The 72,089-nt window shown below is 36.2% G+C and overlaps 2 protein-coding genes and 1 non-coding gene across 3 annotated transcripts; 2 read left to right on the top strand and 1 right to left on the bottom strand.

Annotated features, from left to right (window-relative positions):
- The first annotated feature begins 14,867 nt into the window (after positions 1-14,867).
- LOC100258929 (J domain-containing protein spf31) lies at positions 14,868-35,119 on the top strand. Its single transcript, XM_010653357.3, has 9 exons — positions 14,868-15,211; positions 22,955-23,045; positions 23,146-23,206; positions 26,742-26,819; positions 26,930-27,003; positions 30,047-30,160; positions 30,265-30,372; positions 34,663-34,701; positions 34,838-35,119. Exons 1-9 carry the CDS (start codon positions 15,123-15,125, stop codon positions 34,922-34,924), a joined length of 741 nt encoding a protein of 246 aa, XP_010651659.1. The 5' UTR covers positions 14,868-15,122; the 3' UTR covers positions 34,925-35,119.
- Positions 35,120-36,014: 895 nt separating this feature from the next.
- On the bottom strand, positions 36,015-68,979 carry LOC100253675 (serine/threonine-protein phosphatase BSL3). The gene is made up of 21 exons (XM_002264578.5): positions 67,869-68,979; positions 66,795-66,855; positions 66,578-66,656; positions 66,379-66,458; positions 66,195-66,289; positions 65,978-66,077; positions 55,438-55,507; positions 49,421-49,522; positions 49,245-49,326; positions 48,139-48,318; positions 45,958-46,231; positions 45,610-45,850; positions 45,317-45,487; positions 44,707-44,945; positions 42,898-42,982; positions 42,684-42,782; positions 42,400-42,599; positions 42,223-42,298; positions 37,104-37,239; positions 36,876-37,015; positions 36,015-36,742 (listed from the first exon to the last, which is right to left on the bottom strand). The coding sequence occupies exons 1-21, from the start codon at positions 68,293-68,295 to the stop codon at positions 36,659-36,661; spliced, it is 3,021 nt and encodes a 1,006-aa protein (XP_002264614.1). The 5' UTR covers positions 68,296-68,979; the 3' UTR covers positions 36,015-36,658.
- On the top strand, positions 43,299-43,452 carry LOC132253991 (U6atac minor spliceosomal RNA). The gene has a single exon (XR_009465942.1). It is a non-coding gene; the product is annotated as a U6atac minor spliceosomal RNA (small nuclear RNA).
- Positions 68,980-72,089: the final 3,110 nt, after the last annotated feature.

Here is a 72,089-nt window from a genome sequence, read left to right as displayed (position 1 = left end):
AGTCGAGATAGAGATGGGTTCATTGAGAGTAGCCCTTGAGCAGCAGATTTCTGAGACAGAGTGGGCTCAAGCTCGATTTGATCAGCTTAACCTTTTAAATGAGAGCAGATTGAGAGTGGCAGATCATGTTCAAGCCTATCAGAGAAAGATGGCTCGTGCCTTCAAGAAACGAGTTAAGCCTAGACCATTGCAAAAAGGGGACTTAGTTTTGAGGATTCTTAGAGGCTTGATTGGAGACCCTAGAGGAAAGTTTAGACCTAGTTAGAGTGGACCTTATGTTATCCGAGAGTTGACTCCAGAAGGGGCTGCATGGTTGACAGACTTAGATGGAAACCAATTTTCAGAGCCTACCAATGTGGATCAGCTAAAGAAGTATTATGTTTGACACCGTGGTCGCAGGATGGGTGGCCATCATTTTGGTTAGCCTCATACTTTATCACCTCTATATATTAGACCGTTGCTAGCCCATTGAGCTTCGCATGGTATGTTATAACCTTATTTCTTTCTTATAGCTTTGATTACCATTTCTATACCCGGGTTGGGGCCCTTTGATGTATATGCATGCTTTGCTAGGAAAATCTCATGAGCTTTAGACTTATAGGCCTATCTTCTATTTCTTCCTATCATATCCTTATCACCCCATTTGTTTTATTTTATTATCACCACATATTCATTCTCTTTCTTGTTTTCATCATTATTTGTCTCATCTTATCTATTCTCTTCCTGGGGTTGATGATTCTTCACATCTTAGTGCAAAAAGGACAGTCATATCACTCTATTCATCCCATCATCTGACATTGATTCGAAGATTTTGGTTTGAGAGATTATCTCATGGGATAGGGCTTATGTATTCATCAGTGATTTGAGAGAGTTTGTTTATTCCTTATATTTTTCCCATTGGAGTTTGATTTATTGATGATTAGAGCATGCGCAAAAAAAAAAAAAAAAACGCAATGATATGCACATGTATGGTATCTCATTCCATTGGCCATTTATGCCACCTGTTGAGGTTCATTTATTGGGTATATTTGTCATTGAGGGTTTTTATGAGTTTTTCACTCCTTGAGTCACTCTTGTTATGCATTTGGAGTGTCGAGGGTTCATGTGGGAGTTTTATGAGATCCTATGCTGCTTGGATCATGATTGACATATATTAGGTATGAGAGATGAGTGACCTTTTTACTAGGGTCTCCGGATCATTGTCTTATACTCACCATTCCATCATTGGTGATATGACTTTCTCTTATTGTACTAACATGGGTTGATCATCACTCATTTCACTTTCTCATTGCTTTCTTTTGTATCCCATTACCTCTTTCCAGATCTTTGTTCGACCTTTTATTCATTCCCTACATATTGATACCCATTATTGATTTGATACCTTCTTCACATCATTCACATATTTCATTGATGGTTTGACCCTTCATCATTTCTCTCATTTCGCTATCAACATTCCCTTTGGTTACTTCTAAGTCCATGACTCATGAGATTTTTCTATGCATTACATCTTGTACACGAGGGTATGGGTTTGATCATTGGGTATTTGAGCCTAGTTTCCTTTCATTTCTTTCACCCTATCACCTTGGCCTACGTTATGTCCCGTGTCTTAAGACCACCCTAAGGCCATGAGATCAGATGTTATCTTTGACAGTCTTCACTTGGACAGGCTTTTGTAGATTGGTTGAAGTATAGTCGTTACTATGTTCTCTTTTATGGAAAATACTTTTGAAAGCATTTGGTTTCTCTTTTGCTTAGCATATTGATGTTTGATGGATTTTTTGGGTTTGGAGATAGCCCATTGAGGATATCAGATTCATCATTTTGTCGTGCATTGGGCATCCACACTAGCGCATATTTCCCCCTTCCTCCGAGATTCCTATCTGTTATTAGACGGTGTGACTATCTTTATTCATGGTTATGGAGATGATTGGTTGATTTTGACAGACTCTTTATTGTACATCAGATATCTACACTGGGGCATATTCCCCTTTCCTCGATGAGATTGTGTTTAGGCAGTGGTACGAGGATGGATGATCATTGTTTGTTGTTCGCCTCACGACTTTGACATCAGAGCTTATACTGGGGCATATTTCCCCCATTTTCTTTGAGTATCCTTGAGATTGAGACAATGGCCAGTTTGGTTTTAGATTGAGTACTAGCCCAGAGCTTCCGACGATTGACTGTATCAGGGCCTCCCTATATAGATTTGTTGAGATAGAGATGGATCGCAACAGGTTTCACCCGAGGAGCATGGGTGGATCCTTTAGCCAGATGTTCATGGGATAGATTTTCATCATTGTCACCTTGCGGATTGGATTACCCGGATGAGCAGTATTTTATGCACTTTGAGATTTACCTTTCGAGATCCGTCGACAGGGCAGCTTTTCAGACACAGAGATTTCCTTCAGTTTTGACTTCTTAGAGGTTTGTCAGGATGTATTGATTCTTGACCCATTGATTCTAGCAGATGATTGGTTTATTGGTTGTTTCAGTAGTGTGAGCACCTCGGATACTGGGGCGTATTTCCCTTCTTGGTTTCAGTAGTCCGACCCTTGACATTTTGAGTATATGGCTTTGAGCCAATTTATTTCATGTCCACTTTCGAGTTGGTCTTCTCTATTATTCCCTTCTAGGCCCTGAGCCTCATAGCCCTGAGTTATTCATTCCTTCTAAACCCCAACTTTTACAACCCTAAGCATTCTTCTTCCCTTGGGCCCTGAGCTATCCATTTTTTTAGGCCCTGAGCCTCGTAGCCCTGAGCTATCCATTCCTTCTAGACCTTGAGCCTTATAGCCCTGAGCTATCCTTTTCCCTTAGGCCCTAAGCCTGGTAGCCTCGAGCTATCATTTCCTATAGACCCGAAGTCTTTCCAGCTCTTAGCTGAGCTTTCATCATTTGGTCGCCCATGAGTGGTTTGACCTGGAGTTTGCGTATAGCATTCTCCTTCTAGCCGATCAGTCATAGAGCCCGGAGCTCATAGCCTTGAGCTATTCATCGTAACCCCGAGTTACTCATCACATCATGACCCAGAGTCATTCATTCCATCTATAGCCCTAAGCTATTCATCGTACCCCGAATTACTCATTGCATCATGACCTAGAGTCATTCATAACATCCCGAGCCCTGAGCTCACGACCCGGAGTCATTTGCATCATTCACATCCCTGAGATGTTTCGTTATCATCATTCTAGCCACTTGTGAGTGGCCTTGACCCGGCACCTTGAGTCGAAAAGTATCCTGATCGGCTATCTATTTAGAGCCCAGAGCTCTCGACCCAGAGTCATTTTCCATTTTTGACCCAGAGTCATTCTTTCCTATTTAGAGCCCAGAGCTCTCGACCCAAAGTCATTTTCCGTTTTGACCCAGAGTCATTCTTTCCTATTTAGAGCCCAGAGCTCTTGACCCAGAGTCATTCTTTCCTATTTAGAGCCCAGAGCTCTCGACCCAGAGTCATTTTCCATTTTGACCCAGAGTCATCCTTTCTTATTTAGAGCCTAGAGCTCTCGACCTAGAGTCGTTTATCCTATTTTAGACCCAGAGTCGTTCATCTTGTCCTTGACCTAGATTCATTCATCTCGTCCATGACTTTGAGTCATCCTTTTCACCTCTTTCCATCTCATTGAGACCCCATCTTTTTATCTTACCTCTTCATGTGCTAGGACAAAATCTCTGGTCCTTCTTTAATTTTTCAATATAGTTCACTTCATTTCGCTCATTACTCATGTTTCTGCTCACATTCTCTACACTCGTGATCTATACCAAAGAGGAGCATATTTGTAGACCCTCAATTTTGTCCCTTTAGCACATGTCTTTAAATTCATTTTTTTAATGCTCCATAGTAACTCATTAGTGGCCCATTACTACTCATACGGCTTATCTTTTTCTGAGTCACCTCGGAGACTTTGGTTGAGGGATTGTCTGACCCCTTATCGTGACCTTTGGCAGCCCTATTTTAGACTTAGGCTTTTCAGTCATTTTTAGGATAGCTTTTAGGGTAGTCTGCTTAAGCCCACTTAGACACTTCATTAGGCTTAGTTCACTTAGGCCCATTTAAGCACTTTTAAACCCACTTTTTATATGACTTGCATGATTGCATGGCCTACATGACTTGTGTGGCTTATATGGATTTTTTTATTATTTTTATTTTATTTTATTTTATCTTATTACAAGTTTTCTACATCATATTTCTTGGCTTTTTGGGCATGAGGAAACGAGTCGTCATCTATTTGGAAGGAAAATCAATAGAATTTTGAAAAAAAAAAAAAAAAAGATTTTGTTTTTAGAAGGATAGCACATATATTATTTCCATGGGAGAATCAGTTATAAAAGGGAAGAAAATAAGAAAGGAAAGTAGATTACAAAATGAAGGAATGAGGGGATTTTCCTCCAGCATATTTAGGGGATTCTTTGGATTGTGAGAAGAGGGGCTGACATATATACATGAGAGAAGAAATGGGGAAGAGAGAGATTCTTTTGATTGTGAGGGGTGGAAAGGTGCAGAAGAGCAGGAAAAAGGGAGATTGCAGCCAGGAATCTGCCAGGTACGCTCCTTATTCTTTTTTTTATTTTTTGGGTATTCCCGTTTACATTCCACTCTAGATTCTTTGGCTATTTTCGAGAAGTTATTCTTGCTGATTGGAGTGGATATTGAGGGCCACTTATTTACGTTGTTGAATCGAAATTTCCTTCAAGCTTGCTCTATTATGATTGTGTTCTTGATTTCTTAGATTCTTTCTACAAATAACTGAAACAGAGATTTATGGCTGAGCTTTAATGTTTGTGAAATCTTGGTATAATCTAAACTAAGTTTGTCTTAATGTGTTCAATTCTTCAAGCCATTTTGAAAAGCATAAAATGTGACTTATTCTGATTACCCACCTATCATCTTTCTTTTCCCTGTTTTCTCTTCTTTTCTTTCTTGGTTTTTTTGTGTGCATCTGTATCTACGTTTCTTTCCTTTCTTTACCTTGGTATTCTCGGTTATGGGAACCATGAGCATTCCGAGAAATGTGGGAACTTGACAAAGGCTGTGTAAAACAAGTTTTCTTGGAGTTAAATAGATGAAGAGGTTACCATAGTTCTTGAGGGTTCTCAGTTTATGGCATCGCTCATTCCACCCGGATACCTCAGCTGCCGTTCCACTCAGCCGACATCCCATTTTCTCTAGATGTCTCACAGCCGTCATTCCACCCGGATATCTCAGCGCAATCATACCCGGCCGACATCCCATTTCCTCTGGATGTCTCACAACGGCCATTCCACCCGAATATCTCAACGCAATCATACCCGGTCGACATCCCATTTCTTCTGGATGTCTCACAGCCTCCATTCCACCCGGATATCTCAGCGCAATCATACCCGTCCGACATCCCATGTTCTCCGGATACCTCAGCCGTCATTCCACCCGGATGCCTCAGTCGCCATTCCACCCGGCCGACATCCCATTTTCTCTGGATGTCTCACAACCGCCATTCCACCCGGATGCCTTAGCCGCCATTCCACCCGGCTGACATCCCATTTCCTCTGGATGTCTCACAGCCGCCATTCCACCCGGCCGACATCCCATTTCCTCTGGATGTCTCACATTCGCCATTCCACCCAGATGCCTCAGCCGCCATTCCACCCGGCCGACATCTCATTTTCTCTGGATGTCTTACAGCCGCCATTCTATCCGGCCGACGTTCCACCTTCTCCGAATATTTCACACCCGGCTCCTGATGCTGGATGGGAGAGGATAACGATTCAACTTCCAATTGAGCTTACAAATCAAGATGTCTTTTTAAGTTGAAGCATTTGACAGTTGAACACTCTTGTAGTGAATTGGTCCCTTCTATCCAGAATTTCCCAACTTCACTTCATGGCAACCTTGATATACACATCTTCTCCTCTGTTTGCTTCTTTGATTGGGAACTTATTGTTTTAAATTGAATTTTTGAATCTTTGTCCAACTAAACATTCCTAATTTTGAAAAATTCATCTTAAGTCCTTTTCTAGGAATAAAATCCATATTCTAACACACTCTTACTGCCATTTTCCTTCTAGCATGCATTTTCACTATTTTATTTTATTTTCAACCGATTTTCTTGATTTTTCTCGATTTTCAACAAGCATGAACAAACTTCATGATTCCAAGCAATGGAACTCATTGAATCAATTCGTGCAAAAGTAATATGGACTTTGGTGGGGGTCCTACATTCTTGATATCTTCACTAATATGGATTTTAAAGGTGATTGTTTGGTATTTAATTGATTTTGATTTCCTCTTGGAGATATGCTAGAATTTGTTTTATATTTGTTGTTGGGCTAACCTTGCTTCCCATAAAGGCGCTTTAGCTTGCTATCCAAGTACGCTCCTTCTCATCTTTTTTTGAGAATTCTACAGACACGTATGTTATTGGTGACTACATCCATGCATGATGTGATTCTTGGGTGTTTAAATATATGATTTGCCCAGATAAGACATATGTTGTGTAATAGATTCCTTCGCTAACTCTTATGTTGTATGATAGCACTTGAAGACTGGTTCAGGTACGCACCCTAACTCTCCTTTATTACAATTTGATTGTGTTTGGCATGCCACTCTTTAAAATCACCTAGCTTACTTAGGTATCCATAATTAACTGATTAATTGTCACACTTCCCTTAACTTTGTTGGTAGAGACCTTTATAGGGCTTAGAGGGGTGTTACCTCTTAGAGGTACCTTCCCAATAAGTAACCTGATCCCCGGACTTAGACTCAAGTTTTTCAAAGACATGCTTTTTCCAAAAATTATGGAGTCACATTTTAGGGTTTTTCTTTCTTGTTTTATTTTCCCTTTAAAATAAAAATAAAATAAGTGGCAACTCCAACTTTTTCCAAAAATTAATTTTTCACAAATAAAAAGCGAGTATCGCCGATCGAGTGGGGGTGCAAGTGAAAAATGTGGGTCCACAGCTAAGTTGGTCATAACGGGACAGAGCCCACTCAGTCTTAGATATCTGCTGCTCTAATGCTACTCTCAAAGATCTCATCTCAATCTCAACAGGCAGCACTGCCTCCATTCCATACACCAAAGAATATGGGGTAGCCCCGGTAGAAGTATGAAAAAATGTACGGTAAGCTCATAATGCAAAAGGGAGCTTCTCTGACCAATCCCGAAAAGTCTCGACCATCTTTCTCAAAATCCTCTTGATATTTTTATTTGCGGCCTCAACTGCCCCATTAGTCTGCGGACTGTACACAAACGATCTGTGATGCTGAACGTCATACTCCTGAATGAATGTATCCACCTCGCCCCTAAAATGCACCCCTCTGTTGGAAATCAGCTCATGGGGGACCCCATGTCGGTTATAATAATATGTGACCTGATGAATTTGGCCACCTTGGCCGCTGTCAATCTAGCATAAGAAGCAGCTTCCACCCACTTGGTGAAATAATCAACGGCAACTAAGATGTACTCATGCCCATTGGAAGACTTGGGCGAGATCTTTCCAATAACATCAATACCCCACACTAAAAATGGCCAAGAAGATGTGAGTGCATGCAACTCCGAAGGTGGCACGTGAATGAGATCACCGTGCATCTGGCACTCTAGGCACCTCTGAACGAACTGGCAACAATCTGCCTCCATGGTCAACCAGAAATAACCTGTCCTCATAATCTTTCGGTCCAACATATGTCATCCCATGTGTGAGCCACAAACTCCTGCATGAACCTCTCTCATCACTCTATTTGCAGAGGCACGGTCTAAACATAACAATAATAAGCTCTCGAGCGATCGTCTGTACAAGGACTCTCCACAAATCATGAATCTAGTGGCTAGCTACCTCAAAGCTCTCCTATCCTTGGTTGAGGCTGACTCAGGGTAAGCACCACATAATAGGAACTGATAAATGTCATGATACCAGGGCAGCTCATCCTGGTCCTCAATACCCCCAATCAAACAACAGTAAGCTGGTGCATATCTAGTCTCAATCAGCAATGGTCACACAGTCACTCCCGCAGGAATCTCAATCACAGAAGCCAAGGTGGCTAACGCATCAGCAAACTGATTTTCTGCCCTAGGCAGATGTATATATCTCAACTCCTCAAACCTATCAACCAACAAATCCAAATAAGCATGATAGAGCTTCAACTTCTCATCCCGAGTCCTCTAAATACCTTGAGTCTGCTGAATAACCAAGTTGGAATCCCCGTGGATCTCCAACTGTCTAACTCCAAGGTCTAGCGTAGTCTCCAGACCTGTGATGCACGCCTCATACTCAACAATATTATTCGTCAGTCGACGATGATCAGAGAATGCCAACCGGACTAATCTGGGAATATGATCACCTTGAGGTGATATCAATAGGATGTCGATACCAAACCCCAACTGATTGGCGGCACCATCAAAGTATAACTGCCATCCTGCAATATTGGTCACTGAGACAAACTGCTCATCAGAGAAATCATCGTCAATCAATCTGTCGTTAGATACGGGCAAAGAAGCCAAATGATCTGCAACAATGCTCCCTTTTACTGACTTTTGTGTAAAATACTGAATATCAAACTCTGTCAACAGCACCAACCATCTCATGAGCCTACTAGCCAGGACAGGCCTATCAAACAATAATATGGAATACTCTGTCACGTAGTGCCTCAGCCTCCTGGTGGCCCAAACCAATGCTAAACAGAGGCGCTCAATCATAATGTATCTGCACTCATACGCTAGTATCCTCCTACTCAGATGATAAATGGCTCGCTCCTTCCCTGAATCATCGAGCTGAGCTAACATGCATCCCAAAGCCATGTCTGAAATGGACAAGTATAGAAGTAGAGGCTGCCCCGATGTGGGAGGCACTAAAACTGAAGGAGAGAGGAGACACTCCTTAATCTTCTCGAAAGCGCGTTGGCAATCATCATTCCAAACTGTAGGTTGGTTCTTCCTCAAAAGACGGAAGATAGGCTCGCATATGTCTGTCAATCTAACAATGAAACGATTGATATATTATAGTCTGCCAAGAAAGCCTCTCATCTCCCTCTCAGTCCTCGGAGCAAGCATGTCAAGTATGGCTCAGATCTTTTCGGGATCAACCTTTATACCATGCTCACAAACGATGTGTCCTAGCAATTTCCCAGAAGTCACCCCAAAGGTACACTTATTGGGATTCAATCTCAGCCTGAACTGTCAGATCCTCTCAAAGAATCTCTGTAATGCTGCTAAGTGATCTACCCTGTCTCGGGACTTCATTATCATGTCATCCACATATACCTCGACATCTCTGTGCATCATGTCATGGAATAAAGTAGTAGCAACTCTCTAATAAGTGGCTCCCGCAGTCTTCAGCCCAAATGGCATAACCCGATAGCAGTAAGTACCCCACTCAGTGATGAAAGAAGTCTTCTCCATATCCTCTAGAGCCATCAGAATCATATTATACCCAAAAAAATCCATCCATGAAGGACAACATCGAATGCCCTGTAGTGCTTTCAACTAGCATATCAATGTGCGAGAGGGAAAAATCATCCTTAGGACTGGCCTTGTTCAGATCTCATAAGTCAACACAAACTCTAACCTTGCCGTCCTTTTTGGGAACAAGAACAACATTAGCCAACCACTCAAGATACTCAACCACTAACAAGAAGCTAGCACTGAGTTGCTTTTGAATCTCCTCTTTCACATGCAAACTCCATCGAGGGTGTAGTCTCCTTAATTTCTGCTTAACTGGCCTAGCATGTGGCAAAATCGGCAAGTGATGCTGAACTATAGTGGGGTCAAGGCCTGACATGTCCTCATACAACCATGCAAATACATCCAAGTATGACCTAAGAAGGTCAATCAACCTACTCCTCTCATCAGGAGATAGGGAAGAGCCAATCCTAAGCTCCCTGGGCTAGTCAGGTGCCCTAAAATCTATCAACTCAATGCTACCAGAAATGGATGTAACTTTCCTGTCCTCCGTATCTGAATCAGAATCACACTCTGACTGACCACTCGGTGGGTCATTTGTGTCTCCCACATCATTAACATCGCATACATGTGTTGTGGGTGCTAATGGTGCAATCAAAGGAAAATGTTGTGACATATGCAAATACTCGAAAATACTCATGTCATTATTACCATCAGAAATGTCATCAAAGTGGGTGACAAACCCGAACATAGTGTCAAAAGAAAGAGGTGGGTCCATAGAGTCGGACGCTCCCTCAATAGAAACAGTATCCTGAGTAATATCAGTAGCAACAAGTCCATCACCATCAAACTCAAGCATAGAAACCCCAAACACATCAAAAGCGGATCGAAGCCCAGGTGGGGAAGCATCTAGAATGTGGCCAGTGCCGATCATGTCCATCTCGTCCATATAAGTATCAGGCAGAATCACACCATCGGAACCATATCCCAAATCCATAGGCAGGTCATAGTCAGGGATCTCCTCAGGAAAGCACATGGAAAACACACTGGCTCGATCGAGTGATGGGGATGCAACTATCATGGCCTCGGGTAGCTCGGTGGTCTCAGAACTCAAACACATCTGTCCTAAGGCCTGTTGAATGCCCTGAATCTCAACTGCCTCAAGAACATGGTCAACTCCCTCTATGAGGGGTACATGCTCTAATCCTCTAGTAAAATAGTCAGCCAACTGAAAAGTGTATAGGTGAAGGGGGTAATCGAATGGAACCCCAGATAAGCGAGCTCTCACCCTATCCCGGTGCATTCGCACCATGTGTCATGCATCCTCCTCAGAAGGAGTGTAACCCAATCCATATGGTATGTCATGATCAACTGTGAAAGCAAACTCATGCGACCCTTGATGGCGGCGACCCAATCCCAAGCCAGGCATATAGGACATGCCTCTCATCATACTGAGTACCAGAGTGTTGTTGTATTGATCAAAAGACATAGGTACCATGTCTCTAATGTCATCCTCTAAACTGACAACCTGAACCTCGTAAAAAGTAAATCCGGTCAAGTGCAAGTCATCTTCACTGTGACTGATCTGTAACACTGGCTTGGAAGAGGTAACAACGTCTCTGTCAAACTGTATCAGGATAATGCGCCCCTCATGTATGAACTTCACCTTCTGATGAAGGAAAGATGGTATAGCACCCGCCTCATGAATCCAGGGGCGATCGAGAAGCAGGTTAAAGGGTGTTTAGATCCTCAAAACCTGAAAGAATATAGAATATCTGACCGACCCTATCATGACATGTGTAGTGAGAGTACCCATAACTGTCCTCTGAGTCCCGTTGTATGCTCTGACGTTCTGCGTAGATGGCCCAAAATCGAATGGTGAAAATCCCAAAGCAATGGCAGTAACCAATGGACATACGTTTAGGGCGGAGCCGTTGTCCAGCAGGATAGACGGCACCCGACGACCTGAACAAGCAACATCAATGAATAAGGGTCGAACATGATCTGACCCCTCAAGTGGTAAATCATCATCTGAAAATACAATGCATGTAGCTCTATCAGCCATCAGAAAGTGAATCAGTCCCTCAAGGGTAGTAGCAGTGTCAACTCTAATCTGACTAAGAGCTTTGATCAAGGCATCTCTATGTGTATTGGATGAGGCCAAAAGGCTTCAAATGGATATGCGAGCTTGTGTGGTGCATAGCTGGCGTAATATCTCATCATCCTCTCTCTGAACATCCTCTCTAGCATTTGTGCCAACAAAAGGCCTGTTAGCGGGTGGAGGCTGAGCTACTCTCCCACTTTATGGAACAATCTGAACATCTCTGTGAACGGGTCCATACTCTTCCGGGAACAGAATGAAGGGTGTCATGGGCGGAACATGCTGTAAGTATACCGACGATACTACTGTCTGTCGGGGATTCTCATCTGGGATCAATCTGAATGGCCTGGAAACCTACTGTCCATGGATATATCCACTAAAATCTGAGTCCTCGTACAGACTAATAGGCTGAGAAGCCTCTCCATCCCACCCCATTATGAATATCTCATCTCCTGAAAACTCAATCAAATGTACGTCCCCCAAGGATGGAGGTACAACTCTAGTGTCATGAGTAGGTAGTGGGTCTGTAGTCACTGCAGGACGTCCTAAATCAACCAAACCCTTATCAATCAAGTCCTGAATGGCGTGCCTCAGCATCGGACAATTGTCTGTATCATGGCCAACTCTTTGATGGTAGGCATAGTGAAGATCTGTCCTAAATCCTGGTGGAGTAAGATGTGGTGGTGGTATGGGTGGTAGTGGAGCAATCAAACCCCCCTCAACCAATCTCTGAAATGCTCAGCTCAAGGGCATCCCTAGTTGTGTAAACTGCCTAGTCGACCTCGGTGGAGGCGGTACTCTATACTGTTGATGGAACTGTATAGGTGGCCTTTGAGGAGCTTGTGTAGCATATACCGGTTGCGGTGCCAGATGTAGATAAGTAGGCCTTGCCGGCCTATAGGGAGCAGCTGGTCTATACTGATCCTGTTATATCATCTAGTAAGGAGTGTCTAAGAATTGTCTCTGAGAAGGAGGGCAACGAGGGGACCTGTGCCTTGTCGTGCCAATGGTACCAACATCTAAAAGTCTGGATCCTGACCCCGGCTTCTTCCTCTTTGAGTCTGAAGGAGAAGAGTTTACCCACAAACATGCTATGAACTATTCAGATGGTTAAAAAAAACATTTCTAAACCTTTGTGATCATCTTAAGAGACGTGAAAACTTACAAGATACACGATTAGTCACAGTTGAAGAGGCAATTATTATGTTCTTACTAATAGTCACATAATGCGAAAATGAGGGTTGTAACATACCGTTTTCAACACTCTACAAAGACTATCGCTTGACATTTTAAAGAAGTTAGATAAGCATTATGAATAAGCAAAATTTTCATACATTCTAGCAATAAGCCTTATAATACCTTCATATGTTGTCAGTAATCCTAAATATTTTCCATGGTTTAAGGTAAGATTTTATAAAAAAAATATTTACAAATGTGAATCTCATGTATATAAGAAGTTTTCATAACTATTGTTTTATTTCCTTAATAATAATAAATTTTTTTTTTTTTTGTGGCTTGCATCGATGTAATTGATGGCACCCATATTAGCACATTACTCCCAACTATTAAACAAACCAGTTTTAGGAGTAGAAAAATAGTTATAACACAAAATGTTATGTGTGCATGTGATTTTGACATGATGTTCACATTTGTTTATGGTGGTTGGGAAGGAACAACAAATGATGCATGAGTCTTTTTTTGATGCATTAAGTAAACCATAAGTCCATTTTCCTTGGCTAAGTGAAGGAAAATATTATTTAGCTAATTCTAGTTATCCTTGTACATTTGGATTTTTACCACCATATTGAAGTAAGTGATATCATTTACAAGAATATTGGATGTAACCAACCTGTCAGGTATAAAGAACTTTTTAATTATAGACATTTAGTCCTTCGGAATGTTATTGAAAGGTGTTTTAGTGTTTTGAAAACACAATTTCCAATATTAAAGACAATGTCTTATTATAAGTCAAGTAGACAACCATCAATTGTTGTTGCATATTGTACCCTTCATAATTGGATTCGTCTATTAACTCGAAATGATCAATTATTTAAAGATTATGAGGTAGAAAACCTTTTAGTCCAAGGTGAAGAAGAGAGTACAAGTAGCACAAGCCACTCAATTGATTTATCAAATGAAAGTGTAGCAACTATGGCAGCTTGTAAAGATCAAATTGCTCAAGTGATGTAGGCAAATTACATCAATGTCAATCCATGACTTGTACTATTTTTAATTCTAAATATTTGTCAATACTTCAATTATATGTTAGAATTTATATATATTTGTTAACTAGTTGTCATTAATATTATGTGATGTATGTTGTAATTTCTAATGATTAAATATTGTTTATAAATTTGATTTATAATTGTAAAAGTAGGATGGACAAAAGACTCATGTGTTATTATGGGTATGGACATATGTGCATTTTCATGTTAAAAACAAAGAACAATGGTTGTTGGTTTTATCTTATCCATTATATCATATAAGTATATTTAACTACCACATGAAAATATATTAATATTAATGAAATACGCACATCATATTTTATTCTTTTTAATAATTTATGTATTATAGGAACATCCCACTGCTTTATATGGGTTGATGAGTATGATCCACATCAACCTCAACAATTGGTTGCAAGCTTTCGACATCCAATGCCTACAACAAATCCTCAAAGTCGTCTTCTACTTTATTAGGTGTTGTGGGTGTAACATTGTCATGTATTTTTTTATTATTTATCATTTTTCTTCTTATTTTAATTATTGCTAAGTGAATGTATATATTATCTAAAAAAATATCATCAATAAACTTTGGAACTTTATTATATTATATTAAAATAATCATAATACTTATAGTATTTATTTGTGTCAATATTGATTATGTTAACATACATAGAATTTGGATGATTTTTTTAATAAAAACATGTATTAGTACGAGACATTTATGATTAGAATAAATGTTTTTAAAATGATTAAGGAGTTCATTGTCTGTATGAATAAATATATTATTGAAATCAAATATAGTTACACATGTTTATAAAGTAATCATTTGTTCAAAAAAAAAATTATAACTTGTGTAAATAAATTTTAAAATTAAATAAATTTTTTTATTTAGATGAAATGTGAATTTGAAATTTGTTTATATATTTACAATATCAAGTTAACTAAAGAAAACACTTAATTTAAAAAAAAATAAAACAACTTCCAAAAATGTTTTTAGTTTTATTTGTTTTAAAAAACTTTTTTTATTAACTTAACCAAACATTCGTTTTTTTTAGAAGAAAAACTATTTTTTATAATTCAATTCTCAAAAGTAATTTTGTTTCTACACAAAAAAAAAAAAATTGTACTTAAAAACTATTTTTCAAATTAATTTTTCAAAATATCAACCAAACATGCCCTTAGGTTATGAAATTCTTTTGAATGGATTATTTTTGTTAGACACTTAACATAAGTCAACCCTAATTTTTTTTAGGTTGTAATTTTAAAACGCGACCCTAACTTGCAGCCCTAAATCACAAATAACCATTTTTCTTAACCATTTCAAATTCAAACAATCCAAAACCGGATTGTATCCCAGGGTGTCCCAGTATCGGGCCAAAGCCTTATTCCTGGATAGCTTTCACAGCCAGAAACCAGAGAGACAGAGAGACGATGACAACGACGGCAAGCGAGGAGGATTTGCTTCTGAAGAACTTCTTCGCCGAAGTCAGCGAGGTGGAGAGGGACAACGAAGTTGTCAGGTTTCTCTCTCTTAACTTTTTCTTCTTCTTTTTCTTCAATTGTTTTGTTATTTTTGTCTCTGGAAATGGTCTTGATTCCTAAAAATTAGGGTTTGAATATTTAATATGTAATTCTGTCTTAATTTTACACTATTATTTCGCCTTACACGACCTTTATTTTCATTAAAAACAAAAAAACAAAAATTACATCTAACGAAATACCCTAATTGCTGTGACCATCAATAAGCTGATTGATATTTGAAATTTTTGTAATTGATGAATTGGATTATGCTTGGTTCGGGATTTTATGGGTAAATTCGATAGGAATGTGCTTCAATTGATAGATTAAGGAGGTTATTTCCCACCACGTGAGGAAGGATTGATGTGGGTATACTTGTTGTGGAGGTGGTATGGAATATGATTCAAACAGTTATTTCAGTGTTGTGATCCTCTTTTTCCTGGTGCATGGGTTGTTTTATTCATCATTATGATTTGTAATGTATCAGTAAAGGAGTGGCATGAACAATGCACACGTCTTAGGACACTACTTAATGGGTGGTTTCTAATTGATATCATTCCAATGTAGAAAGAGAAATTGGTGGTACTGTATCAAAAGGAGGTGGTTGAGTAAGTACATATCCAAAGAAAAAGTAACTGGTGCAAACATTCATTCAGAATAGGTTTACAGCAAGAATAGCCATTGGATCATTATCCTTTTCCTTTTTAGGGCATTGATGCTGGATGAAGTTAGTAGGCACATTCAAGAAGTTTTTGGTGACAATATAATTTAGTCAAGGAAACTATGGTTGGATTCGATGGAATAATACCTTACAGTTCAAAGCTTTCGGTTAAGTAGGATTTACAATGGAGCATACCGAATGTCATTTTAGTAAAAAAAAAAAATCATTAGTATAAATGAAGTAATGATAAAACAAATGGTCAAAGTGATTATTTTTGCATCTTGGATTGATTATATCTAAGTTCAGATTGAGAAAGATGTTCATGATAGAACTAGAGCAGGGTGGATGAAGCATAGGAGGGCTTCTAAAGTTCTGTGTGATTCTAGAATACACATCAAATTAAAGGAAGAATTCAATAAAATGGATCTAAAGGTCACTGATACGGTTGTGGGAAATATGATGGGTTGATCTCTAGCTGTATGGCTGAATAGAGATGGTGCCAATTTATAGATTATAATCTCTAAACAAGGTCAAAATAGGAGAGAAATGGAAGTATGAGAAAGGAGAACCTCTGTCTAGTGAGTTTAAATAGAGAATTCAAAGTTCCTTTATCCAAAAGGCTGCATTTTATCTTGACATAAAATTTCCCCATGTCCTCCCACCAACCACCAACCCAGGATATTTTTATGCATGCATAAGGGATGTAAAAAGGGCTTTGATATGTGATCCTATTTTTTACAACTCTAAATTCATACCAAATATTAGACACAACCATCCTTTATTTTTTGTTGATATGCATTTTATATCCAACCATGAAATCTAACATATTGATGCAACCAATATAAGTGAGTGTATAAAACATCATGACAGAGAAAGCTATACTATTTTGTTATTAGATACCCAATAGAATTCATATATTCATGTGAAAACATTGGCTCTTTCTTGAAAAGGAGATTGTTTGCAAGTTGGATATTAAAAAGGCTCATTATCATGTTAATTGAGGTTTTTCCCCCCTGGAGGTGTTATTGCTTGGATTTAAGTTCTGAATATTCAAACTGTTTAGGATTTGGTAGCGGAGCACTTTAAGAGGAGACTAGCTCGATGGAAAAGGCAATACCTATTGAAGAGACACTGTTAAAGGCATGCTTAGGCCTAAGGTATAGTGATACCCTAGTTGTGGTGCCTGCCTTGCCAAGGCATGCGCCTTGTTGGAGAGGCACATGTCATTCCACAAACCACCCCTGCCCGCCACAAAACCGAGCATGACAAAATGTGGTTTCACCTTTTTATTTTTATTTTTATTTACAAAATAAAACTGAAGGCAAAAATGGTTACGCTTTTAAAAATAGTTATGCTTTTAACATTGTCATAAAAATGATGGTATCAAAAAGCACTCAATTTAACTTTGGTTCCTAAGTTTCCAAGACTTGAAAAATGAAACATAGATTTTTTTTTTCAAAAACAATTTTTTTTTCTTTTTTTTTAAAAAAAAAATCATTTTGCACTTTTATTATTGAAATTTTTTACTATATTTTCAAAATTTATCTTATTTCATTTTTTTTTTTGTTGGATTTTTCTTTTAAATGCTTTGAATCTTGATATTTTTTGTTATTTGGATTGAAAGTTGGTGGCATGCTCTAGATAAGAAGTTCCATAATTTGATTATTGTCATAGCATGTCTTTTAAAATGGAATTTATCCTTTGCCTTTTTCTTTCCTTTTCTCAAATCTCTTTCAAAAAACATCCAAAAGAATTTATGTAACATTTGTATAGTTTGTATATAAATGTATTTCTACACACATCTTTTTAAAGAGGTTTTCTACTAATATGTAGCATGGGGTTACATGCTGTACAAAACTTAATAGTATACCATTTCACAAATAGCTCATAATGTTGCATCTATCCTAAGACCAAGATTGGTAAATGTTTGCATGTCCAAATTTATAATATATTATAAAATTGCACATGAATCTAAGGTTGCACCTTTTGTCTAGGTCCCAGGAAACCTTTGTGCCTTAGTGTACCTTGCACATTTCAAAACCATGTGAAAGGAGTAGACTTACTCATTAAAAGTACCCTGTCGGTTTTGTCACTTCATGTCCTCTTTTAGTTTTCTTTTCTTTGGTTTATGACAATTTGAGAAGCTTCAAAGAGATTTCTTGTGGCATTTTGAAGTAAACTAGGAAGTGCCACTTAGATTATTTGGTCCACTGTCACTTCCCCAAAGAAAGAGGTTTGGGAATTCCTTCTAAAAGGCTCTTAAAGAGTGCATAGGCATGAAACGAGGCAATGATCCTACCTCTACAGCTCGCACAGTGCCAGGTGCAGCGCCTTCAACTAGGCAACACTTTAGGCACAAAGGTGCATTCCTGGAGCCTGGTGCATGCCTGGAGCCTAGCGCAAGGACCTGTTTTCAGTGCTTTTGTGCTTATTATTATTTTTTTCCTCTAAACAAGGCTAAAACAACACAACTTTTAATGTCAGGTTTTCTGAAAGAAGGAAACTTTGTCACTTTGCCCCATTTTAAAAAAAGGGTAAGGGGCTAATTTATATATTTTTTAGTTTTAATGATGCAATGGAAAACAATGGGAAAGAGGGATAAAGAAAGGAAAAAATAACTCCTCTTGGAATAAAGTCAAGAAAGAATGCTTCTGAATAACTATTTTTATTAAATGAGTAATGAATGAATACTTGTTTATAACTTTAGTTATTTGTAGAGCTAATTCTAATCTTAAATATAATAGGAAAACTATTCTAATCGTAATTGAATTATTCATGATAGTATAACATAGACAAAAAACTTAAATAAAGTAAAAAAAAAAAAAAAAAACTAATATAATAGAAGCCTAAGCATAATAGAAAACCTTTTTTTTTTTTTTTTTTGATAGGCAAACAAGAAAATATGTATTAATAAAAGGAGGCATAGCAAGTTAGTACACACAAGGTATACAAAAAAAGGCCTAGTAGTGACCAGGGAAAGGAACAAAAGGCCTCCTTTCTTATTTAAGCTAAACCAATCTAAGAAATCTAATAATGACATTGTGTGATCCTCTACATACACCCTAGCCCAAATCCTAAAAGTATAAAAAATAAATAAAAAATAAATAAAATAAAAAATAAAAAAACAGATTTGATAGCTTGGTCAAACTACTAAACATCATTAAACACCCTTATGTTTCTGTCCTTCCAAAGAGTCTACATCAAACTAATTGGAGCGGCCCTCCATGCTTTTTTCTGCTTTTTCCCCACAAAAGAGTCATGTCAACCCAACAAGTGCCCTCTAATCGAAGAATGCATAATCTACTCCACCCCAAAAAGAGAGAAAATGAGATGCCTCACCATTCTTGCTTTGGAGCAATGAAGGAGCAAGTGGTCTGTCGTTTTCTCCGTACCTTTGCACAAGTAACACCTACTCGGGAAAGACCTTCCCCTTCTTTTGAGCTGGTTGACAGTAAGGATTCTTCCCCAAGATGCTTCCCAAGCAAAAAAGTTGGCCTTCAAAGGTGCCCAAGCCTTCCATACAATGCTAGCTAGAAAAGGCACATTATGACCCCCAAAAAGGGAGGAATAGAGATATCTAACCGAATACTTGTCACATTTGGATTCATTCCACCTCAGATTGTCCTCCACTTCCCTTTAGATTACCATTGAATTTAATTTCTGAAAGAAACTTTCCACTTCTGCCATTTCCTAATCGTTAAACTGCCTAGAGAAACGAAGACCCTAGCCACCCTCTTCACCTTTCAACTCCCAAGCATCTGCCACTCATCCCCCTTTGTTGGAGGCCATGGAGAATAAATTTGGAAAGGCTTCTTCCAAGGTTTCATCTTCACACCACAAGTCTTTTCAAAATTTACCTTCTTCCATTCCCAAGTAAAAAGTAAGACCTACTTTGTATCTCCTTCCATTCATGTCTAATGGCTTTCCACACCCCCGCGCCCCCCCCCCCCCCACCCCTCCATCCTTTCTCACCATACTTCCCTATTATAATTTGTTTCCATAAGGGATCCCTTTCTATAGCAAATCTCCAATTCCACTTGCCAAGAATAGAAAACCTTAATATATGGAACCCTTATCTAAGTGAATTGCTAATTGTAATCCAAGCTATCTTTATTAAACTAAGGTGGTATGGCCTTAATGCTCTTGCATCAATTCTTCAAATAGGGAAAAACTCGGCTCCAACAGGGAAACTTTTGCCATTTCAGCATTTATCACATAATCAATCTTTCTCAACACTTCAAATGCAATCCACTCTAGCTATTTGCCCAACCACTTCACTAAAAATTGCTTATGTTTGTTACATCTTCTTGACTTCACCACCTTGATATCTAAAAATTCTTCGATAACATCCAGTGGCCGTTTAGAAAGTTGATCTATTTGGACTTTGGTTAGGATTTCCTCTCCATGAAACTCTTCATATGAATGTAAGTCAGAAATTGAAGATTAGATTGATTTGCCAATTTTGGTGGCAACTCTATCAAGTATACATTTGATGTGATCTTATTCACAACCTTACGTGATCCATACTTCTATGACTTGAGTTTGTCATAAGTACTGTCAAGAAATCTTTCTTGCCTCAAGTAAACTAGTACCTTGTCCCCTTCTTTAAATACTTGGCCGGCCCATCAATGTAAATTCTCTTCCATTGCATATAATTCATTGCCAGCCTTGATGGCAGCCCTAAATCCTTCATGAATTTGTCTTATATGGTCGGCAAAAGCCTTCTCTCTTCACTTACTCTACCCTCTTTGGTAATGGAACTAAGTCAAGCACATGCTGAAGTTAGAGACCATAAGCCACCATAAATAGTGTCTTTTTCATTGTCCTATTTATTGAATTATTGTAGGCAAATTTTGCTTGCAGTGTGATAGAATTTGAAGCCTTCACATGATTTCCAACAAGACAAGTTAACATGTTACCCAAGCCATGATTGACTACTTTACTTTGTCCAAATATATGGCATGTGCTAGAATATTTCAAATGAGCTCCAAGCTTTTGCCGCAAAGTTTTCTAAACATGTCTTATGAACTTCATATCTTATCAGAAACAATAAAAGTTTAGAAGGCCATGCAGCCCCACCACTTCTCTAAAGAATAATTAAGCTATACGTGAACTCCCTCTTCTAAGTTGTCAAGTTCAACACTTCCTAACAAACCAGTATTAGTTCTGTTAAAAAAAAAAAACAAAAAAAACCTAGTATTAAGCACATCATCCAAACATGGCATTGGAAACTGGTGCTTAACTAGGGTCTTGTTTATGATAAGACTGTCCACACATACACCATGAGAGCAAGGCAGGAGCAGCACAAGGACTCTTGCTCTCTTGTATTAAACTCTTTGCAATTAAGTCTTCCACTTGCCTTTGCATCTTTGTTCAATGTGCTAGTGGCATTCTATATGGTGGATTTGGCAAAGGTACACCAAGCATGTAACTGGCACTTTGTTCTTTCAAAACGGGGTAAGATTTTGTTCAAAGGGCAACTTCAACATTTTGACAACCTCTATGGAAATAATATTCTTACTACTATCACCATCAAAAATAGCATTGCACACCTTACTACCACAGGCAACACATGTGGGAAACATATCAAGTCCTCTCTAATCTTCTTTAATTTTTCTGTTATCATTACTCAATGCACCACCATCAAGGATTCCTCTTTCAATAGAAAACTGTCAATGACTTCTTGTTCATCATATTCATCATATATTTGCTCTAGTAACTTCTCTTTCTCACCTTCATATTGCGTTAGATTTACCCACCTTTGTGGATATGCATAAAATGTGCTTTCTTTTTCTCCACCAGTGAAACAAGTTTGTGACATGATGCCTAATTTTGATGAGCTTTCAGTAAGGTTGTTTTGCATTTTGAACCTATGTATTTCTTTCCCTTTTCCACCCTGATCAATATGGGTACCACTATCACTGATCTAACTAGTTATGGTAGACACCTGCTCATTATTTTTAGCTGTTTGATCACTTCAAAAACCCTGGGCAGCAACTATATTCCTATGCGACACACCATCAAAGCACTTGGGATATAGGTTTTCCTGCACCATAGCATCATACCTTCTTTTCAGCCATTAAGGCATATTTTGAACAACATCTAAGTTGAACCAATGAACCACCTCAATCTCATTTCTAATCGACAAATTCAAGACCACAAGGTGATAAGATGTCATTTCTTCATTCCTCTTATTTAATCCAACCAAAATAGAGAGATTATTAAACATGAAAGTGTATTCAATGACTGACATGCCTTTTTGTTTGAATGAAGGGAGCCACTCATACAACAGCATAGCATATTCCATTGGTAGGAATTGCTTTTGAATCTTTGCTTCTATGTGTTTTGTTGTACTGATTTTTAGTTTTCCTATTCACATATGTTGCTCTTCAACTTTCCTCCGACATTTAAGTGCAATGCCCTTCAACTTAAGCTTTACAAACCAAACCTTTCAATCTTGGGCCATAGGTTTTCACTCAAAGTAATTCTCTAAACTTGCTTCCCAATTCCAATAATCTTCAGCATGCATCTTCCCAAAAAATTCAACAACTTAAATTCTAATTCCTCCCCATTCAAATCTAGGGCATGAACCAATTTATCTTCCAACCCTTAAACTCCATATTCAAATATATAAATGTGAAATGAGAAGAATGCAGAAGAGGGACTGTAAGAATTTGTGATAACTTGTGATGTGTTTGTATCAACTATCTGTGCTGTAAAATGACAAGACATCCTGCATAAACTGTTATCAATCCATGTGAGTTTTGATGACAGACTTGTATCCCTATTGAGTCCATCTAGCCTTATCACTGATATGCATTAGTATCCTCTGATATTTTCAATCATTGATATACAAAGCAATTAACATTCTGAGTATAGCTTTGCAATCATATGGTATTCATGTTTAGACCTTGGGAAATTTAGCATTTTGAGGTGAAAGAGCCCTTTTATCCTGTTTCCTAGAAGATTCATTTCATATTTAAAAATTGCAGGCTTTTTTAATTTGTTAAATTCATCAAAAAATTTCTTTTTATGCTAACACATCTTTTTATCTCCTTGGATAAAATTCCAAAAACAACTGCAGAATTCTTGCATGCTTCAAGTTAAATGCCTTTGAGTATCTTAACATCCCCTTTGATTCTTCCCCAGATGATGTGAAAAAGCAATACCGTAAGGTAATCACTTCATCCTGATGGAATTGGATCTTTTTATCATTGCTTATTTCATAGGCTAACCATTCGTTGAAATGTTTTATATTTACTTAAAACATTGTAGTTGTCTTTGCTGGTTCACCCTGACAAGTGCAAGCACCCACAAGCTAAAGAAGCATTCGGAGGTAAAATTATCAATGTAGTTTCTGTTTCTATATCTGTATGTGCATATGTAAATTGACAAATCTTGTTCCAATAAGATATTCACAAGCCATAGATTAGTGAGTTTGTATAATACTTTAGGTAGCATAATTTGTAGAAATTTTAGACAGAGAATTTGCTTAGACCAACTTTATTTTGTGTCAATTTCTTTTATTGTTCTTTTTGTCGCTGTTGTAAAGTGCACATATGAAAGCCTTGCATCTAACATGTTCGCTTGCATGAAGATTTGAATGGGAATTATTTGGACTTCTCTTTACAGTTTAACATGATGAATACTCATGGGTCAAGCCCTTTGTTATTTGATCATATATTGCTTGTGCATTGGCTTCTGGTGATATATTGATACAATAGTCTACAGACACATTGACTACATGTATGTTATTCATTGTATGCATGTCTGGTTGGTCTTTTTCTTTTCTTTTCATTTCTTTTCCATTTTTCCCCCTTTCTGGTGCTGTAGGGGAGGGAAAGGAAAGAGAAGGGAAAAAAAACTTTCCCACTTGGCATGTTAAATTAATTGATACAAACGAAACAACTCTTTTTGGTTGGTAATATTCTTTTTTAAGAGCTGAACCTAGAACCTCCCAAATCTCCACCCCAATCACTTACCATACAAAAGAAAACACTTTTTCTGGGGCACAGTTGTCTAATGGTGGAGGGAATGGATCCTATTCCTACATCTATGTCTCTCTCACATCAAATAAACAGAGTTGAGGACATAGCCCTTAACCCTAGAACCTCATACCCACTCCATCATTTAGCTACATTGCTGGTGGACGTTGCTTCCATGACTGCCTCCAGAAAAGGCAACAAAGGCAAAGACCTTGGGATCCGTGGTTTTTCTTTTTTACCTTTTCATGTCTTACAGTAGGCAGTTACGCACTTAAACAATAGCTCATTGATAAGTCAATTCAAAGAAAAAGTATGCTGACTTCTATTTACATAATAGAGCAGCCAGTTACTAGATTCCTCACTGTTGAGGTGTAAACTCTTTGACTTTCAACTTATAGCCCATATTACAAGCTACAACATGGAAGCAGCCTGTAATGAGTGTGTTAAAACCAGGAATTTTGTGGAATGTGTGCTCTTTTCAAATTCAAAATCGTTTTTTGTCAATTCACATCTCTGTCAGAACTGATTGGACTTTAATTTACACTTGGTGAACCAATTCAATTCATGTTGTAAAGATTATGATTATTAACCTCTGTTTCAGACATGCTTTGATGAAATAATAGAGAGATCATTGCATCTCTATTCTGAAATCTAAACAGAAATTGCACAACCAAGAGATGGATCAATTTACATGGAAAACCTCATCTTGAGGTCATAAACCAGAGGAGCGTTTGTGGCAACATCCACTAAGATCATATCAGATTTCACAAGTCAACTTACCAAATCTGAGTTCTAAAGATCAATCTCTGACCTTCACTCTCCGTGTGATCTCTTCACTGTAACCAATCTTGCTCTTTCCCAAACTTGACATCACAGCAAGCTGATTCAAAGTCTATTTGACCCTAAAGCCTCACACTTCAATGTTGATGTCACATCAACAATCTCTGGATTCACACCAATAATCAATTCCAGATTCACTTTGAAATTCTCCCAAAAGCTAAGTAGATAAAGAATTACTTATTCTGATCCAAATCCGAACCAATGCCAAGTTGAATTCTTCCTAATGCTAAGTTGAATTCTTCCTTTATCTTCTCAAGACATGAATGCAAACTCAAATTCACTCTTAGATAAGCTCTCAGATGGTATCTTTCTCGCATTAATGCACAAGAGCACTCTCAAAGATGACCTTTCTCTTAATTGATCTTCGAATAATCCAAATGTATAGAACTGTAAAGAAGTATGTGAAATGATCTCTAAGTTATGCATAGACAGGCAACACGCCTTGGGATTGAGAAATGACACATTGCATGACTCAAATGGACCTCTATCAACCAGAAACATAGTCCCAAGCTGAAACAACCTCAAACAAATTCTCTTGCCCTTTTTTGAAGCAAAACATCCTGCCTGAGTGGGATTCAAAAATGCTGAAAAAATAGTTCTGCCAAAAATGAGCCACCCACATGCAGAATTTCCTCTGGGAGGGGTTTGGTGGGTGGTGTGATGTAAGGGTGGGGTGTGGTTTGTGAAGGTGCATGGTTTTACAATGGTGCAATAAAAACTGCACAAACACAATTCCCAGGGTGGTTCTATCATGCCACAAATCAAGGTCAGGTGCCTGATCTCCATTACACCTAAGCAGAACTTCTGCTGGGCGGCAGATTGACTTCTGGGCTGCAAACTGCTGGGTGGTTTCTACACAACTTACTGTGCACTTTTTAGAGACTTTGTGGATTGGTATGTAGCTTCAAAGCTGTGCAGGAGTATCAAACATCATGAGAAAATTTCTGGTAGCATTAGCACATCACTTTTTTCTTATTTGGACTCTAGACTTGATGTATTATGTCCCTCTTAATTGAACAATAAACACATTCATGAGTTAACAAATAAAATGGACTTAAAACCAGTACTAGCTGTATGTGCTCATCAATTCAGGTGGGTTCTCCTCTTTGTCCCAATTGAATGTGCTGTATAATCATTCAATACATTCTATGTTACCAATGGAACTTCAATGTTATGATGTTCTCTGCTCCATGAAGATGCTTGCCCTCATATGCTTAAATGCATAAAGTCTTATGCACGTATTAGTGTCTGTTTACATATTTATTTATATTTTCTGTATACACATGTCACACATGCATGATCCATTACATATTTGTCATGCATGCATAGGTATGTGCATACATATTCTGTAGTCTGTGTTGTATTTCTCTAATTTGCACTGTGAATACCATGTTTTGTAATGTTCTTAGCAAAAACAGAAAAATTGACAATGCCAGCAAATTATTGCTGAAATTATTGGATATTGGACGTCCCCAATATAATGGCATGGTGACAATACAGCACAGATATTTTATTTTATTTTACTTTCTCGAAACACCTATAATCGTTCCCTAATAACCTCTTTGGTGGAGAAATTCTAGAAACATGTAGAGTTGCCCACTCCATACCTCACTTTTTCATAGTGAAATTAGTATAATAATGTTTTGGTTCCAATTAATGTATCATTGTTTGTACTAACAACTCTTAAAGTTTTGTTTCAAGTTTTTGGTTTTTGATAATGCTCCAGTCTTTTATTTAAAGAATTTTCCAATATCTTTTTTTGTTGATATTTCTAAATATTTGGATGACCAATATTTCTGGAATACCAATATGTGGAACCTTGATGGTAACAAAGAGCTTCATTTTCCAAACAGACAGATATTTATGTAACAAAAAGGTAACTGTAGACAGTATGATAAGACTCTGTTTTGTGTGATTCAAATGGAAGACTGTGAATGCCAATTCTAAGTATGCACTAGGAGTCTAGGGGTCCTAGGTTAAAATTTATATCTTATTTTATATACTATGTAATTGTTCTCTAACAACATACCATTGACTTGCAAGCAGCATTAGCGAAGGCCCAGCAGTTATTACTTGATCCTCAAGAAAGAGAGTATCTTCTTAGCCAAGTTAATGCAGCAAAAGGTCAGTGCTAAAGTTCTAATATCTTCAATTTTCATCTAGATCTTACCTGTTCAAATAATAGATTCCTTATAACACAAAATGGACTCATCATTTTTTTATATGCACTGCAGAAGAGCTTAGGGCAATGAGGAAGAAGCAGCTAAAGAAAGATAATGCCTCTAAAATAAAGTCATTAGTTGATGAGGTAATGTAGGGTTATCTTGCATTCTTCATCCTGGTCAACCTTGATGCATCCAATAATTCACTGTTAAACTGCATCTTTCTGAAGTTTTCTGCCTAAATCTGTATCTTGTGAAATTAATATGTTATTGAGGAGCCAGATCACTCAACATAAACAAAGCTTATGCTTGTTAACAAAATTTTAGACATTATGACTTCATGGAGATTGATTATGGTTCCATGTGAAATTCTGTTGGGAGGTCAGGTTGTTGGATTATCGCATGCCAATTAGTATATATTATGCTTCTCTGACTGCAGGCGGTAGTGACATTGAAGCCCTTCACTTTCAAAATAATTTATTTTCTTACAGGCATGTCATGCTGGAATTTATTTATTTGATAATTGTATCCTACTGTGCATATTTTTTAACGAGAAATTGGCCTGCCCTAACTGTAACGTACCCTAAAATATTTAGCTGCAGTCCACTGTCCACTCGCTAGAACTGTAACTTTTCCTTCCATCCAGAAATTGTAGCAAGATTTTCTCTTCAATTCCAGCATACATTTGATCTTAAAGCATAAACACTCCACATTCTGTCCACAAAGCCTTAATTCTACCTTTCCCTCCATGGACCCTAAAAGCTGAAGTCCTAGCACATTGTTATTTGATTTTGAATGGCATTTTACAATATTTAGTTGTCCTGCATCAACTTATTTACTATTTATTAATACAATGTTGTGGTTTTTTTCCCTTATCTTCTTTTTTCTTGGTAGGAAGGGAAATGTTTGAAACTGAGGCAGTTCAATTTTATTTTTTTTCTGTGTGTGTGTGTGAAAGAGAGAGATGAGAGACAGAGAAAGGAAATTTTAGAGAAAAAAACATAACCAACAAACAATGCAAAGCACCTTATACAAAATTGCTACCAAACTCTATAAAAGAAGTCCTGCTACCTGGAGACCCATCCTCTATCCACACATGCAGGACCATTAACATTATCTCTTTGATCTTGATACTAGATGTTTCCAAATCCCAAGGTTTTAAGGTTCATTTCCTTCCATATGACTAAGCCACAAAAGGTAGCCTCCAGACCCTCCTTTCTCCTGTTCTTCATGAAGTTACCTTACCCAAAGCTTTTAAAAAGACTTAAAAAGAACCCAATTAATCTGGAGAAGCACAAGGACCAATGATTACACTCCCAAGTCAATAGACAGTATGGTTGACTGATTCTTCATTCCCATTACAAAAACAACACCAATGAACCATGCTCCATCCTCTAGATTTCAGATGATCAATAGTTGGGATTTTCTCCCAGATGATTGTCCAAACAAAGCCACCCTAGGAGGGGAAACGTTCTTCTAAAACTCTAATGCCACCTCTGCTAGGCAATAAAATAACGGAGTAAGAGCTGAATTGGAAGTTGGGAACCGACCAGATTTAGGTCTGTGACATCCCAACTTAAACCCCATGGATCACTTCCAAAAAATCTTCCACCATGTGTTGACTCCCACTCAAGAGCACTCTCTCTTTTTTTTTTTTTAGAAAGCTGGGGTTTTAAAAACCTAACCTTTCTGAATGCCCTCTATTGAAGCCTCTCTATCATGAGTAGTAGAGAAAAGAACTCTCGAAATGTTGAAAAGAGGGACCACTCCACACCAAACATCATGCCAGAAACTTACTCTTGCTCCATTTCCCACTGGAAATAAAATAAAATTGGAGTCCTCCCACCCAGTCATTTTCACTCATAATCCCTTCCTATGTGTGCTCCTCACCAGAAAAGTACACAAATCACCAGTCCCAACCCCATATTTGCCTCCCATGACCTTCTTCCACAAGCTGCCTCTATCATGCCATTTTCATAGAACAGCTTTGTTAAGGATAGTCCACTTCCTTACCTCTGAACTTCCCAAATCCTTTGGACAACAAACTGTGCCCCAATAAAAAGGATGAATCTTTTTGTTCTCCTCTGAAACCTCCCTTGGGGAAAGCCATGCTGAAATTTGTCCAATGTGTTGCTCAAACAAACATGTAGACTGAACAAAGTTTCTTTGAACAACATTAGTCTACCTCCTTTTGAGGTAGGTTAACAATTCCTTTTTCTTATTGCTTGTGGAGGCTGGTTGTTGCTTCTTACAGATTAAATTGTAAGGCTTGCCAGAATTACATAACTGCTCAGCTTATCTCTATGGATTTTCCAAAAAATGAAGCTTACTAGTTGGAATAGGATTAAAGCTTTACTGTCATGCACTGTCGATTCCTTGAAACGTGTGTCCCAATTACATATTTCCTGTTGTAAATAAGGCAAGGATTCTATGGCATAGAATTTTATTTTTTTTTGATAGGTATTTCAATGGCATAGAATATGATGTCTATGGATCATATTCTACTTCACTGTATCAAGGCAAGGATTCTATTGCGTCCTTTGTTCTCCTTGTTTGGTGTAGTTTGGGTGATCCCTCTGTGGTGAAAGAAACTCTTTTAAGTTGGTATGACTCCTTTGTCAAGAGGAAAAGGAAGAAGGTGTTGAGAGTCGCTCCTCTCTACATTTTTTGGACAATTTGGTGGGAACCAAATCAAAGAGCATTTGAAAATGAGGAAGGGACCGACCAAAAGTTAAAACTTTTGTTCCTTAGCAATCTCTCAACTTGGGTTAGCATGTACATAAGAGAAGGATCGATGCCTTAATTTTATTTTGTAGATTGGTGGGATCTCCTTGAGATTGAGGGAGGCTTTGTTGTGGCTTCTCTTTTGAGGCCTTTTTTTAAGGTGCCTCTTGTATACATCTTGTATACTTCGGTGTACTTCTTTGTTATTATATTGTACATACCTTTCTTTGCCTATCTAAGTATATGTATACGTGTGTGTGTGTGTGTGTGTGTGTGTTTCGTGCTTCAAATAAGATTAAAAGGAAAGTGATGACATATTGGTAATTTGTGTTGTTGTTCTTTAACTCTGCATCTTCTATTGTACCTTGTCTTGCCTTTTGAATTGAACTTTTTATTGGTCCTTTCCAACCTGAGGTTTTTATCATGAGTCTGGAAAACTATAAAATTTGGTTCTCTTTGGTACAGGGAAAATATGAACAAGAATATGAACGATCAGAGGAGTTCCAAAAACAACTAAAATTGAAGGTTCGAGAACTACTGACAGAACAAGAATGGCGACGGAGAAAAATGCAGATGAGGGTATGCTGGAAGCTTGTTCATTTCCTCTTTGTTCTTTAGCTATTCTTGTTTCAGACTTCTTATCTCTATTGTGCCATGATTTTTCTTCTTGTTATGTACTTTAGATATCAGAAGAGGAAGGTAGATTGAAGAAAGATGAAGAAGACACAAAAGAGATGTGGAAAAGAAAGCGTGAGCACGAGGAGCAGTGGGAAGGAACAAGAGAACAAAGGGTTGGTTATTCATATCTTCTAACCCAATAGCATCCTGATTTATGATACATGCAATGTGTTTCATTAGGTCTTGTCCCCCTAAGAAACTTCTAATGGTGTTCCCTTATTTTTGGTTTCTAACCCAAATTTATGCTTTAGAAAGTTGCCCAATATCCACTCCTAGCTACTCTCTAGCTATTGGATGTTTTGATAAGCTCTAATAATATATGATTCAAAATTGAGATCTGATGGATGATGGAGATGTGTTATTAAAAAACCGAAGGGATATGAAGATCTCAAGTTAGGAAATCTCTCTTAGGCTTTTGCGTGTAAAAACCAAAGTGGAGGTCAAACATGCAAAGGGACCATTGAGGTTTATTGGGTGCAACACGAAAAGGAAAGAAAAAAATAAAATAGGACTTAAGAGAAGAAGAGGCCGAAGAGATTTAGGACCAACACTTCTCATGAGGAAGCAAAAGAGAAATGGAAACATGTTGCAACAAAAACATGAGAGAAGGTTGCCAATTCCCAAACGTGATCAGATGAAACTCATATTCCAAGATGAGGGGGTTCGGGTTGATGCAATAATAAAAGAAATAGTAAGATAAACAATTGTTTGAATTCATGGGTGGCATCATTTTGGTTTTTGTTGTTTTTCAATAGGCTCTGTGTACTAGGCATTTGCATGTAGATAAACTAGAAGATGGCCTGGGTTTATAGATAGATGTGTAGGAAGGTGGTCTGTGACAGATAGTAGCACATTTGGATTCATGGATGGAGATCTAATTCACAAAGCAGAGCTCATAGCACAGATTGGATATGAGTTTCTTATCAGTAACCCTGAGAAAGGTAAAAAACTATCTTGGTTTGTACTTTGATTAGACTTGGACTTAGCAGTCCAAGTCTCATGGTTTTCTCCCCAAGTAACAAGTTGTTACTTTGACAAACTAATGGGGCTTTTCCTGAAGCTGGGCTGGCTTGTTTATAGGTTAAAGCTTGAAGTAACCTATCTCAGCTTTAAAACTTGGGCCTGAGCTGGATACCTCATACATATGTTCCCTTTTTGTTACTTGTTTAGAGTTTCAGGTGTGCTTATTGAAATAATTCTTCTTCTCGTCTTAGGACTCCAAACCTTATACAGGATTCTTTAGGCAGGATGTAGGATAGAAGGTTTGGGACTTAGGTAGAACTTTGTCAAGCTAATTTGAAGCCCTCAGAGCTCAAGACTTATGCAAACTTGTCAAGAGGATGTGTATATCCTTTAGGGTATGTTTGGCTCACTTGTATCTAGTCAAGAAAGGGAATCATATTTCCACAAAGGAGTTCATCAAATGTAATGAATATGAGATTTTTATTCTAATGTTAGGTTTGAAGTTGGGAATTTGAGGTTCTTGTCTTAGGTTTGAAGTTGGGTGGGAATTTACATAATGCTCATCCAAATATTATTTTAAAAAAATATATTTATTTATATAAATAGGGGAATAAAAGGAAGCTTTTCTCTTTCCATTTATTTTTATTCCCTGTGAGTGGGAATAAAGGAAATACCTGATCTTACCTAGTAAAAAATCGTTCTAATTTTAAGGGTTACACATATCCAAGTAAATAAAAATTTTTAAAGCTATCTATGTCCCAAACATTGTAATCTTGTACTTGGAAATAAGATAGAACCAAATGCAATCAGGATGTAATGGATACAAGATTCTCAGTCTAATATTTAGTTAACATTGCAAATTTGAGATGGCAATTGAGTTTTATTCCCATGCTAGTGTTTGGCTATCTAGAAATTGCTTGGGAATTAATGCAAATGTATATAACAATCCTTCAAATAATATAGTTTTTACAAAAATTAAATATTCATAAATAAAGAAATGAGTAAAAATGGGTTGCCCACTTTCCCTTTATTTTTATTTCATAGGAGTGGGAATGAAAAATGTTTAGTTGTGTGGAGCCTAATTTTTTATTTAAGGGGTATTTAGGTATTCTACACTTGTATTAGTTTGCCCTAATTTTCTCATTACATAAGGGATTATTAGGGTGACCCTTTTTAGGATGAGGATATGTGAAATAGAGGACTGGTGTTAGGCTTGAGATCACCTTGTATTTTTATTTCTAATTATAGTGGAAATTCTACAATAGCAAAGTGGATGTGGCTCACATTGAGAGTGCACTACTATAAATCTTGTGTGTGTTCTATCTATTTTCTGTTTCTTGTTTGTTATTGTTCTCGTAAATAGGGATTTTCTCCTAATAAAAAACACCTAATGTTACGTGAATAAGAGATGTTCCAAATCTTGAGGTACTTCATATCCAAGGAAACTAAGGGCCTGTTTGGTTGTTGTTTTTGAAAACTATTCTAGAAAACAGTTTTTAAGAATAATTTTCATTGTTTCGAAAAAAGAAAATTTGTGTATGGTAACTGAATTTTGGAAAACAATTGTTGTTTTGAAAAACAAAAAAAAAAAACATGTTTGGTCGTGTTAATAAAAAAGTTTTTTAGAATAAGTAAAACAAAAAACATTTTTGAAAGTTATTTTTTTCAATTAATAAAGTGTTTTCTTCCATTAACTTGATACGATAAATATATAAATAATTTTTATATTCACAATGCATTTAAATTAAAAAAAATTATTCTATTTTGAAATTTTTACACCAATCATAATTTTCTTAAACAAATGATGACTTTGTAACCATGTGTAAGTATATTAATTTCAATAATTTAAGGAAGAAGAAAGAGCTTGCGGGTGGGGGTGTGGTGGTTGGGTGGAGCTACCTTCGTGGAAAAACAAAAAGCAGCTAAGAAAACACAAAAAGAAGGAAAAGAAAACACAGAGAACAATCTATTCTTTGAACAATGAAAACATTTTTTTATTGTTCTCAAAAAAGTGGTTTTTGAGAACACGGAAAACACAAAAAACAAAAACACACCCCTTACCCCAAACATGTTTTTAGTGTTTTTTGTTTTCAAGAACAAAAAACAGTTCTTGAAAACAGCAACCAAACAAACCCTAAATTTTTCATATTCATGTTGCAAACCAACAACTCCTTAAGGATAAATAGAAGAATGACCACCATGAAAATTTCCCTAAAGATCACCGAGGTTAATAATAAAAGCCTAGTTTCTTTGTAGAGAAGGAGGAAATCATATTTATGAAAATGAGTTCTTGGAATTGTTAAGTTCTATTCTTATTCTAGCATTTGGTTGTCTTAGGGAACTATTTAGGAATTAATATAAATGTACATTATAATATGTTTTAACATCTAAATATAAAAAGAAAAAGAGGTATCTTAAATTTATTTATAAATAAAGTAAGAAATAAAAAGTGGTGATCTAGACCTTATTTGGTAACTAATTTTGAAAACAATTTTATGTTCTCCAGAACAAAAGAACAAGAAAAAACATTTGGCAACTTGAAAATAGAAAACTGTTTTTTATTCTTAAAAACAGAAAGCATGATGTTTGTAGAGAATTTTTTTGAGTTATTTTCACTTTTTTTGTAAGAGTTGTTTTAAAAAAAGTAATTAATTATACAAATGTGGAGAATGATTAAGGGATCTCATACAATCCTACCTAAGGAAAGGGAATTGAAAAAAAGACAAATACAGTCCTATCTACCTGCTTGTTCCAATTTTTAAGGGATCTCATATCTAAGAAAATCAACATTTCTAAAAGTTCATGAGAGTTTTGTGGAGAAAAAATGAAGAAAAAAAAAAGGCTTGGAGAATTACTCCTTAATGCTTATTTTAAACCATATGGCAAAAGAGATACCACAAATTGTTTGAAAATGAGGAGCATGTAGATCATACTCCCAGAAATTCACTCCTTTGTGCTCTTCTTTGGTCTAGAAAGTGTATTGATCTGTCATCCTTCTCTTTATTAGATTTTGTTGATCGGTTAGCTTAGAGATAAGGGGTGAGGGTCTATTTGTTATTTCTCATTCATATGCCGCTTTGGTCCCTTTTGTATACTACCTGTGTACTCCCATGGCACCTTGTTTTTGTTAGATATAATGCTTTTTGCCTTAGCCATTTCCACTGAAACGGTGAACCATGAGGAAAACCTAGCAGTCATTAAGGAGCAACCAAGATGGATAATATTGCATATGGAAAAAAGATAATTGGATAAAAGCTTGTTAGAGGTTTTTACCCAGTTTACTCCAGAATGGAAATATTAAATCTGATGTTGGAAAATTTGTTTGGTTGATTACCATTTTTTATGGTTGTATGATCATATAGAAATGGCAGCTTCAGTATAAATGGAAAACTAAAGTTATTTGTACTCATTATGATTTTTCCTTTTCATTGCATCTCCAGGTTTCCAGCTGGAGAGATTTCATGAAGACTGGAAAGAAGGTGAGGTGATGAGATGCAGATATAGATGCATTCTTTGAGGAAACAACTGAACTGTATTTTCTCATGCATGAAGCAAAATAAGAATGGCCTGGTAAACATAGTTCAAGGGTTTTTAACCTTGGTTTCTTTTTTACAGGGTAAGAAAGGAGAGATCCGACCGCCAAAGCTGAAGACAGAAGACCCCAACAAATCCTATGTTCAAAGGCCAGTGAAGCGAGGTTAACTGGCATGATTTTTTGCGTTTGGATGGGCTCTGCTCTAAAGCTATAAACAAGATTTTTTAGCAATCCATGTTGTGTCTATAAAATAAGTTTTATTGTTCTCTTTTACCTCACTTAATCACATTCCTCTCCATGGAAGATATTGACAAGGACAATTAAGGAGAGATTATACAATGCATTTAACAAATTTATGTCTAGGAATTTAGCCTCCTGAAGAATCAGTTACTTCTGCTAGGAGTTTTTCTTTCTTTTTCTTTTTTTTTGCTTGATAATTAAAGCCTCATGTCACAAATTTAAATAGATCACTAAGAGTACGTTTGACAGTAATTATGGGAAGTGTTTTTAGGTTTTCTAACACTTGAAAGTTTTATTTTTCAAATATTAGAAATGTTAGAAACACTTTTCAAAATCATTATCAAATGCATAAAAAATTTAAATATTACAAAGATCAAAAGCATTTCTCAAAATCACTATCAAACGCACTTTAGTTCTAATGAAACAAACATTGACTGATTTTCTTTAACATTTTCATGTTTGGAAATTAGAAATAGTTACCAGTAAAGCGGTTGAATTTTGTGAACCCCAGCTTTAAAATTTTTGGGATTGTGATTGTTGATACGTCTTTACTTACATAGCATCTTGAACCCCAGCTTTTAGACTGAAAGAAAAGTGATTGATGTTTGCAAAGATAATTGGATGGGGCAAAACCAAGTGGCCCCTTATTCAGGACATGCCATGCCATTTCTTTCTATGAAGTCGTTCATGAATGAGCATTAGTTAATTTCAATCACCTCCCTTAGAGTTTAGGCTAATCGCACATATCCACCATTAATTTGCTTAAAGATCAGTGAAATTTACCCTAAATACTAAATGTCTTCCACCTTCTGCCACTACATCCAATGGAGGCCTTTTCGTAAAAGCCTCTGGTACAACAGTTTGAAGAGCTCTCAAGAGTCTGATATTGTATCAAGCAAGAAGCATGTCAGGACTTGTGGAAACCTTTTCAGATAATAAATAATAGAGTAACAACAAAAGTGTAATACGCATAGCAAAGTGCATGCATATTGAAGTGGATTTAGAACAAATTCCAAATTTAATGTTCCTCAGCAGCCAAAAACGTTTTTTATCTTCACACAGAAAGTTACATTGTACAAAAAGCATAAATGAAAATTACACAAACCAACACCTTATATAATACATGGACGCCCACAAAGATTCTTTTTTTTTTGTTTTCGCTTTTTTAATATTTTATATCCTCACCCATCACCTGAAGACCTCATATACTCTTTTGACAAGGAAGAAGAAACAATAGCCCCCCTCTAAAACGAGGAAAGAACCCAAAAGAAAAAAGAAAAAACATTATATTAAGAAAAAACTAATGAGAAAATACCCAGCACTAGCAACCCAGATGGGAGAACCAACAACCCAACACTTTGTGACTTCTACCTGCCTGTGGCTCAATGTACAAAGGGCAAAGTTGAGGGGGAACCCAAATTGCAACTTTTAGCACATCGAATGAACTACACTCCTAACCCCCGCCTGCAACCTGGTTTTCAACACTCAAATTGTCATCCATCATGTCCTGAAAACCAGTCTTCACAGCTTCATCAGGAACTAAGATATCACAAGTTCGGGAATTCCCGTATATGGGCATCATGCTCTATACAGAACACCAGAAACCCAGGTGGCAGCATGAGCCTGAAAATCAGTATACCGAAACAATCTTAACTGATCCACTAAATCCAAGCAAGAGAACCCCTATCATTTGTAACTTGAGGACGCCCTCTAGTTGGAGTCGGAGGTCGGTTAGCATTAAGCTCCTGATCTCATAAAGAAAAAGCAAACAGGATTATACCACAACATTTTGCACAAGTCACATCAAGGAAACCCACATCAGAGGAATAACTTAGAGGGGAAAAAAAAAAAAAGAAGAGAAAAGAAAAGCAGCGGCACCTGCATCCATGTATCTTCTAAATGGCGTTCAGGCGATGTTTCTGGCGATGAAATTGCTGGAGGTAATGGGTGAATAAGTTTTGGAACCACCACAAGGTCTCTACCCAAAACTAAGATTGCCCCAGCATTATTTGCTGTACCTGTAGAAACAAAAGAAAAACCAAACTTAAGAAAAAGGCTAAACTGCCAGTGAAATGCAAAGACTCTCGGTAGATGCCAGGAACATACCACAGTAATTGGTGGCCGAGAAAAGAGTAATCAAATGTCCCTGCGCAAATCGCTCAAAGCCATCCATCACACATTCGTGTGCACGTACAATCAGCTGAAGATCATTGTTGTTGCAGAACTCCATAACACGATCAGGCTGCAACAGCACACCCTTTTAGATGAGCAGTAACATTCAAAACTTCATGGAAAACTACAAGAACTTCCTTACAAATCATGGAAGCAATGCAAAACTGGATAAATAAAAACACAAACTTTCATTAAATGGATATTATCCACCATGACAGATCTGCATTATATGTTTGTTCAAGATAGACCATTTAAAAAACAAATCAAGTCTAAAACTAATATTGTAAGAAGAAACTGCTATTATATTTAACCATTGATAAATGTAAGTTGACCAAACAAAACTTGAATAACTACAATCCAACGACCAAACTCATAATGCAAGTAAACTAGTACAACAGGAGGAAATCTGAAATGTTTCTATACAATTTCAACTTGATAAAATGTAAAATCAACATCTCATACTCGCCAGTGAAGAGCCAGCAAGTGCTTCCAAGTACGTTTATCTGAAATAAGGTCTACAAAATTTATTGTTCATTTTCTTGACTACAGGAGAGCAAAGCTTAGCACCATGTTGTGCAAGCATAGTACACACAAGCACAAGCATAATGTGTGAACCATATTTAGAAAATAGACTTCAAGAACACATGGCCATTGAATCTTTAATACTTCCTTTTCCAGAATTCTAATGATATCAATGTTATGTGAAATGTTAAGGTTGAGACTTACCTGCAGAACATAAAGGGGATGATCACTATTCCCACACACAAAATAAATAAAAAATAGAAAAAGATGCAATCTACTAATTATTAGAAAGGCATTACATAAGGCCATTTAGGTTCGTCTGCAATGCCTAATGGCTGGCACCCAAAACCTATCCAGAAAAAAGTTTGAACCTCGAAAAACTATTGGAGAGCTGGGCAAAGATGTAGAAATAAGGCAGGCTTTAAGAAAAACAAGCTGAAAATATTAAAATGAAACCACAAAAAAAGGAGGCAGTTAAGGCTGTAATTCAGTTGTGTGTTGATCATCATCACATGTTAAGTATAAACAATTGGGACAATGATGTAAAGAATTTACCACAATGGCAAGCATTAGGAGTGTTAAAAGTGAGAATTACAGAAAGAAGGATCATGGAACTAAAAAAGGCAGAGGATATATTCATAAATTGTTTATTAACTTGTCAGGTAGAAAATCAGGGATACCCCCAAAGAGAGCTAATGAATCTAAAGATAGAGAAGCTTTAGAAAGGATGAAAATATGTTTAGGCCCTCATGTTATTCCTACCAAGGCTTGAGACCTTTGGGTGATAGTGTATTATAGTAGTTTAAATTGATTGACTAAAGCATGCAGAGTATGAAAATACGATTAAGTGTAGGAAAACCACTACTTAATTACATATATCTCATAATAACATAACTTTAGTATCACACAATCATGATATCACATTATAGCTATGTTGCATGGATTCATGTATAGGTGTCGGATGTGGATCAGCATCCAAGTGTTTGATCCTTCACAACTCAAACTTTTTAGGCCACAGGGATCCAGATAAAAAGGATCCCAAAAAGGACATGGGTATTGGGATACCACACAATAAAAGACAATTCGAAGTGAAGATATTCATTTTAAAAGCTTCCATAATTTTCCTGTAATCCCGTCTTCTCTTATTCTTAAATATTCTTACAAAAATTCACATTTCAGATGACTCTTCTTTTTCTCTAATGTATTTACTAAGAAAGTGGAAAGAATAAAAAATATCAATGAAAAAACTCAAATAACCACACACAAAGAAAAATAGTGTCCGACAAGGATCCCATATCCACAATCATGTCATGTTGACAAAAGTAAGTTTTGAGAGAGTTTGAATGATCAAAAACGGCATCAAAACTTCAGTTGGATCAACCATGGACAATAGGTGACTGATTTTTCTTTTTCTTTTTTGATAGGTATGGGCAGTAGGTGACCGATGAAAAGACTGGAACTTGTTCAAAGATCAACTTAACTAATTGAAAGAAAAAAAAAAACCCGTTTCATTAAGTTGCAAGAAATTAGCTCTCTTGGGAGAGAACATAGAATTTGCAATTTTTCGCCATTGGCACATATTGGAAAAATCAATTTTACAATTGATTGATGATTGCTTATAACTTGGGTCAGATCAAATTGAATTTTGATGAGTGCTCCTTGGGTAAACCAACACAAGAAGGAATTAGAGGAACGTTCATGGACCATCATGAAACATCACAGAGAGCATTCTTTAGAATGTTGGAGTGGTTCTGCCATTGAGGCAGAGATATTAGCCTTGATGAAAGGCCCAAAGCTAGCTAAAACTGAGGATCTATCCAATCTTTAATTAGAGAGAAATTCTGCATCAGTCCTATCATGGGTAAATAAGAAGGTGGCTTGTGGAGGTTTAATGGTGGCTGTGAAAAAAAATTTATATTGCTTTAGAGTTTGGGTATTCCTTTGGCTTGAGCAGCTTACCATGTGACAGATATATTAGCAAAACAAGGAGCCGATCAGTTGATCTCTTTGAAGGATCATTATAACCCAACTTATGTGGTTATGGTTCTCCTTCAGGGTTCTTCCATGGCTTGAGAAGATTATGCCAAGGGATCCACTTCCCCCCTATCCATTTGTATTGGTGATGGAAATTTTAAGGGCTGTGGAAGATAGTCTCTTAAGTAGCTTTAAGGTTGTGGGAGTGAGAAGGGGTGGTCAGGCCTTGGAGATCTCACTCGCTTTTTATTGTTGACGTTATTACCAGTTACTTCAGCTGAGGTGCATTCTTCATGTGTCCTGAGGCAGCTCTCCAATCTGGAAATTAAGCTTTAAGTTAGCGGAAAGTGAGCTTATTTCCAGGAAACAAGGGAACATAGAGGAGTCGGCTCTGTTTCAGGTGTAGGGTGGGTAGCCAGTCATCTAAATATTTGGGATAGCCACTGGGTGGTGCTCTCAAGGCTAACTCAGTATGAGACTCAATTGAGGAACAGTTCAAAAAGGAGACTTGCTTCTTTACAAGAGATGGTATCATTGAATGGAGGGTCTTCTAATTCCCAACAAAAGCACTATGTCCAATTTGTCAATCTGTTTATGTCCTCCGTTTATGTCCTTTGCTATGCTGGAGGACATTAAACACACTCTTTAAAGGTGCACTCGGTAAATTGGTTATTTTTTGTGCTGGAAATGAGAAGGGTAGGCTATGTGTTAGCATTTTATTCATCCTTAACAAAGCGTTGTTAGGAAAGCAGTTATTGTCATAAATTTGGTGAGGAAGGGATTGGTGTTCTAGATTGGGTAGAGCAGCCTGTATGAGGCCATGGAAAGTTATTGGAAGTGGGAGGAAAAAATTTTATCCTTTTACTGGTATCTCTGGGTAACAATTGAAGAGTGACCTTTTGGCCTTAATTTGTTCTGTGGAGAGTCTTCTTTGGAGGATCATTATCTGGATTGAGATTTTTTTTTTTGATAGGCGAAAGGGAAACATATATTAAAAGTAACTAATAGAGCAGTCAGTAGAGCGGTGAAGGTATCAGATTATTGGCATATAGAGGAGAGTTGTGGTTGTGGGAATCCAAGGTTCACAAAGATCTTCCATAACAGCGACAGCACTTAGATTATTGGGAATCTTTCCTTTCAAGTATCCAGGAGCATGTGATCAGTGAAAACATGGAGGACAGATCAGCCCAGAAGAGCATCTAAGAGCAATCTTTTCTCAGTTAAATCCTTTTTTCAAACTCTATCAACTCCTTTCTAATGAGAGAGGTTTGGGAATCCTTTATGCACTCAAAGGTTGGGTTCTTTGCAGGGAAGAAGAGTTTGGGTGAGGATCCAATTATTAACCAACTCATGATAACAGGACTCTGATCAATTAGTGTTGCATGTGCAAGCAAAAACAGGTTGCTCACAGTTTATGGGCTTTAATCTTCCCAATTTTTGGGGTTACCCAAGTCCTTCCTCACTTGATGAGGGAGAAAATATCAAGTTGGCACGGTAATTTCAATGGAAGTGCAAAGGGTATATTTGAGCATTTCTAGGAGCAAAATCGAAGAACTTAGGAGGAGTCGATCTGTCATTGCTGAACCTGAAAGATTTCTTTCTGGAACCTCTGTTGGAGTGTTTTTTAAAGTTTCTTTATTGAACATACCTTTCTTAAATGTGAGACTGTCTAAAGTCAATATATTCATTCACTATAAACCAATATCTTAAAATTGCATGCCCATGTGAAGGACATACCACTTATGGTAGAATGATTAGCAACCTCTCAGCCAACACATCAAACAAATATTATTACTGATCAATAAAAATTGACAGGCAAGTCCAAAATACCCTCACTCCCTCTTCTTCAGCATCTGAGAAACTTAAGTAGCATTAGCATTACTCTATCTCATCTTCCAAATGAAATATATTTATCAACATCATCCATGTGAAAATGACATAACACTTCTTGTAAACTGTTATTGATAACTAATAACACTACTTTATCTTCATCTACGTTGGCACAGGAAGAGGACAACATAAACAACCAAAACCATCTTCAAGTGGAAATGGTTCAAAATTGAAGAATATGCTCAACAAGACTTGAACACACCTATAAAACAACTTTAACACCTCAAAAATGATAACCGCAACCAACAAAATTGACCAAATATGGAATATCCCACGATTAAAAATTTTATGCTCATTTTGTCACCCTTAACTAGCTCAAACACAACCTAAAAAAACTTTAATACCTATAAATAAAAATAGAAACTCACAAAATTAACCAAATATCCTCGACAACAAATTTTATCCACATTTCTTCAGTTCTTTAACTGGAAGAACAGTCCAAAATATGCAAAATGTTAAAATAAACAGTTAATGACAAAATTCTAAAATTGTTGCAAATAACTCAAAATCTTGCATCACATTTCTTATTAGGAAAGAAAATTAATTGTTGTAACACGCAGATTTATGTAGATTTTTATATAGTTCTAAAACAAGTATAATGTGATACCAGTACCTGAAAGATCTGATACCAAAATATAAAATGAGAACAATGTAATATAACACTCACCCCAAAAGTAACCAACCCTGGACCTCTAGCATTTGGTCGCAATCCTTCCACACTGTCATTCTCTGTTGGGTCAGACCTATGAATGCAAAATTAAATAAATATCACCAACAAATCAATAATGCAAATGAACTTTTTTATCACAAGGGACAAAATGTAACGGTATAGACATGCACTGACCACAATAAATCCATAAGAACAATTGAGCCTGCTTCCATTGTGATTGGCCGTTGAAGATTCTCAATCTGTTCCACATGATTTATTGAGCGACCAATACCACCATGCATACAGATTATTTTCTTTTCAATTAGAGCAGCTAGAGGAAGCCAATTGAACAATCGATTTATCCGATGCCAGGCCCAGATTCCATCCCTCTCACCCTGTTCAGTATGCCATAAAGTTGGTAGCTGCAACTAGTCGATACAGGGAAACTAAAACATTTTTTTGTGCATATAATCACATACCATGCGCTCAATACATTCAATCCGGAAACCGAAAAGAGCATTGATATCTGCAGCCTCATGATTACCACGAATTAAATGTACATTGAGGGGATACTCAACCTACAATATTCAAATGATTATACAGAATATCTTAGCCAATACTAGTCCAATACAAGAGTGAGCAAACATCATAAAGATAAGCAAAATGGAATATGTAGAAAGGCACAGGAGATACCTTCAAAGCAAGGAGAAGTGTAATAGTTTCCAGACTGTGTTGACCACGGTCCACATAGTCTCCTAAGAAGAGATAATCTATATATCTGATAGCCATCCATACAAAACCAGCAAACATGAAAGAAAATAAGAAAAACAGAAGAATTTCAAGAGTAGAATTGTAAGCAATATTAACATGATAAATATGAAATATTAACTTTTTTTAATTTAAGGAGAAAAAGGGAGGATAATTGGAAAGCCTGATCCCTCTTGATGCTACAAGAAAATGAAATCCTAAGACACATAACCAAATTGACCTTGAAAAACCTGGGCATGCTGCAAGATGCATATATCTTGTCAAAAACATGGGTTGCCCCAATAGCAGTCCACTTTTGGTTTCATCACAACAGTCACGACATGATGGAGTTGATAAAGGAGAAATGGTTGGCATCTCCCTCGACAGGGATGAGAACTGCCTTCGGGCTTATCTGTTATCACACAAATTATCCCCTTTCTGGGAAATGTGGGAACTGAGTTCCCAACCCTGAAGTTAAACAAATAATGATATCTTGATTTTAAAAATTCCATAGGCAATTTCATTTCATCACTGCAAAAACCTTAACTTGAATTCGAAGCTTGAAACCTGATTCGAGACAAGGCAAATCCAGAAAACATTCAGATTGGATTCCATAATGACACTGGATGTGTTTCCTTTATATTATTGGAAGTAAATCTAGGAAATTAGAGTGGGAATGATTAAATTCCTAAATGTGATTCAAAGTCAGAGGACAGAAACTGGAAAAACAAAAACAAAATCTGTAAAGCTGAATACCCAGTATATTCTTCAAGTGAAAGAGTCAACAAAAGAATTTGACTTATTGCAACATTATACACTACTTCCTTTAGCAATTCTCCATTTCTTTTATATTTGATGGCAGCTAACTCTTGGCCATGAATAGTGAATGAAATACAAAAGCGGAACCAATTTCAGAACAGGGCAACAGAAATTCAAGCTCCACAATAAAGAAGATTCTAGAACACCATACAGAGTCAGCATCAGGTTGCACCCCAAAGGACAGCCTACTCAAAGCAAGGTTTAGGACCATAATTTACGATTGCATTACTGTTACCACAGAAGCAGTATAAATTCATTGATGATTATATCAATTTTATTTAGGAAAAAACAATTAACAATAGGGCATACGTGGTTTTAGAATTTTAAGTTGAACTTAATCGATTCAAAGATGGAAAACAAGAATTGTAAGAGTGCTATAGAAATTGTCCATGAAGAAGCATGTATATATGCACAACCATGTCCATGTGCAAGTGAATCCATTTAAGCAGGCATAATATACTACTAAAAGGAACATGCCATTAGCATGTAATGGAAGTAATAACCGTACACCAACAGAATGCAACATCCAACAACTTGCTGCCATAAGTAATTGAGATAAAGGAACTTCCAGATTAAATCTTCATGTATAAACAAACATCTTATAAAAATTATTAATTGATAGACATACAACACAATCACTTTTATTGTTTATCAAACTGATTTTTTGGTTTGACAATCTGAAGTATGTCATAGGAGCAATAGGTAGTAATTATGGCCCTCAATAGAAAGAAAATTCAATCTGAAACTAGCATATCATACTTCTCAATACATTAGGATCATGGCATGGATTAGTTAAAGAAGCTTCATTAGCATCTATATAAGAGAGGGCAAACATATAAACAAGGTGACCATGGCATGGATTAATAAAAGAATTGACAAAAAATAATGAAGAGAAGGATGTTGGGTTGCTCAGCCCTGTTAGGTGGAAAAACTTACGCAATGTCTCCAGCAGTTGAAGGGGAACCATACTCATCAAAAAGGCGCATGAGATCCCCAAATTGCCCATGCAAATCACCAAATATCTTAACAGGGGCTTTTATCTGAAGAACACTTGGTTCACTTGAAAATATCCGTTCAGCACTGTCACAAAGATCCGCTATTTCATTGCAATCTAGGAAAAATTGCCGGCGAACCGGAGGCTTCCAACCACGAGGCTTCAGAAGATGTGCTATCACCTGGAAAATATTGATATGCCAAGATTATCATTGACCTAATAAGACGAGATTGGGAGAAAAACTACATAATTCCAAATTGGATAATAATAAAGAAATAAAGTGTTGCACAGTCATACAAATAACATAAAATTATAGGGCAGAACAAATTCCATTCTGCCACTTGATATTGAATTATAGGGCATAACAAATGCACAGATAGACATGCACCCTAATTGAAATCAAATCAATGGATCTTATACCAACTATTTGTTGACAACTGCATGAATTCTTTTCAATATTCCAATTTTACACGAAGCAGAGATAAATCTACATATATTGACAGAATCAATATCTTAAAATACATCATATACATTAAAAACAATTATCTGTACCTTCTTGGGCACACTGTTGATAGACATTTGCCGATCCAATAGTTTCCTTGCTGCAGTTGCACTCTCTGGAGTTCCATAGCTGACCCTTCTGCCCTCATTTTCAAACTGGTCAATTGAGAGTTGTCTCACCATGCCACCCAAAGCTCCACCAGTTTCAGCAGCTACAACCACCTGAGAATACATATAAAAGAAATACCACCAGATAAGAAGTCACATTTATCTATAAATATGTTGACAGCAAAAATTGACTTGAAAAATAACATTCAAAATGGGAATTAAAATCTAATACTGACAGCCCTGTGATGCAACCGAACTCCAGCAGGAGCAATATTATTTGATCCAGCAGAATCAGGCATTTTAATCAAGGTAGATATCTGTTTTCCACTAGGGGTAGCCTCTGCCCCACGATCCCGGTCTGGTAGTTCAACTTCTCCATTGACTTGCCGAGCTTTTGCAGCAGCTAATGTGGCACTTATAGCCTCAGCTTCGGCTGCTGAGGCCTCAACCAAGTACTCAACACCTTTACTCAGTCTCCTGCAGAGTAACAATATAGCTCCTTGAATGAATTATGCGCCAAAACCATGCTATTCAATAAATGACATCAAATGAAAATCAATATACAGATGCAGTAGCTAACTCACCGGGATCCCTGGAGCATTGCATTTTCAGTGCTTATATCAGTATACATATCACCATTTACAGGAGGAGCTACAGGAGTTCCCAGGACAACTGAACCATCAGGAGCTGCCTCAGGAATTGTTTGCCTCGTTCTTTCATCGATGAATCCATACCTTCCAGGTAACCTCCCTGCCTGTAAATTCGATGCAGCTGCTGCTGCTGCTGCATGTGAAGCTGCACTTGTTGTTTCAGCAGCAGCCAGATCTTCAGCAACAAGCAGGTCATCAAGCAACACACCTGTTGAAAATACAGAACACATTTGACATGCTTAGTTATCAATTATCATCAACCAGCCTATTGCTTAGAACACCATGGCATTGGTGCAATACAAGATCCATAACCCGTAAAAGCTCTGAAATCCTTTATAGAAAACAATCTTCTAGAGGTTAGCTAGCAAAATGAAACAGTTTTTTTTTCCCTATAATGTGAATATATAGTGACAGAGAGATTAAAATGAGATTTCACCATATGATTCATCTATAGTATTTAAAATGCAAAGAGAGGTGCTTTGATCTCTCTTTTCCTTTTCGTAGATATCACAGGCCACTGCTTTCATTTTGGTACCCCAAACAACAATTAATGGTTAAGATATTTCTAATAGCATGTACTCTCTAATAAAAGGAAAAAAATCCCAAGAACAGCACTTGAGATTTCTAACATGTAACTAGAACTTAAAAGAACTTATGTGCTTGACAAATGTGTTGTAATAGTTCAAATTTCTATCAATTATGCAGTTTCATTTGGATAGGCAACATATCTTGTCATTGCTTCCACTTGGTGCACAACATTACTGCTCTACCATATAACCAACCTCACACTCAATCCATCATTTTCTGGGTTAATCTCTGCATCTAAATTAGCCATGCTGTTTGCTAGTAATGGCATGAGTTTCCCAACTCTTTCCTTATTTGTTTTTCTGTATTTCCAAAATGTTTCCATTTCTTAAAGTATTACAGCTCATGCAAAACAAAACTTAATTCAAGCTGAATCATATCCATTCTTCCTCTCCCCAGTTTTGCTCTCTTTGCAATCAACAAATTAAATATAAAACACACAGACAGCTTAGGGAAAAAAATGAAACTTAATTCTACCCACATCATATCCATACTTCCTCACCCAGTTTTTGTTTTCTTTTCAATCAGCAAATTAGACATAAACATACACACACATTTCCCAACCTTTTTCTTTCTATTACTTTTACTATATTTCCAAAATGCATCCATTTCTTAATGCATTACAGCTCAGGAAAAGACAATTATATCCATGTCATATCCATACTTCAACTCTCTGTTTTTGTTATCTTTTTAATTAGAAAATTAAATAGTTCTAGCCACATCATATCCATACTTCCTCTTCCATTTTATGTTTTATTTTTTCACACAACGCACATATTTTTCTTCCTTTTTTGTTTTCTTTTTCACTAGCACATAAAATTTAACTCCAGCCACATCATATCTGTATTTCCTCTCCCCATTTAGTTTTCTTTTCAATTACCAAATTAAATATAACACAAACACATTGCAAACCCCAGAGAAGCCCTATACCAAGGAAGGAGATTTGGAAAAATCTTTCAATAAGCACTTAAAGCCTTCAAAATCCTATAATTCCACTCTGTACATATCCACCAAAACAAACATACAAAATCCAGTTCTTAGAATCCTCCCTCACATCGTTTATTGCATTTACTTCACATTTAGCCATGCACATGTTCTAATCTATTTGTACTTCTCCAATCATCCTCTATCGAGGCTACTCTAAAGTTCGCTGAATGCAACCATTGCTTCCCAGTCTTTCCAGTCATTTGTTCTTGGAAAAATCCAATCCCAAATGACACTCATGCAACAAGGGAATTTTTTTGTGCTAGTGCATTCCTTGCCTACTTCAGTAAGTCCTTTTAGTGGCATGAATTATAGAATAAAACTCATAACTCATCAGTCTTGCATTTCTCTCTAAACAAATAAGACCTATAAGTACTTGCTAAGGATGCAAGTATTTTCAATGTCCTGACATGCTATACAATGATCAGCATAATAAGGTTAATAGAGAATGGTATATAAGAGCAATAGGAGGATGGCAGCTCCATTTCTGAAATTAAATTAAAAATGCAACAAAATGAAATTTCACAAACTAGGTTCATCTCTTACCACCACGTAAACCACCATAAATAAAGATCAAGTCACCAACAGCAGCAGCCGCATGTCTGCAACGCCTGGTCAATTCAACTGCAGCGTCCCCACCAGCTGCATCAGCACTATATTTGCCTGTCCTGGGACTAGTGACTACAGACTTCGTATCACACCAAACGCCTGCTGCAGTATCCAACACTATAAACAGGAGAAACATGAGGAACTTGTGAGGTTTCTGCACAATGGAGCATCACTTTCCAAAAGTAAGACAAACTTTCTTTTAGTATAATAACAATAACATCAAAGATAATAGACTTTGATAATTTTTTTCTTAAAAATATGTAAGGCTTCCAGAATTTTATGCAAAAACATTACAAGGTCAGCACCATTTTGAAAAGTTTGAACCAGAGAAGCCTAAAAAGTAAAGTGGCAGTGTTATTAAACAAGAATATACTCTCTTCAAACTTAATAATACAGATTAATTTGAATGTCAACTGATGGGCAAGTATTCTCTAAGTTTCTCCCACAGCGCCAGCAAAAGAAAAAATACTCATTGACTTGCTTTGGCAGGCAAGATGAGTCCAGAACAGCCTTAATAGAAATACGATAAAAAACATAGCACTACATGATAAAATAAGCAAACAAAAGGGAAGATAATAGGCATGGAACTGAGATAAGAACAACAAATCAGAAACAGATCAGGTGTGGTGTAACTATTACATAGGAAAGAAGAAAAAGAAAAAGCAGCTGCATCAAAGCAGAACTTTTGGACACAAAAGAGAGGGGACGCCTAAGTTTATTGTTGTCTTTGGTCTTGAGTCAAGATGCAACCTTGCCCAGACCGACAATAGCTACCTCCTGATCAATCAACAGCACTCACAAGACCCACCTACAGCCTAGGTGACCACACTATTCCTAGATGTGTAAAATGCATCCCTGCAGCAAGAGGTTAAAGATTCCATCTCAAATCATATCCCACAACCATGTCTTGTGCAAAAACAAAAGCAACCACCAATTTGTCTTTATTCCCATCCCTGTTCCCCTTGTTAGACATATCTAATAAAATTCTCCAACTATGCATGTATACAAGAAGGTTAAGGTATGCAACTGCCAGAATCAAGTACCTGCAACACTTGATGAATCTTCTACCATGCGTCCACCACCAAGTGCCCCTCCAGATACATGGAGCCGAGCATTAACAAAAACCTAGAAAGCATAATGTAGCTAAGTAACTAATCTTCCAAAACAAGGAACAAAGCACAAGGGGAAAAGAATATTTTCAAAGGCAACCAAAACTTACTGCTGCATGTTGATATCTAGGAGAAGGTGAAACACCAGGAGCAATTGCCCATTCCCAACGACCATCTCTATGTTTAGCAAGTCCATATGCACTTGCCAATGGCTGCAAGAATCAGAAAAAATAAATAAATAATACTGATAATAATAATAATAAATAAAGGTTAAATAAATATTACAATATGTATGTTTGCATATGACAAAGAAAATGGTGTAAGAGGCATAATTATCTGTTGCTACAATTAGAAAGAGAGCATCATTTAAACAGAGTATGGCACATATATGACACTTCAACAAACTAGTACCAAAGTGTTAACCAGCATTTCAGTAACAATTCTGGGCCAAAGTTTAAACTTGCAAAAAGTTACAGGTTGCTATAGATTTTAAAAGGCAAATAAAATAAATCAAATAAGCACTTAAGAAATCTAACAATGAGACACTCCCATCCCCAAAAGATACATCCAGTAATAAGATGTTCAACCATTTTAACAGAGATTTCAGGCTGCATTATGCAGCATACATATAAACTTTGTTCTCCAAATTGCACTAACAACATTTTCATCATCTATCTGCCATACAAGGTGAAGAGTGAGGAGTTGGTAGAGAATGATCCAAAGTATTATTCTTGTAACAGAATGATTTTATTAACAAAGAACATTAATCAAAGATTTCAGTAAAAATATATAGAGATAAGAGAGACTAAGAACCTATTTTTGATAAACAAAATTCCTAGATACTACTTAAATGAATAAATTGATAAGTCTGGCGCTTGAACGAGTGTATCAATATATCAACATAACACGCAATATTGATGTTTCTAAGTGACCTTGTCCAGTGAACAACACAGAAAATGGCAATTTTAACGTCTCTGTTCCATCCATGTAAAGAGAACAAATTTGAGTGCTAGGAGACCCAAAGGAGTTTGCAATCAACCTACTAAAAGATCTATTTAGTTGTCATGAAGTCCATAAAGCACCAAAAGGAGAAATGAAATCATCCTACTAGTCCCACGTAAATAATAAACAAATTTTAGGGGGCAATGGATTTTAGGGTATCATTGCTAACATGGAAAGAAGGCAAATTCTGGATGTTGTACCCATTGCTAATAAAGCCCACTCTAGCATGAAATGTGCTCATAAGGGGATCATTTGGAAACTGGATATTGAGAAGGCTTTTGATCATGCCAACTCGGACTTTTGATTAATAGTTTTGGATGAAATGGGTTCTGGCATCAAGTGGATAGATTGGATCAAGTGGTGCATCCCAACAGCTTGACTCTCTATTTTGGTAAATGGCAACCCTTCAGGTTATTTTAATAGTTTTAGAGGATTGAGGCAGGGTGATCCTTTATCCCCCTTACCTCTTTATACCAGCTATGGAGGCTCTCTCGAATATCCTAAATAGGTCATAGAAGGGGGAATTCATCTCAAGTTCCTTAGGTAGTGGAAGGGGAGGAGCAGGAATGGAGGTATCCCATTTTCTTTTTGTCAATGATACACTTATCCTTTGAGATGTCTTAAAGGAGAAAATGGAATATTTGAGGAGGATTCTCATGTGGTTTGAGGCAATCTCAGGCTTTAAGATCAATCTGGAGAAAAGTGAGTTAAGATCAATTTGTTGGGGAGGTTGCCAACGCGAAAAAGATTGTTAAAGGTCTTAGGTTGCAGCGGTAGAACCCTTCCTTCTACATATCTTAACCTTTTGCTAGAAGCACCTTTTAAATCAACTCAAATTTGGAATGTGATTGAGGAGAGATTTCAAAAATGACTAGCTATGTGGAAAAGTACCTATCAAAGGGAGGCAAATTGACTCCAGTTAAGAGTACACTTTTTGAGTTTGAGGTTGAAAAAGATCCAGAGAGACTTCCTTTTAGGGGTGTGTGTGTGTGTGTGTGTGTTTTTAGGGGGAGGGGGGTAGGGCCCTTGAGAGCAAGCCACACATGGAAGAATGGTCCTTAATTTGTCAAGAAAAGAGATATGGGGGGGGGGGGGGGGGGGGTTTGGACTATGATACCCGAATTCTTCAATTTCACCTAACGTACCTGTGTCAATAAGACATTACATGTGTATGGGTATGGAATCCTTATTGAACACTCTTATTTTACTTTAGGCGTGACTGCTTGATTTTTCATTAATATCCTTTTATTCTTTCAACTTTCTTAGTAATAATTACACCAAAGAGAAAGAAGAGTTAGTCGAAAAGTGAATTTTTGTAAGAATATTTAAAAATAAAAGGAAAAAAATGACTATAGGGAAAATATAGGAGCTTTTAAGAATGATATCTTCACTTCCATTTTATTTTTAATTGATTTTTCTTTTATTATGTCATATCTCAATACCCCATATCTCCTTTTTAGATCCTTTTTAGTTGAGTTCCCGTATCCTAAAATTAATTTAAGTTATGAAGAATCAAACAGACACCTAGACACATACTTGCATTCACCACTCATACTCAAACTCATGTGATATAGGGTTTGGATATTAGAAGTTTATCCATCCTTAACAAAGCTATGCTTGGCAAGTGATTGTGACAATTTGCTAACGAGAGTGACTTCTTTTGGAAGTGGGTAATTTTAGGGAAGTATGGAGAGGAAGAAGGGGAATGGAGCTCTAGAGAAGTAAGGGCAGGGTAAGGAGTAAAGGTGTGGAAAGCTATCAAAAGCGGGTGGGAAAAGCTTTAAAAGCAAAATGGCCTTCAAGGTAGAAAATGGGTGGAGACTATAGTTTTGGATGGAAAGGTGGTGTGAGGATGAACCATTAGGTGAGGCTTTCCCAATTCTACTCTCAATAGCTTCCACCAAAGATACATGGTATCTAAGATGTGGAAGCAGCTTGGAGAGGGTGGACATTAGAATCCTAGGTACACAAAACAAATCCACAAATAGGAACTAGATGAGGTAGAAGCCTTTTTAGGAAACTACAGGCACAATTGATTTGCAGTAGTATAGAGGATAAGATGGCTTGGCAGCATACAAGATGTGGTAATTTCTCAATTAAGTAGCGTTATTCCTCCTCTTCCATTGAAAATTCAAAGGTGTTCCCTACAAGCTTGATTTGGAATCCTTCGATCTTGGTGAGGGTAAGTTTCTTAGCATGGGAAGCTACTTGGGGGAGATTGGACCAGCTTGAAAGAAGGGGATGGAGAATTCCAAATAGATGCTATCTGTGCAAAGGTGATAAAGAAACAATTGATCATATCCTCCTTCACGGTTCAAAAACAATCATGTTGTGGCATCTTATTTATGCTCTATTTGTGATATGGATAATGCACTCTACCATGAGGACTGCCCTTTTAGGTTAGAATGTTTCTTGTGTCAATAAGAAGAGAATGAAAGCCAAGAGAGCTTGTGTTTATTTTGGACAATTTAGAAAGAAAAAAATTGGAGAGCTTTTCAAAACATTAAAAAAGGGGACCAACTAATCAAGCAAACTTCCAAGTATATTTCTTAGGAGTGGGTTAGAATGTATATAAGTGACAACTCTATGTCCATGTTCGACTTTATTGATTGGTTAAACTCCAAATGAGGCAGGGAAATTGTTTTTTGTTTTTCCCTTAACATTGCTTAGCCATTTTAGCACCTCTACGTACATCCTGTATACCTTTATTTGCCTTTTGTTAGGCGCTACTAATATATTCTATCTTTGCCTATCAAAAAAAGACAATGGATTTAAACATGATCACTTCATTGATTTTTTATATAGTCAAACAAAATAATTTCATAGACAACACCAAAGAAACAACTCACCAAAGTACACATGATATATACAAAAGGGCACCAACATTATGACTTTATTTACAATTTACCATCATTATGGCCCAATTGGCTACTGCTTTTCTTTAAGTTCTTGTTGGCCTTGTGTTCCTTGAAACAAACTTGCCATCAAAAAGTCTAATGCTTAACAAAGATTAATTCAAACTCTCTACCAATGAGCACTAACTGAAAAGTATTTCCAATTGGGGTGCATTATTATAAGAGAATTATCAATTATCAATTACTCACCACACTCAAACCCCTATTTCCCGGTATGAGTGTTTAGCTAGGTTGGCAATTCCGAACAAAATTCCTAAGTGTCCCCTAACTCGGTTTACCAATCCCTCTTCGGACTATTTGACCTTTGAAGATTAAGACTTTGCTAAGAGGCTGAGGTATCTAGCCGAGTGTGTAGTAATTGAATGTGAATCAACCTTGTTTTTTTCATATTTAAATGAGTTAAGAAAGCTAGGAGAAATAGTTTTTGGTGCAAGGCTTTTATTCCCCTGTTTCTGGATCAATCCAAGTGTAGGGGCAGATCAATCCAACTAACCTATTTCTAAGATCAATTTCCAACCCTTGGATTAAGGATTTCATTCCCTTTTAAAATCAAATTTCTCCCATTTCTGGGAGGAGAGACTGCAGCAGTCGCAGAGAGTTTTTCATTCCCTTTCCCTATTTGAGCATGTTTGCTATCTAAGAAAAATCCATCCTAGTTTTCCAAGAAAATTTTTTTAAAATGAATTTTCTGAAAATGAACTTAGGTTAATTTCTGAAACATTCATATCCCATTCTCTTGGTTTGTGCAACAACCAATTTTCTTCTTATGTGAATTCAAGAAGAGACTGAGATTGAGCTTGGTACGGACTCCAAGTGTGCTCTGAAAGATGAAGGAGAGAAGCTGAAAGTGAAGGTACTAGTCAAGTGGTCTAGGAAGGATTGGTTGGCTTGAACTAGGTAAAACCTTGTACTCAATTTTTATTCTTCATAGTGGAGTTTTTCGATCAGTAGTAGGCCCGTGGATTTTGATCTCTTCGGAGATTTTCCACGTAAATTTATGGTGTCACATTGTCTCTTTCGTTTCTTAGCACCAGTTTTCAGTTTCAATAATTTATTAGAATTTTGATCGTCTACTATTTGATTGAATGATGAAGAGAAATGGCTATGAATCATCCTTGAAGCTGTTTCTAATTGTTGATCATTGACATTTCAAGGTATATTGATCTTGATTTTATTTGAATTTAGTTTAAGTTGATTTGAGTTTGGGAGTGTTCGATCATGTACATGTGAATTGCATTTTAATATTGTTGGGGAGTGTTGTTGCATTCATATATGCATGTGATTTATAATTTGTGTTTTTAAGAATGTGAAGAGAAGAAAAATATTCAAAAAGTTTCAAGGTTTTCTAATTTGAGTTGAGAATTTTATTTTTTTTTTAATTGGTCAAAACACCTACCCACCCACCCCCCCCCCCCCGCCCTTTCTCTCCCTCTAGGTGTATTCCACTATTGAGATTCACCTTTTCACCCGGCAACACCACCCACAAACTGTACAGAATTAGAACCATGGAGGTTTAATGGATGGCTTCACCAAATTTTATCCCTACAAATTAGGGATTTTCCTTTTCTTGAGCTTCTCCTTAGCTAATCAAGTAGCAAATCTCATAGTCAAACATAGAGCAAAGTTTTTGGTGTCTTCTATAGAATACCTTTCACTTATTCTTGGCAGTTCTTTTTTTATAAGCATCTGATATAAATAAATACATGAATAAAAATATACAAAAAGAACTACAAAGGATATTCTTAGAAATTATTTGAGTTGCTTTTGTAATCTATCTCAATTATAACGATTGCTTTGGTTGTTGGGAGGTTTTCTAGGTTTTTAATTGTATTGTACATAGTGGAAGGATGTATTATCTTTTTTGCTTCTTTTTTATTAATAGAAATGAATAGTTGTTTCGATATATATATATATATAGGTTTTCTTGGTTTTTAATTGGATTGTACATAGCGGAAGGATGTATCATATATATATATATATATACATTTTAATATTTAAACAAAAGAAAAAGGAAAATGAAGAAGAAAGAAAGAAATATCCCATAAAAAAGCAAACAAAACCATACATTAAGGACAATTAATCAGTTTCCTAAAAGAGAGTATATCAATTATAAATGATAACGAAGCACCCCAATCACATTATTAAATATGAAGTCAAGGATCCACTAAAACCAAACATTATGAAAACCTCACAATGCCTTTCTAACTCACCACACTGTTTGCATCCCTCCCTCCACAAAGCAAAAGAAGGCCATCAGAGCGTGCACTTGCAGTTGCATACCTACTCAAATTTGCAGGACCAAGTCAGAGCTTGTCAACATCTTTAATTAATAACATGTAAGTGGAATCTAGCCAAGCTTAGTAAAAGGGAAAAACATTTTCAACATATTCATACACTGCTCTGAAAACATGAAAAATGATGCATTGTTCTATTCTTACATGGTTAAAAGAACTAGTAAAAACAGTGCTAACATATTTTATTTAGTGTAAAAAAATGTTTCTGCTTTATAATCAGGAAGGGCTATATCAATGTCAAAAAGTTATGTGCTGAGTAGCATAAACCCATGATGCTTACTAATAGGCTAACCAACAGAAATAAAACTCACATACAACATGGGATTTGACTAATTTTATTATGTAAACCCACCAAGAAGACAAAAAATATATAACAGAGTACACTGTCAGGCAGTAATAGCAGTGTTCAACTATCAGCTGAAGTTGTATCAATTATCAAATTGAGTCAGTCCCAGTAGCATGTGACACTAGCTCAACACTATCAATGAGCATTTTCCTTTTTTCTCTTTACTCAATTCCATCCATCCAATATTAATCCCCAGTTATCAACCTCCAATAATCCTATTTCTCAACTGCTCTTTGCTGCTATACTTCAAATGTGAGAAGAGCTAACAGCACCAAGATGCAGAAAACAATCTTTTTTTTATAGACAAAAGCTTGTATTAAGAAGCGCCAAAAAAAGGGGGTGCACCCAACATATACAGGCAGAATACACAAAAATAAATAAATAAATAAATAAATAAACCAAACACCAGAAAAGAAAGAAGGAACCTAGGAAAGAGCAAGACTAGCCACAATATAGATACTCTAAAAAATTCAAACGAGAGGAGATCTCCAAATCCAGCAACTGTTTGGACCACTCCACAAGGGATCTGAAAAAGAGAACCTTTAGCCTTTGGTTCGACAATTCTTCGTTTTCGAAGATCCTTCGGTTGCGCTCTCCCTGAATACACCAAAATAAGCAAATCAGAGCCAGCTGCCAAACTGCTCTTTTCTTCATCCCTGGTCCCTTGAATTTCCATTATAGGATAAGATTTCTCACTAAAGCCGAGAACACCCAAACCAAACCAACAGTTGTTAACAACAATATCCAAAGTTGTCTTTATCCTATCACAATGAATCAAAATATGATTAGCTGACTCCTCACTATCTTTACAAAGACTACATCTATTAACCAAGGGTCATCCTTTCTTCATCAACATATATACAGTTAATGTCTACCCCCACACTGCTTCCCAAGCAAAAAAAGGAGTTTTGAGAGGAGCGCCTGATCCCCAAACCTCTTTAGCTGGAAATAAAAGATTGTTCTCAGTCCTTAGAGAAATACAATAAGACTTGACATTATACTTTCCCTTCCCATCATTTTTCCAAATTAAAGTATCCTCCCCTTCTTGCACTTTTGAAGGAGAGATGTGTTCCAAAAACCAAGACACTTCCTTTAGCTCCCAATCTTGGAAGGGTCTTCTAAAAGAAACCTCCCAACATCCACCTCCACCCCCTCCCCTTCCCCATAAATCCGCCACTATTGCATTCTTGTGGGAAGAAAGCCTAAAAAGTGTTGGGTAAACATCCTTCAACTTAATCTCCCCAACCCAACTACCCCACCAAAATCTTGTGCATCTACCGTTTCCAATGCAGATGCTGGTTCTAAGAGTGAACTTTTCCCAGCCTTTTCTAATGTCTTTCTAAAGACTTAGCCCGTAAGAATCCCTCACCTCTCTAGTGGTCCAACCTCCCTCCACCTCCCCAAATTTTCCAAAAATGACTTTTCTCCAAAGACTTTCCCTTTCAAGGGAGAATTTCCATAACCATTTGCCTAACAAGACTTGATTAAGACCCTCCAAGTGCCTTAGCCCCAATCCTCCATGCTTCTTATCCTTACAAACCTCCGCCCAATTTGCCAAGTGAAACTTCCTCCTCTCTTCCGTATCCCCCCACAAAAAGTTCCTTTGAATTCTCTCTAATCTAGTTCTCACATTCTTAGGGATTACAAAGAGTGACATAAATTAGATCAGGAGGCTTGAGAGAGTACTTTTAATAAGGACGGGTCTTCCTCCTTTGGATAGGTACTGTTTTTTCCATGCAGCCAATTTCCTTTTGAATCTCTCATCTATTACATCCAAAACACCAATTGATCTATGTGGGGCTCCAAAGGGTAAACCTTGATAAGAAGTAGGAAATCTCCCACTTTGCATCCAAACAGGACAGCAGCTCTGTCCACATCCTCCTTGTCCCCTACTAGAATGATTTCACTTTTTTGCAAATTTATCTCAAGTCTTGAAACCAACTCAAAACAAGTGACAATCCACTTCCAATATTGCAGTTGATCCTCATCATCCTCGCAAAAGAGGAGAGTACCATCTGCGAATAATAAATGAGAAACTTGAACCCCTTCTCCCCCTCTACCTTCTATCTTAACACCCCTAATAAAACCTCCCTCCTCAGCCTTAGCAATTAATATGTTGAAAGCTTCCATAATCAAAACAAACAAGTCAAGTGAGAGTGGATCCCCTTACCTCAGCCCCCTATGTGTCGAGAAAAAATTTGTGGGAGTGGCATTAACTAAAATAGACATACTTACTGTAGAAATGCAACAGAGGATCTATTGTCTCCATTTGGAGCCAAAACCCATCTTCTCTAAAACTGAGAGAAGAAATTTCCGGTTTACATTGTCATAAGTTTTTTCTATATCCAGCTTGCAGACCAGCCCCACATTACACCTTCATTTCCACGAGTCAATCGCCTCATTTGCTACCAAGGCTGCATTCCAAAACTGTCTATCCCCCATAAATGCATTCTAGCTGTTCAACACCACTTTGTCAATCACCCTCTTCAGTCTATTAGCTAGGACTTTTGTAAGAATTTTGTAGAGACTCCCCACAAGACTAATTAGCCTGAAATCATGCATGTCCCCTGCCCCTCCCTTCTTCGGTATGAGGACTAAAAAGGTTGAGTTCAGGCTGCTAACTACAGCATTCTCCAAATGGAATTCCTCTAATACCTCCCTCACTTCCCCACCTACTATAGGCCATCAAAACTTCCAGAAAGCCAACGAGAACCCATTCGGCCCTGCCGCCTTATCACCCCCCAATTTTGACAATGCTTTGGTCACCTCCTCTAAAAATGGACCCTCCAATCCCTCATTATCTATGGCGTCAATTCTCATAAATAACTCTGAAGCCACATCAGGTCTTCCTGCTTGGGGTTCTTCAAACATAGCTTTGAAGTAGGAGCCAATGCCCTCTTTAAGCTCCTCTTTTTCAAGCGAATCCCCCTAACAGCAAGGCTGCTAATAAAATTTCCTCTTTTCCTTTCATTAGCCATGCGATGAAAAAACCTGGTGTTATTATCCCCTTCTTTCTGCCAAAGGGCCCTTGATTTTTGCCTCCAAAAGGTCTTTATAGGATGGCTAAATGACTATACACATCTTTTGCTGACCTTTGACTTCTCCTATCCTCATCAGAGAGGAGTCTAAACCTTTCTACATTATCCCAGTAGTTTATCGACTCTAAAGCAGCATCCTTCCTAGCTGAAACATTTCCAAGCACCTCTTTATTCCACTTCTTTAGGTCACTTTGCAAAGCTTATAATTTCTTGGCAAGCACAAAGCTAGGAATACCCCTAAAATTATAAGTCCGTCACCATTCTTTAATTCTATCCGCAAAGCCTTCAACCCTTAGCCACATGTTTTCAAATCTAAATGACCTTTTGCCTTTTCTCACTCCTCCACAATCTAAGAAAATGGGGAAGTAATCAGAGACTGGTCTCGACAGCAAATGTTGTATCGCCCCAGAAACAAGATCCTCCCAATCACCAAAGAATAATGAACGGTCCAACCAAGCCTTGAGCAAGCCACCCTACCCTCCACTCCAAGTGTAACCACCTCCCCCCAAAGGCAGGTCTACAAGTTCAAACTCATCAATAAAGCCAAAGAATTCTCTCATAGTAGATGTCATTTGCCTATAGTTACTCTTTTCGACTGAAAACCACACTACTTTAAAATCACCTGCTAAGCACCAAGGCTCATCCCAAAGCCCCCTTACAGCTGCTAACTCCTCCCACATCTCCCTTCTCTCCTTTCCTTTTAAAGGTCCATATAATAGGTAAATAAGGATTGTTCAACACAGTTCACTAGAAGCTCTATCAACTTGTTTTTTTTTTTAATAGGTAAATAAGGATTGTATTAAAAAAAAAAAAAAGAGGTATACACGATGTATACTCTATCAACTTGTTATACAACATAACTAGAGTCAAAAACAAATGGAATGGCATTAAATTGGGGATTCATTTAGGGTTGATTTTCAAATAATTGAAACATATTTCATTGATCTCTACGGAACAAATGTAAAAGCAATAAATCAAAAACAGAGTAAGTACAATCTAAGCAATAACATATTTGGTAACACAGTGATTTGCCCTTTTTATTTTTTTTTAACATAAATAAATACAGTGATTCGCCCATTGAAAGATGTCTTTCATGACTTGTTCAAGATTGCTTCTCATATAAATTCTAGGGTTGATGTATGAGATGAGGGAGATAGGATGAATCACTAGAACCATTAGGAGCTTTCATGAATGGGAGTTCAAGATGGTTGCATTGTTCCTTCAGCAAATTCAAAAGATGGGGATTAGCAGGGGACTCTCTGGAAAGGTTGGTATGAAGATGTGCAAAGAACAAACTTTTCTTTGCTAAATTCATACCTCCAACTGGTCCAGTTGTGTCTCCAGACTTATCCAGCTCAAGACCTCCACTGAGGGTTGATTTTTGTTTGGAGATGGTCTAGGAAAAGATTTTGAGTCTCTGAAAAGAAATAAGCTGATGAGAAGAGGTTGATCCTAGGTTAATCAGTGTACCTTGTGCATGTAAGGAGGGATCAATGAACAATATTCTCATCCACTGCAGAAAGGGCTTGTAATTTCTGGTATCTCCTGTTTTTGTTTTTTCAGACTGTTTTGCCAGCTAGCTAAAGACTTGTTTAGCTGGTCAGTTTTATGGCATCAGGACACTTAAAGGTCTAGAAAATGGTTTCTTTATGTTTATTTTGGTGCTTGTGGAGGGAGCATAAAGGAGGATTTATGAAGATCTTGACTGTTCGGATCAGGCCTTAAAAACGTATCTTCTTAAAGTTTTGTTTGAACTGACTAGGGACTGTTTAGGTATAATTAAGCTTTCTCAATTGCTTACAGGAGAGTCATGTGGGTGATGTCAGTGTTATCCCCACAGTATGCAGTTGTGCAAAGCAAATGTGCATTTGGCATGGTTGTCCATCCTTAAATCATATCCTATATCATTTTCCTATTTCCACACATTGTGTATCATTAATTTCCTTTTTCCACATATTGTGAAATACATAGAAAAAAATATACACATTACCTATCAAAAAAAAATAGAAAAAATTATGCACACAAGCATGAAATACATATACTGCAAGAACATAGAACACCAAAAGCCCTTTTTTACAATTTCATGAAAGATAGATACAAAGGGTAATCATATACCCAATTTTAATATGATATATTATACATATATACAAAATAAATACTAGAACTTTAATGAAATCGATGTAACAAAATGTCATTTTTTTTTATAGAAAACAAAATACATTATAATGCATAGATTCATAATAAAATCCACATAATTACTACACTAATAACCACTATTATTCCAAAAGTTCCATATTCAGACAAGTTGCCAACCAATGTACAGAAAAGAAATTATGAGCATGTACAAATACATGATTGTGGCATGGTCAGTGTTTTAACCATCTAAGTTGACCACACAGCCCCTACACACAAAATAGAAAAAACTTGGAAAAGAAAGCACTTTTAACTTTTTAAAATGAAAAAAAAAATAAAAATAAAAAATAGAACACACAAAATGATGCTATATTAGAAATACCACAAGAAATTTTTTTAATCATGGGGGCAATAAAAAAAATAAAAAAATAAAAAAATAAAAAAAGAATCAAATAAAAACCTTTTAAAATTATAATGATTTTTAAGAGCTAAAAGCTAAAATAAAAGTTCAAATTTAATTTCAATTTTTTAAAAAAAACTATTTACAGGTAATCAAATATGCACATACATTGTATATGACATATATTGTATTGTGTATTGCCTATCATAAGATATGCTTAAGATGTGAAATTTATTTGCAATACATTACATTTTATATGAAAGAAGTATTATTATTGTTGCATGTAATGTATTGCATAGCCTCCATTTTTTTATAATGTTTACCAGTTCTTCATCAAGCTTTCACTTTTTTTTGAAAGATAATAGCTAAAAGACTAAAGAGGCCCAGGGTTGTCCACCATCAATATCTCACCCATGACTAGTGACCCCACAAAATGAGATGCTGCCTTCATTTTTTATTTTATAGGAAAACAAAAATGCTACTTTTGAAGGAACTGACCTCTCCTCCTATAAAAAGAAGTGGGTTTTCCAAGACTTCCAAAGTAGCTTCACCAGAAAGAAGCCATCCATTTCAAACAAGATCGTATTACACAAATTACCTATGATTATCCAACACTCCCTTCAGACATCGTTGCCCACACTCACCCAGCATTATGCAGCCAAACCACTATAGTTTCCATAAAGTCTACCTCCAAATTCCAGAAGCTTAGCAACGGAAACAACACATCCTCTGATTAACTAACATTCGCCATGCATTCTCAGCTATGGTGTTGTATGGAGATCCTGAGAACCAGCAAACCATGAGTATAGAGGCAGCATACATCATCCACAATTTCATCCTCACTTATTCCTATCTCAGACTTGAATCCTTAGAAGAAAGAAGCACCGACATTAGATATCGCTTTCCTAGAATTGCATCATCTCTATGGGTTGTAGATGGGATTGGATAGGAACATTAATCTGGGGTTTCAGTTCTAATCTCTTGATTCATGCAGCTTGAGTCTCACATAAGCCATACCCACAACCTAACTTAAAATGTCAGGGCTAAAATCTAAACTGAAGCCAAAAATTGACATCTAATGTAAAAAATAAAATAAAAATCAATCATAAATAAATTACTTACACCCATGATATGAATTAAATGTCAGGCTTAAATCTAAAATGAAATCAAAATTGACATCTAACATTATTCAAAACTTCTGGAGCTAATAATGTATAGGACAAAAACTCCAATTCCCATGAAACTGAAGGTAACTGAAAAACAGCAATCAATGAGAAGAAATGTGCGTGAAAGAGAAAAATCAAGTGAAACTGACACATAGATTAAGGGGAAGAAATTGAAAGATAAAAGAAAAATAAGGAGAAAACGATTTCAATTTTGCATGTTTGATGATACAGCAATAAGCTATCTGTTATTCTTATCCAAGGACGAGCACAAAAACTCAAAGCTAAAGCTGTTCTACCAGTAACAATTGATCAGTGATAAAAATGACTTGACTTGTTATCATCCAAAACCAATCACTATTTCAACAGTATTGTATTTTCAGGTCCTTGGTCAAGGCGTGATTATGCTAACACATATCTATCAATGGTAATGAGGCAGGGTTTCCAAGTAAACTGCCCAGTGATGCATAAATTTGACAGGGGCAGGTTTGGTTGAAAATTGGATAACCCAACTCAGGTTTGGGTCAAGTATGGCATTTGAGTTTCCCACCTGGCCCACCCCAACTATAGTTGTATTTTACTATCTTATCCTTGAAGATGCTATTAATTACAAGGATGACTATACATATCCACCTTCATAACACTAACCCTCATTCCATTCTTCCCTTCTACAGTAACTGCCTCATTTTCTCATATCTCCCTGCTCAAACATTTTTAGCCCCCTTTCTTGTTGGTGCCTTTCTCATCTTGAGCCATTGGTGACTTCACACTTCACATTTTTATTTTTATTTTTTTCATTTTTTTTTTTTTATGAATGTCTCAAACACATGGGGGATGATGGAATTTTTTTTTTTTCCCAAACAGATTTCATTTGATCAAGGATTTGGTTAGGGTCGACTAGATTTACACTAAGATAAAGCTCAGATTTTTTATAATATCGTGTCTGCTTTTGATATTAGTTTGGTTAGAGCACTTGTTTAATTACATCAACTCATTAAAAATTAAAATTTTAATTTTTTTATATTATTTTTTCATTTAAGTTTTTACATCAACTCATTAAAAATTAAAATTTTAAATTTTTTATATTATTTTTCATTTAACTTTTTTTGGCAGATTTTCACCGCAGCATTGAATTTAGTAAGATTTTTTTTAATGTTGGATTTTTTGGATATTGTGTGTTGCAAGTTTTATTTGTGGGTCGATTAAATTGGCATGTCCGGTTTTTCTTCCCATTTGATTTTCTTCCCAAATAAACAGATGTGACAGAGTATTATTTCCTTGAGTTAACCAATGTCCGGACCTGCCCCATCCCAATTCAAGGATAATTGCCTCATCAAGTTGCCAGTGATAAGGTACATGATTTTTCTTTCGGGCTAGGTTGGGGGAGACACAAGTGCACAACTCATTCTAAACCCACCCTGTTGACATCCCCATGACGTCATTCCACTGGATGTGGCTCTAATTACTTTCAATAACAAAAAGAACTAGCCATTTCCCATAATGTAGGTTTTCTATTTTGAAATTCCATCAACATTTATGACAAAATTTCATCACTTTATGAGGTTGACTAGTGGGAATGAAATTTTCCAATTCCTTCAACATTTAAAAAACTACATAAGTTTTAAATCCCTCTATGGTTGTTAAAATCAATATCCCACTATTGAAAGTAACTTATCTGAGCAACATTTCTTAAATGTGAATGGGAGGAATTGAGATAGTGAGCAACCACACTATTTAATGAGTTGCATGCTCAGTCTTGACTGTCAGTGGATTATAGTAATTTCAACAGTCTTAACAGAAAATGATTTTCAAGTTGCATCTCAGATACACACTTCCAATTCCTAAAATATCCCACAACTTTTTACTAAAAAAACATGTAAATTGTTTGAATGATCAATATGCTAGTATTATGTATGTAAACATGGCCAACATGTTCAGTAAAGCATCCTCCTGAAAGTTGTACTATTCCACTCCAAAAAACAAGATTTGCTGAAAACACAAACGACATTTTACAGGAGAAAAAATCTTTCCAAATAACAGAAAACATACAGGCAAAATTTGGCTACTTCATGAGAAGTGTATCCTAAGTCAAGACAAAAGGACACTCAACTAGGGTGCTGTGTTTGTTTCTTTATGTGAAATCCCAATAGGTCTGTGTCTAAACCCTGAATAGAAATCAACACAAAAGTGTCTTTCAAACTTCATATTTCATATAAAAGTTTTGAGGTGGTGTGTTTGTTTCTTTATGTGAAATCTAAATAAGTCTGAATTTGTCTAAACTCTGAATAGAAATCAACACAAGTGTCTTTCAAACTTCATATTTCATAAAAAAGTTAAAAACTTTTTACCTTTTGCATTCAGACAAAATATCAAAAAAAAAAAAAAAAGGAAAGCCAAATGGTATACAAATCAGACAAAAAAACCAACAAAACCTAATTGAAAGTTTTGCAACCAAAAAATATAGTTTTAAAAGGTGCAAAAGTATCTCAAGGCTTAAGCACAAGGAGCAACACAAGGCACATGCCTAAGCATCACGAAACGTAACCTAGGATGCATATAAATTTTAAAAATTATGATCCAAAGTCCAATTCAAGAAACAAAAAGTTTAAGAATCTAAATATTTAAAAGAAGTATTCAACAAAAGAATAATTAAATTATATGAATTTTAATATACAGTTAAAAATTTCAAGAATAAAAGTGTTAAAAAAGGAAAAATAAAGTAGACAAGGTGTGCCTCTCTAACAAGGTGCATGTCTTGGCAAGCAAAGCACTACAACCAGGGAGTGGTTGAGCCTTGGGCATAGGAGAACTTTAAGTGTGCCTTTAAAAACTATGATGAAAAATTACACCACAATGCAAATTTTAGCAAAGACTTTTTGGGAAACACCTACATATCTGATAGTCTTTCCCAATGAATGAAATTAGGTAGAACCAACAAAGAAAATCAACTGTCCTAGAGCCACACTAGTAGAACTAGGGAAGCATGACATAGTATGAATTTTATTTTGAATTCTAAAACATAATATGTCTAGGAAAATATGGATTACCACCATCCAGGCCTTAAAAGCTCTGTTGTATCACCAACAAACCTCCACATGTCAATCTTGTTAATCACCATCAAAACTGCAAGCAGTCTACATACCACCAGGCAAGTGGAAATTGTGTTGGTGCCAGGCAAAATTAAAGTGCCAACACAATGCCCACATGTATCATGCTTGGTAGACAAGTCCAAAAACATACCGTTCATGAATGCTTTTAGCAATTAAATTCATGTAACACAAAACAAGTATTTATTGTGAGCTAAAAAGTTAAAATTATATAATTCATTAAAAATGATGAAAATTAAAGATTTGATGATGAGAGGCGGAAAAGTTACATGCACGGAGGTGGACCCTCCCCTTCTGGTTCCAACTTCCGCCATTCATAAGGCTTTGCGGCTGTATCGAGAGCCCAAACATCGGCCAAAGGCCTCTTCCCTATAAATCATGGTACAAAGTATTTTAATTTTACATTTGACAAAAACCTCAAAGTGCAAATTTTCTTCAACACACACAAGATAAAAGAATGAAATGCTATAACAGGAAGCAACCCACCATCATTTCCACCAATTGCCATAAGATATCTTTGCCCCACCAAAGCCATGACATGTCCATAACGAGGGCCCGGCCCAGGGCCTTGAACCACAACCCTACAGAAAAATTAGCATTCTGGTTTTAATGAACAACTAACACAACAAATTATCAAAGAAATGTGAAGCACATCCTTCAGGAGTCTAACCTGTGCCATCGAGGCCGCTGCTGTGTGAGGTCAAGAACATGAAGATCTTCAGCAGATAAACCAGCTGGACCAATCCCACCCTTTGTTGAATTAAAGGTCTCCAGTCAGTAGTTAATAATTAATCCAAATGAAGATAAAAAGGAATATTCCATAAAATAGCAATAATATGAATTTATCAGGCATTGATGAGTATGACAACCTGAATAACTACCATAGTTCCCACAGCAGTTGCCACATGTGCTGCCCTAGGAGTGGGCGGTTCTCCAAAGGGAGTGATCCTGAAAAAAATTTCATTAAAAGCATTGAAGCCAGTACAAACATTCCAGGGTAGAGCATAGCAATCAATATACGTGAAGACCTAGAATTAAACATAGCTATGAGCATCAAATATAAGTGATCGTAAGTTTCAGGCTTACCTAGACCACTTATTTGTTATCACATCATAACAGTGCACATCGGCTGTGGCACCTGCTAATCCTGCAAACAAAGTACAACTTTAACTGTCATAAGTGCCTCAACATGAAACATGAAACATCATCATTGTGAAATTCCACACAGAACTCCTCTACTTATAAACTTTAACATCAAATATCCTTTCTATGCTATCTACTAAATACATCTGGACTAGCTGGAAAATGATGACACACAAGCAAATTTCCATAGAATGGGATATGCTCCCACCAAGAGCAGCTCATTCAACAAAATGGGGATCCTTGCACAAATAAAAACAGCATAAGAAACAAAACTATGCCACTCGAATTATTTGACTCAAAAAGAATTAGTATACTTTGCACCCTAAATGTAACCATATGCCATTAGAATCAATTGAGTTTAAAACAATTAGAAAACTGGGGTTGCTTGCATTACCATAAACAAGAATAAAACAGCCACAATATGCAGATTGTGAAAATCATTGGATTCAACAGAAAAGGGGCCATATGCCAATTGAATTACTTGGAGTTAAAAACAATTACAAAACTAAGGTTCTCACACCTTAATAAGAATAGAATGATCAAAATGAGTCTTTTATTCATCATTAGGACTAACTAAAGAACCAGAATACTTTGAATGAATCACGGGAACTCCAATTAAACAAGGGTTCCCGTGTTTATTGTTTTAAAAGAAAAGTAACAAAATCAGGGCTCTTGGCTATGAAAACAACCGAAGTATGCCACTCCAATCAGTCTGGCTTCAACAAATCTATAGCCGTTACATATAGAAGTTATGAAAATAATTAAAAAATATTTAAGGTATTCCGTACTAACATTAGCTAAAAAAACAAAATATGCAGCTTGTCTATGACAAACCTAGCTTTCCTATGCTTCTTGAGTTACCTAAATTTCAAAACAACTTAAAGATTAGGGTTTTCCGTACTAAAGAACAATTACCATATGCAGTATGAATTACTTAACCTTCAACAAATCTAGGGTCCTTGCACCTGTAAAAAAAACTAATGAAACCAATAAACAAGGACCAAACAAGAGACATACGGATGCCAGCGCTTCCCGCAGATGAAGGCGTCCCAGAAGCCGCGGAATTGCCCTCAAGAGCCGTGGCACCACCAAACAAAATCAACCTCGGCCCAATGTAGCCCGGCGTCCCTTCTTCTCCTACCGCCGCAACCGCCGTCAAAGTGTGGCCGCACCTTGGCCCCGGGCCGTCCTCTTTCTTCTCTATCACCGCGTTCACGACCGAGTACGTCGGAGCGTGCCTCGGCCCAGCCACAGGACTCTGCTGCACCTGAGCCTGCTGCTGCTGCTGCTGTTGCTGCTGCGCCGGAGGTTGGGCCGGAGCCGACTGCTCCGCAGCGCCTAGCTGCTGCTCCCGCTCCATCGAAGCCGAGATCGAAGGAGCGCCGTGGTTCGGCGTCGACGGATCCTGATCGGTCTCCGGCACCATTGAAGAATCTACATCCATAGCTTCAAACCCTCGATTCCAACACTGACTTCAAGATCGGAGCTGCAATTCTCAGTGATTCGCATTCCTGATCAACATATTCGACCAATTCAAACCCTAGCCTCGATCCTTGATTCAATTCCTAGGCCCCTATCAAAAATTTTCCCGAGAAAATTCGGAAACAAAATTTTCCCGAGAAAATCTCAAACGTTCTCTTTGGGAGAAAATCTCAAAGCCCCCTCTCAACTCCAACACAACACAACACCAATCTCTCTCTTTCTCTCTCTACCAATTCCAAATTTTTACTCTCTCTCTCTAGAAATGGGCCGATATTTGGTGACTGGAGATATCCGGTTGGTGTGTACGGACCGCATCGACAATGAGAGGGTTAGACGGCGGACACCGGAGATTGTTGACCGGATGAGCCGGTTACGGGTTTTAACTATTTAACGATCTCCATTTCCTATATATAAGGAGTTTTACCAATGCATGTAACGCGGAGGGGATGCGCTTGCAGAGGGTAATGCGCGTGGAGAGGACGCTCCAGTGGGAGGTGACAACGCGTCAAGATGGGTAGAGAATGGAAGCCAATCTAGGTGGGTGAGCGTGGGGAAGGCGATCGTCAGGCCTGACAAATACATATGGGGTGAGAGCTGGCTTGGATGGATATTAATATTCTTCTGAGTGTTAATTATAATCATTAAATAATTAAAATTTGAGAGGCAAAAAGAAAATTAAATGTCTTTCAATGCAGTTGGAAGACATGCATTTTTATGTAGACAGGTCAGTAACAGGTCATCCTATTAATCTGAGGTGGAATTTTTAGGCATGCCACGTCATTCACGTGCCCTATTATAATATATCTTTTTTGTCTCCTTAAATTGAAATGGGAAGGAAAGTAAATGCTACAAACAAGCATTCTCACCTTACCTCAAGTTTTTATTTTTCAACGTCGCCGTTCCGAAATGTAGACCCAAATTAAAGATAATTAATACGAATTAGAAAAGGTATATATTTAATATGACTTAGGTAGTGTTTGTTTTTTTGGCTTTTTATTGAAAGTAATTTATTTTTAGAATTTAGGTTGTTTATTTTTTTACTTTTTCATGACTTTTTATAAATTTTTTATTAAGTAAAAATAGTCAAAATATATAACTTTTTCTAAATAGAAAAAATAAGATATTGGTTTTTCTTTACTTTAAAATACTTAATAGAAATAAAATATTATAAAAACTAACAACCTAATATTTAACACTATTAAGCATTAAGACTCTATTTAAAATTAAGTAAAAAAACAAATACTACCTTTGATCCAAAATCAATCCCTCTTTCAATTATGATTAGGGTAAAATTATAAACATCACTCTCCTCCGTATCTTAATTTTAGTCCATAAACTTAATATTTTAGGTTACGTTTAATTGATCGAATATAATATAAAATAAAATATAGTATATCCTATTATATGTTTGGTTAGTGATGGGATCAAATAAGTTATATTATTACTTATCATATCCTATGTTTAACCAAATATGGGATAAGATAAATGGTGGAATATATTATCCATTTTTCATTTCTTATGAGATATGTTAGTCTTATAATAAGATATGGGATATACATATTTCATACATTAAAAAAAAAATTATCAATTTTTTTATTTTTAATATATTCATTTTATAAAATAAATTTATTTATTATAAATTAATTTTTTGATTAAAAAATAAAAACTAAAAAAAATTATATATATATATTATTTTTATATATTAAAAAACATAAAATAAAAAAATTATTTATAAAGTGTAAATATCTTAATCATAAATATTATTAAACATAAATAAATTTTTTTTAAATAAAAAATATTTGAATGTAATAAAATTTTCATTTTAAACGTTAAAAAATAATAAATATATTTTATTTTATTTTTTATTTATTTTACAAACTGAATATAAATATAATATAATATAGCATATCACATGGATATCTTATTTTAAAATATTATATTCATGGAATATGTATATCCATGAATATCATATTTTATTATAAATCACCTAATATATGCATATCATATCCAATATGATATGATATTGTAAGATATAATATACAAATCATATCCTATATTATCCAACTAACCAAACGTAGCCTTAAAGAATATTAACCTTGAGGTATGCCCTCCATATCTATAAAAGAATTTTCCTCCCAAGAAAAACAACATTTCAATATTATAGTATAAAATAAAATTTATGACTATTTGTCACTTAGGATTTTTCATTATTTAAAAAAATAATAATAGTTGAAAGCATAATAAATATTATGAGCACAAATTCTAGATTATAGTGGGAATCTCCATTTTTTGCAGACTCGATGGTGAGATTAGGGCTTTATAAGGTTATGTTTTGTTCGTAAAAAGCATAAAAAAAATGTTAAGGTAAAATAATTTTTTTATATTATAATATGAAAAATATAAAAAAAGATCAAATATAATTAAAATTAGTTAAATACTTATATATTTTCAAATTATTTAGATAGACTATGTGGTTCATAGAAAATTTAAATGGAAAATATGAAGGGAAAAATAAATAAGAAAATTATAAATAAAAAAGTGAAGGATAATAAAAAAAATAAATTTAAAATTAGTAAATGATTTTTATATGCTAGTTTAAATTTATTTTACTTATTTAACTGTTCTATCTAAATATTAAATAATTTTAAAATATATAAGTATCTTACAAATTTTAATTATATTTTATTTTTTCATAATTTTATAGTAAATCACAAATGAAAAAAATAATTTTCTTATCTTTTTTTTATTTCCTTATTACTTTATATCAATCAAATATAACCATGATCTTTATATTGAAGGGTTAAAATAAGTGGAATGAATTTAAAATATTATATAAAAATAATTTATTAATTTTAAATATAATTTTTATTTTCTTTCACATTGTATTTTCTTTTATTTTTTTCTTTTTGTCTTTTTCCTCTTATATTCTCCCCCACTTTTTTGGAAAATCAAACATGGCATTAAGGAAAAGTTGTTTTAGTTTTAAAGGAAAACTATAGTTTTGGAGTCGTTAATTTATTTTTAAAGGAAAATAAAACTTTATGTGAGACGAATAAGGAAAAGACAAATCTATAAATCGGAAATTGATTCAAGCGTTAACTCACTTAGCGGAAAGGTCTTAAGCACCCACGTCCCTTCCCTACTGGCCTAGCCGTATGGACTAGATTGGGAGAAATTTGTCCAAAGCAAATCCAAATCAAACTCATTAGCAAGTAAGGTCTAAAAAATCAACTTTCTTTAGCCTTACTCTCAGGTCATCCATACGTAGATCCAATCCATCAATTTATCTAGAAAATCAAACTCCATCAAGATCCTCTTTCATATTGAAATCAAATCCACCAACTTTTCACTGTTTGAATCTCATTCATGGAAATTTAAGACTATATTTAGTTTGGAAAACATTTTTATTTTTCATTTTTCTAAAAACAGTTTTTATTTTTTATTTCTTTTCTTTTCTTTTCTTGAAAAACATGAAAGTTTTAGCGGACTAAGTTACCACTAATTTGGTGAATAAAAAAAAAAAATCCTTGGATAAGTTTTCTTAAAAAAAAAAAAAAAAAAAAAACCTAATCTTCAACTATAAAAATGATGGTAACAATAATAAGAAAAATATTATTTGCATAAGAATAAAAATTGTTAAAATCAAGGAACTAAATCTGTGAATTTGAAATTCAAATTCCCTATATTTACTTATAAATAGAGGTGTTTTATTTCAAAAAAATGATAAGAAATTGAGAAATCATAAAAATTTAGAAA

This window comes from Vitis vinifera, chromosome 6 (assembly GCF_030704535.1).
Source record: "Vitis vinifera cultivar Pinot Noir 40024 chromosome 6, ASM3070453v1".
NCBI lineage: Eukaryota > Viridiplantae > Streptophyta > Magnoliopsida > Vitales > Vitaceae > Vitis > Vitis vinifera.
Note: the sequence above shows the minus strand (reverse complement) of the source record. Positions and strands in the feature narration are given on the sequence as shown.

Excerpts from the sequence above, each read along its gene's own strand:
- LOC100253675 (XM_002264578.5), bottom strand. The coding sequence starts at position 68,295 with ATGGATGTAGATTCTTCAATGGTGCCGGAGACCGATCAGGATCCGTCG. Across the intron at positions 66,290-66,378 it reads CAGCGGCCTCGATGGCACAG|GGTTGTGGTTCAAGGCCCTG; the intron begins GTTAGACTCCTG and ends ATTTTTCTGTAG. Across the intron at positions 55,508-65,977 it reads GAGGGTCCACCTCCGTGCAT|GTATGCAACTGCAAGTGCAC; the intron begins GTAACTTTTCCG and ends AAATTTGAGTAG.
- LOC100258929 (XM_010653357.3), top strand. The coding sequence starts at position 15,123 with ATGACAACGACGGCAAGCGAGGAGGATTTGCTTCTGAAGAACTTCTTC. Across the intron at positions 27,004-30,046 it reads TAAAGTCATTAGTTGATGAG|GGAAAATATGAACAAGAATA; the intron begins GTAATGTAGGGT and ends TCTTTGGTACAG. Across the intron at positions 30,373-34,662 it reads AAGGAACAAGAGAACAAAGG|GTTTCCAGCTGGAGAGATTT; the intron begins GTTGGTTATTCA and ends TTGCATCTCCAG.